The following is a 70,697-nucleotide window of genomic DNA, read 5'->3' on the forward strand; positions in this document are numbered from 1 at the left end:
CCGTCCCCCTGCAGCCTATTCACAGGTAAAACAGGATCTGGGACCCGGGCTTGCCCAGAGGAGGAACATCTCATGGCTCTCGTCCTCGGCAGAGTCTGATTCTGGAAAGGCACACGTCCGGCTCCTTGTCCCACACGGAAGGTGGCAGGCCGGAAAGCTGTTGCTGGTCTTCACCGTCCCCCTGCAGCCTATTCACAGGCACAACAGGATCTGGGACCCGGGCTTGCCCAGAGGAGGAACATCTCATGGCTCTCGTCCTCGGCAGAGCCTCTTTCCGAAAAGGCACACGTCCGGCTCCTTGTCCCACACGGAAGGTGGCAGCCCTGAAAGCTGTTGCTGGTCTTCACCGTCCCCCTGCAGCCTATTCACAGGCACAACAGGATCTGGGACCCGGGCTTGCCCAGAGGAGGAACATCTCATGGCTCTCGTCCTCGGCAGAGTCTGATTCTGGAAAGGCACACGTCCGGCTCCTTGTCCCACACGGAAGGTGGCAGGCCGGAAAGCTGTTGCTGGTCTTCACCGTCCCCCTGCAGCCTATTCACAGGCACAACAGGATCTGGGACCCGGGCTTGCCCAGAGGAGGAACATCTCATGGCTCTCGTCCTCGGCAGAGCCCGATTCCGAAAAGGCACACGTCCGGCTCCTTGTCCCACACGGAAGGTGGCAGGCCGGAAAGCTGTTGCTGGTCTTCACCGTCCCCCTGCAGCCTATTCACAGGCACAACAGGATCTGGGACCCGGGCTTGCCCAGAGGAGGAACATCTCATGGCTCTCGTCCTCGGCAGGGCCTATTTCTGAAAAGTCACACGTCCGGCTCCTTGTCCCACACGGAAGGTGGCAGGCCGGAAAGCTGTTGCTGGTCTTCACCGTCCCCCTGCAGCCTATTCAAAGGTAAAACAGGATCTGGGGCCCGGGCTTTCCCAGAGGAGGAACATATCATGGCTCTCGTCCTCGGCAGAGCCTCTTTCCGAAAAGGCACACGTCCGGCTCCTTGTCCCACATGGAAGGTGGCAGCCCTGAAAGATTTTGCTGGTCTTCACCGTCCCCCTGCAGCCTATTCACAGGCACAACAGGATCTGGGACCCGGGCTTGCCCAGAGGAGGAACATCTCATGGCTCTCGTCCTCGGTAGAGTCTCTTTCCGAAAAGGCACACGTCCGGCACCTTGTCCCACACGGAAGGTGGCAGGCCGGAAAGCTGTTGCTGGTCTTCACCGTCCCCCTGCAGCCTATTCACAGGTAAAACAGGATCTGGGGCCCGGGCTTTCCCAGAGGAGGAACATCTCATGGCTCTCGTCCTCGGCAGAGCCTGATTCTGGAAAGGCACACGTCCGGCTCCTTGTCCCACACGGAAGGTGGCAGGCCGGAAAGCTGTTGCTGGTCTTCACCGTCCCCCTGCAGCCTATTCACAGGCACAACAGGATCTGGGACCGGGGTTTGCCCAGAGGAGGAACATCTCATTGCTCTCGTCCTCGGCAGAACCTGATTCTGGAAAGGCACACGTCCGGCTCCTTGTCCCACACGGAAGGTGGCAGGCCGGAAAGCTGTTGCTGGTCTTCACCGTCCCCCTGCAGCCTATTCACAGGCACAACAGGATCTGGGACCCGGGCTTGCCCAGAGGAGGAACATCTCATGGCTCTCGTCCTCGGCAGAGCCCGATTCCGAAAAGGCACACGTCCGGCTCCTTGTCCCACACGGAAGGTGGCAGGCCGGAAAGCTGTTGCTGGTCTTCACCGTCCCCCTGCAGCCTATTCACAGGCACAACAGGATCTGGGACCCGGGCTTGCCCAGAGGAGGAACATCTCATGGCTCTCGTCCTCGGCAGAGCCTGATTCCGAAAAGGCACACGTCCGGCTCCTTGTCCCACACGGAAGGTGGCAGCCCTGAAAGCTGTTGCTGGTCTTCACCGTCCCCCTGCAGCCTATTCACAGGCACAACAGGATCTGGGACCCGGGCTTGCCCAGAGGAGGAACATCTCATGTCTCTCGTCCTCGGCAGAGCCTGATTCCGGAAAGGCACACGTCCTGCTCCTTGTCCCACACGGAAGGTGGCAGGCCGGAAAGCTCTTGGTGGTCTTCACCGTCCCCCTGCAGCCTATTCACAGACACAACAGGATCTGGGACCCGGGCTTGCCCAGAGGAGGAACATCTCATGGATCTCGTCCTCGGCAGAGCCCGATTCCGAAAAGGCACATGTCCGGCTCCTTGTCCCACACGGAAGGTGGCAGGCCGGAAAGCTGTTGCTGGTCTTCACCGTCCCCCTGCAGCCTATTCACAGGCACAACAGGATCTGGGACCCGGGCTTGCCCAGAGGAGGAACATCTCATGGCTCTCGTCCTCGGCAGAGCCCGATTCCGAAAAGGCACACGTCCGGCTCCTTGTCCCACACGGAAGGTGGCAGGCCGGAAAGCTGTTGCTGGTCTTCACCGTCCCCCTGCAGCCTATTCACAGGCACAACAGGATCTGGGACCCGGGCTTGCCCAGAGGAGGAACATCTCATGGCTCTCGTCCTCGGCAGAGCCTCTTTCCGAAAAGGCACACGTCCGGCTCCTTGTCCCACACGGAAGGTGGCAGCCCTGAAAGCTGTTGCTGGTCTTCACCGTCCCCCTGCAGCCTATTCACAGGCACAACAGGATCTGGGACCCGGGCTTGCCCAGAGGAGGAACATCTCATGGATCTCGTCCTCGGCAGAGCCCGATTCCGAAAAGGCACACGTCCGGCTCCTTGTCCCACACGGAAGGTGGCAGGCCGGAAAGCTGTTGCTGGTCTTCACCGTCCCCCTGCAGCCTATTCACAGGCACAACAGGATCTGGGACCCAGGCTTGCCCAGAGGAGGAACATCTCATGGCTCTCGTCCTCGGCAGAGCCTATTTCTGAAAAGGCACACGTCCGGCTCCTTGTCCCACACGGAAGGTGGCAGGCCGGAAAGCTGTTGCTGGTCTTCACCGTCCCCCTGCAGCCTATTCACAGGCACAACAGGATCTGGGGCCCGGGCTTGCCCAGAGGAGGAACATCTCATGGCTCTCGTCCTCGGCAGAGCCTCTTTCCGAAAAGGCACACGTCCGGCTCCTTGTCCCACATGGAAGGTGGCAGCCCTGAAAGATGTTGCTGGTCTTCACCGTCCCCCTGCAGCCTATTCACAGGCACAACAGGATCTGGGACCCGGGCTTGCCCAGAGGAGGAACATCTCATGGCTCTCGTCCTCGGCAGAGCCTCTTTCCGAAAAGGCACACGTCCGGCTCCTTGTCCCACACGGAAGGTGGCAGCCCTGAAAGATGTTGCTGGTCTTCACCGTCCCCCTACAGCCTATTCACAGGCACAACAGGATCTGGGTCCCGGGCTTGCCCAGAGGAGGAACATCTCATGGCTCTCGTCCTCGGCAGAGCCCGATTCCGAAAAGGCACACGTCCGGCTCCTTGTCCCAGAAGGAAGGTGGCAGCCCTGAAAGCTGTTCCTGGTCTTCACCGTCCCCCTGCAGCCTATTCACAGGCACAACAGGATCTGGGATACGGGCTTGCCCAGAGGAGGAACATCTCATGGATCTCGTCCTCGGCAGAGCCTATTACTGAAAAGTCACACGTCCGGCTCCTTGTCCCACACGGAAGGTGGCAGGCCGGAAAGCTGTTGCTGGTCTTCACCGTCCCCCTGCAGCCTATTCACAGGTAAAACAGGATCTGGGACTCGGGCTTGCCCAGAGGAGGAACATCTCATGGCTCTCGTCCTCGGCAGAGTCTGATTCTGGAAAGGCACACGTCCGGCTCCTTGTCCCACACGGAAGGTGGCAGGCCGGAAAGCTGTTGCTGGTCTTCACCGTCCCCCTGCAGCCTATTCACAGGCACAACAGGATCTGGGACCCGGGCTTGCCCAGAGGAGGAACATCTCATGGCTCTCGTCCTCGGCAGAGCCTCTTTCCGAAAAGGCACACGTCCGGCTCCTTGTCCCACACGGAAGGTGGCAGCCCTGAAAGCTGTTGCTGGTCTTCACCGTCCCCCTGCAGCCTATTCACAGGCACAACAGGATCTGGGACCCGGGCTTGCCCAGAGGAGGAACATCTCATGGCTCTCGTCCTCGGCAGAGTCTGATTCTGGAAAGGCACACGTCCGGCTCCTTGTCCCACACGGAAGGTGGCAGGCCGGAAAGCTGTTGCTGGTCTTCACCGTCCCCCTGCAGCCTATTCACAGGCACAACAGGATCTGGGACCCGGGCTTGCCCAGAGGAGGAACATCTCATGGCTCTCGTCCTCGGCAGAGCCCGATTCCGAAAAGGCACACGTCCGGCTCCTTGTCCCACACGGAAGGTGGCAGGCCGGAAAGCTGTTGCTGGTCTTCACCGTCCCCCTGCAGCCTATTCACAGGCACAACAGGATCTGGGACCCGGGCTTGCCCAGAGGAGGAACATCTCATGGCTCTCGTCCTCGGCAGAGCCTATTTCTGAAAAGGCACACGTCCGGCTCCTTTTCCCACACGGAAGGTGGCAGGCCGGAAAGCTGTTGCTGGTCTTCACCGTCCCCCTGCAGCCTATTCACAGGCACAACAGGATCTGGGGCCCGGGCTTGCCCAGAGGAGGAACATCTCATGGCTCTCGTCCTCGGCAGAGCCTCTTTCCGAAAAGGCACACGTCCGGCTCCTTGTCCCACATGGAAGGTGGCAGCCCTGAAAGATTTTGCTGGTCTTCACCGTCCCCCTGCAGCCTATTCACAGGCACAACAGGATCTGGGACCCGGGCTTGCCCAGAGGAGGAACATCTCATGGCTCTCGTCCTCGGCAGAGCCTCTTTCCGAAAAGGCACACGTCCGGCTCCTTGTCCCACACGGAAGGTGGCAGCCCTGAAAGATGTTGCTGGTCTTCACCGTCCCCCTACAGCCTATTCACAGGCACAACAGGATCTGGGTCCCGGGCTTGCCCAGAGGAGGAACATCTCATGGCTCTCGTCCTCGGCAGAGCCCGATTCCGAAAAGGCACACGTCCGGCTCCTTGTCCCAGAAGGAAGGTGGCAGCCCTGAAAGCTGTTCCTGGTCTTCACCGTCCCCCTGCAGCCTATTCACAGGCACAACAGGATCTGGGATACGGGCTTGCCCAGAGGAGGAACATCTCATGGATCTCGTCCTCGGCAGAGCCTATTACTGAAAAGTCACACGTCCGGCTCCTTGTCCCACACGGAAGGTGGCAGGCCGGAAAGCTGTTGCTGGTCTTCACCGTCCCCCTGCAGCCTATTCACAGGTAAAACAGGATCTGGGACCCGGGCTTGCCCAGAGGAGGAACATCTCATGGCTCTCGTCCTCGGCAGAGTCTGATTCTGGAAAGGCACACGTCCGGCTCCTTGTCCCAGAAGGAAGTTGGCAGCCCTGAAAGCTGTTCCTGGTCTTCACCGTCCCCCTGCAGCCTATTCACAGGCACAACAGGATCTGGGACCCGGGCTTGCCCAGAGGAGGAACATCTCATGGCTCTCGTCCTCGGCAGAGCCTCTTTCCGAAAAGGCACACGTCCGGCTCCTTGTCCCACACGGAAGGTGGCAGGCCGGAAAGCTGTTGCTGGTCTTCACCGTCCCCCTGCAGCCTATTCACAGGCACAACAGGATCTGGGACCCGGGCTTGCCCAGAGGAGGAACATCTCATGGCTCTCGTCCTCGGCAGAGTCTGATTCTGGAAAGGCACACGTCCGGCTCCTTGTCCCACACGGAAGGTGGCAGGCCGGAAAGCTGTTGCTGGTCTTCACCATCCCCCTGCAGCCTATTCACAGGCACAACAGGATGTGGGACCGGGGTTTGCCCAGAGAAGGAAAATCTCATGGCTCTCGTCCTCGGCAGAACCTGATTCTGGAAAGGCACACGTCCGGCTCCTTGTCCCACACGGAAGGTGGCAGGCCGGAAAGCTGTTGCTGGTCTTCACCGTCCCCCTGCAGCCTATTCACAGGCACAACAGGATCTGGGACCCGGGCTTGCCCAGAGGAGGAACATCTCATGGCTCTCGTCCTCGGCAGAGCCCGATTCCGAAAAGGCACACGTCCGGCTCCTTGTCCCACACGGAAGGTGGCAGCCCTGAAAGCTATTGCTGGTCTTCACCGTTCCCCTGCAGCCTATTCACAGGCACAACAGGATCTGGGACCTGGGCTTGCCCAGAGGAGGAACATCTCATGGCTCTCGTCCTCGGCAGGGCCTCTTTCCGAAAAGGAACACGTCTGGCTACTTGTCCCACACGGAAGGTGGCAGCCCTGAAAGCTCTTGCTGGTCTTCACCGTCCCCCTGCAGCGTATTCACAGGCACAACAGGATCCGGGACCCGGGCTTGCCCAGAGGAGGAACATCTCATGGCTCTCGTCCTCAGCAGAGCCTGATTCCGAAAAGGCACACGTCCGGCTCCTTGTCCCACACGGAAGGTGGCAGCCCTGAAAGCTGTTGCTGGTCTTCACCGTCCCCCTGCAGCCTATTCACAGGCACAACAGGATCTGGGACCCGGGCTTGCCCAGAGGAGGAACATCTCATGGCTCTCGTCCTCGGCAGAGCCTCTTTCCGAAAAGGCACACGTCCGGCTCCTTGTCCCACACGGAAGGTGGCAGCCCTGAAAGCTGTTGCTGGTCTTCACCGTCCCCCTGCAGCCTATTCACAGGCACAACAGGATCTGGGACCCGGGCTTGCCCAGAGGAGGAACATCTCATGGCTCTCGTCCTCGGCAGAGTCTGATTCTGGAAAGGCACACGTCCGGCTCCTTGTCCCACACGGAAGGAGGCAGGGCGGAAAGCTGTTGCTGGTCTTCACCGTCCCCATGCAGCCTATTCACAGGCACAACAGGATGTGGGACCGGGGTTTGCCCAGAGGAGGAACATCTCATGGCTCTCGTCCTCGGCAGAACCTGATTCTGGAAAGGCACACGTCCGGCTCCTTGTCCCACACAGAAGGTGGCAGCCCTGAAAGCTGTTGCTGGTCTTCACCGTCCCCCTGCAGCCTATTGACAGGCACAACAGGATCTGGGACCCGGGCTTGCCCAGAGGAGGAACATCTCATGGATCTCGTCCTCGGCAGAGCCCGATTCCGAAAAGGCACACGTCCGGCTCTTTGTCCCACACGGAAGGTGGCAGGCCGGAAAGCTGTTGCTGGTCTTCACCGTCCCCCTGCAGCCTATTCACAGGCACAACAGGATCTGGGACCCAGGCTTGCCCAGAGGAGGAACATCTCATGGCTCTCGTCCTCGGCAGAGCCTATTTCTGAAAAGGCACACGTCCGGCTCCTTGTCCCACACGGAAGGTGGCAGGCCGGAAAGCTGTTGCTGGTCTTCACCGTCCCCCTGCAGCCTATTCACAGGCAAAACAGGATCTGGGGCCCGGGCTTGCCCAGAGGAGGAACATCTCATGGCTCTCGTCCTCGGCAGAGCCTCTTTCCGAAAAGGCACACGTCCGGCTCCTTGTCCCACATGGAAGGTGGCAGCCCTGAAAGATGTTGCTGGTCTTCACCGTCCCCCTGCAGCCTATTCACAGGCACAACAGGATCTGGGACCCGGGCTTGCCCAGAGGAGCAACATCTCATGGCTCTCGTCCTCGGCAGAGCCTATTTCTGAAAAGTCACACGTCCGGCACCTTGTCCCACACGGAAGGTGGCAGCCCTGAAAGCTGTTGCTGGTCTTCACCGTCCCCCTGCAGCCTATTCACAGGCACAACAGGATCTGGGACCCGGGCTTGCCCAGAGGAGGAACATCTCATGGCTCTCGTCCTCGGCAGAGCCTGATTCCGGAAAGGCACATGTCCGGCTCCTTGTCCCACACGGAAGGTGGCAGGCCGGAAAGCTGTTGCTGGTCTTCACCGTCCCCCTGCAGCCTATTCACAGGCACAACAGGATCTGGGACCCGGGCTTGCCCAGAGGAGGAACATCTCATGGCTCTCGTCCTCGGCAGAGCCTCTTTCCGAAAAGGCACACGTCCGGCTCCTTGTCCCACACGGAAGGTGGCAGCCCTGAAAGATGTTGCTGGTCTTCACCGTCCCCCTGCAGCCTATTCACAGGCACAACAGGATCTGGGACCCGGGCTTGCCCAGAGGAGGAACATCTCATGTCTCTCGTCCTCGGCAGAGCCTGATTCCGGAAAGGCACATGTCCGGCTCCTTTTCCCACACGGAAGGTGGCAGGCCGGAAAGCTCTTGCTGGCCTTCACCGTCCCCCTGCAGCCTATTCACAGGCACAACAGGATCTGGGACCCGGGCTTGCCCAGAGGAGGAACATCTCATGGCTCTCGTCCTCGGCAGAGCCCGATTCCGAAAAGGCACACGTCCGGCTCCTTGTCCCACACGGAAGGTGGCAGGCCGGAAAGCTGTTGCTGGTCTTCACCGTCCCCCTGCAGCCTATTCACAGGCACAACAGGATCTGGGACCCGGGCTTGCCCAGAGGAGGAACATCTCATGGCTCTCGTCCTCGGCAGAGCCTATTTCTGAAAAGTCACACGTCCGGCTCTTGTCCCACACGGAAGGTGGCAGGCCGGAAAGCTGTTGCTGGTCTTCACCGTCCCCCTGCAGCCTATTCACAGGCACAACAGGATCTGGGACCCGGGCTTGCCCAGAGGAGGAACATCTCATGGCTCTCGTCCTCGGCAGAGTCTGATTCTGGAAAGGCACACGTCCGGCTCCTTGTCCCACACGGAAGGAGGCAGGCCGGAAAGCTGTTGCTGGTCTTCACCGTCCCCCTGCAGCCTATTCACAGGCACAACAGGATGTGGGACCGGGGTTTGCCCAGAGGAGGAACATCTCATGGCTCTCGTCCTCGGCAGAACCTGATTCTGGAAAGGCACACGTCCGGCTCCTTGTCCCACACGGAAGGTGGCAGCCCTGAAAGCTGTTGCTGGTCTTCACCGTCCCCCTGCAGCCTATTCACAGGCACAACAGGATCTGGGACCCGGGCTTGCCCAGAGGAGGAACATCTCATGGCTCTCGTCCTCGGCAGGGCCTCTTTCCGAAAAGGCACACGTCTGGCTACTTGTCCCACATGGAAGGTGGCAGGCCGGAAAGCTGTTGCTGGTCTTCACCGTCCCCCTGCAGCGTATTCACAGGCACAACAGGATCCGGTACCCGGGCTTGCCCAAAGGAGGAACATCTCATGGCTCTCGTCCTCGGCAGAGCCTCTTTCCGAAAAGGCACACGTCCGGCTCCTTGTCCCACACGGAAGGTGGCAGCCCTGAAAGCTGTTGCTGGTCTTCACCGTCCCCCTGCAGCCTATTCACAGGCACAACAGGATCTGGGACCCGGGCTTGCCCAGAGGAGGAACATCTCATGGCTCTCGTCCTCGGCAGAGCCTGATTCCGGAAAGGCACATGTCCGGCTCCTTGTCCCACATGGAAGGTGGCAGCCCTGAAAGCTGTTGCTGGTCTTCACCGTCCCCCTGCAGCCTATTCACAGGCACAACAGGATCTGCGACCCGGGCTTGCCCAGAGGAGGAACATCTCATGGATCTCATCCTCGGCAGAGCCCGATTCCGAAAAGGCACACGTCCGGCTCCTTGTCCCACACGGAAGGTGGCAGCCCTGAAAGCTGTTGCTGGTCTTCACCATCCCCCTGCAGCGTATTCACAGGCACAACAGGGTCTGGGACCCCGGCTTGCCCAGAGGAGCAACATCTCATGGCTCTCGTCCTCGGCAGAGCCTCTTTCCGAAAAGGCACACGTCCGGCTCCTTGTCCCACACGGAAGGTGGCAGCCCTGAAAGCTGTTGCTGGTCTTCACCGTCCCCCTGCAGCCTATTCACAGGCACAACAGGATCTGGGACCCGGGCTTGCCCAGAGGAGGAACATCTCATGGCTCTCGTCCTCGGCAGAGCCTCTTTCCGAAAAGGCACACGTCCGGCTCCTTGTCCCACACGGAAGGTGGCAGCCCTGAAAGATGTTGCTGGTCTTCACCGTCCCCCTGCAGCCTATTCACAGGCACAACAGGATCTGGGTCCCGGTCTTGCCCAGAGGAGGAACATCTCATGGCTCTCGTCCTCGGCAGAGTCTCTTTCCGAAAAGGCACACGTCCGGTTCCTTGTCCCACACGGAAGGTGGCAGCCCTGAAAGCTGTTGCTGGTCTTCACCGTCCCCCTGCAGCCTATTCACAGGCACAACAGGATCTGGGACCCGGGCTTGCCCAGAGGAGGAACATCTCATGGCTCTCGTCCTCGGCAGAGCCTGATTCCGGAAAGGCACAGGTCCGGCTCCTTGTCCCACACGGAAGGTGGCAGCCCTGAAAGCTCTTGCTGGTCTTCACCGTCCCCCTGCAGCCTATTCACAGGCACAACAGGATCTGGGACCCGGGCTTGCCCAGAGGAGGAACATCTCATGGCTCTCGTCCTCGGCAGAGCCCGATTCCGAAAAGGCACACGTCCGGCTCCTTGTCCCACACGGAAGGTGGCAGGCCGGAAAGCTGTTGCTGGTCTTCACCGTCCCCCTGCAGCCTATTCACAGGCACAACAGGATCTGGGACCCGGGCTTGCCCAGAGGAGGAACATCTCATGGCTCTCGTCCTCGGCAGAGCCTGATTCCGAAAAGGCACACGTCCGGCTCCTTGTCCCACACGGAAGGTGTCAGCCCTGAAAGCTGTTGCTGGTCTTCACCGTCCCCCTGCAGCCTATTCACAGGCACAACAGGATCTGGGACCCGGGCTTGCCCAGAGGAGGAACATCTCATGGCTCTCGTCCTCGGCAGAGCCCGATTACGAAAAGGCACACGTCCGGCTCCTTGTCCCAGAAGGAAGGTGGCAGCCCTGAAAGCTGTTCCTGGTCTTCACCGTCCCCCTGCAGCCTATTCACAGGCACAACAGGATCTGGGATACGGGCTTGCCCAGAGGAGGAACATCTCATGGCTCTCGTCCTCGGCAGAGCCTATTTCTGAAAAGTCACACGTCCGGCTCCTTGTCCCACACGGAAGGTGGCAGGCCGGAAAGCTGTTGCTGGTCTTCACCGTCCCCCTGCAGCCTATTCACAGGCACAACAGGATCTGGGACCCGGGCTTGCCCAGAGGAGGAACATCTCATGGCTCTCGTCCTCGGCAGAGTCTGATTCTGGAAAGGCACACGTCCGGCTCCTTGTCCCACACGGAAGGTGGCAGGCCGGAAAGCTGTTGCTGGTCTTCACCGTCCCCCTGCAGCCTATTCACAGGCACAACAGGATGTGGGACCGGGGTTTGCCCAGAGAAGGAACATCTCATGGCTCTCGTCCTCGGCAGAACCTGATTCTGGAAAGGCACACGTCCGGCTCCTTGTCCCACACGGAAGGTGGCAGGCCGGAAAGCTGTTGCTGGTCTTCACCGTCCCCCTGCAGCCTATTCACAGGCACAACAGGATCTGGGACCCGGGCTTGCCCAGAGGAGGAACATCTCATGGCTCTCGTCCTCGGCAGAGCCCGATTCCGAAAAGGCACACGTCCGGCTCCTTGTCCCACACGGAAGGTGGCAGCCCGGAAAGCTGTTGCTGGTCTTCACCGTTCCCCTGCAGCCTATTCACAGGCACAAAAGGATCTGGGACCTGGGCTTGCCCAGAGGAGGAACATCTCATGGCTCTCGTCCTCGGCAGGGCCTCTTTCCGAAAAGGCACACGTCTGGCTACTTGACCCACACGGAAGGTGGCAGGCCGGAAAGCTGTTGCTGGTCTTCACCGTCCCCCTGCAGCGTATTCACAGGCACAACAGGATCCGGGACCCGGGCTTGCCCAGAGGAGGAACATCTCATGGCTCTCGTCCTCAGCAGAGCCCGATTCCGAAAAGGCACACGTCCGGCTCCTTGTCCCACACGGAAGGTGGCAGCCCTGAAAGCTGTTGCTGGTCTTCACCGTCCCCCTGCAGCCTATTCACAGGCACAACAGGATCTGGGACCCGGGCTTGCCCAGAGGAGGAACATCTCATGGCTCTCGTCCTCGGCAGAGCCTATTTCTGAAAAGTCACACGTCCGGCTCCTTGTCCCACACGGAAGGTGGCAGGCCGGAAAGCTGTTGCTGGTCTTCACCGTCCCCCTGCAGCCTATTCACAGGCACAACAGGATCTGGGACCCGGGCTTGCCCAGAGGAGGAACATCTCATGGCTCTCGTCCTCGGCAGAGTCTGATTCTGGAAAGGCACACGTCCGGCTCCTTGTCCCACACGGAAGGTGGCAGGCCGGAAAGCTGTTGCTGGTCTTCACCGTCCCCCTGCAGCCTATTCACAGGCACAACAGGATGTGGGACCGGGGTTTGCCCAGAGGAGGAACATCTCATGGCTCTCGTCCTCGGCAGAGCCCGATTCCGAAAAGGCACACGTCCGGCTCCTTGTCCCACACGGAAGGTGGCAGGCCGGAAAGCTGTTGCTGGTCTTCACCGTCCCCCTGCAGCCTATTCACAGGCACAACAGGATCTGGGACCCGGGCTTGCCCAGAGGAGGAACATCTCATGGCTCTCGTCCTCGGCAGAACCTGATTCTGGAAAGGCACACGTCCGGCTCCTTGTCCCACACGGAAGGTGGCAGGCCGGAAAGCTGTTGCTGGTCTTCACCGTCCCCCTGCAGCCTATTCACAGGCACAACAGGATCCGGTACCCGGGCTTGCCCAAAGGAGGAACATCTCATGGCTCTCGTCCTCGGCAGAGCCTCTTTCCGAAAAGGCACACGTCCGGCTCCTTGTCCCACACGGAAGGTGGCAGCCCTGAAAGCTGTTGCTGGTCTTCACCGTCCCCCTGCAGCCTATTCACAGGCACAACAGGATCTGGGACCCGGGCTTGCCCAGAGGAGGAACATCTCATGGCTCTCGTCCTCGGCAGAGCCTGATTCCGGAAAGGCACATGTCCGGCTCCTTGTCCCACATGGAAGGTGGCAGCCCTGAAAGCTGTTGCTGGTCTTCACCGTCCCCCTGCAGCCTATTCACAGGCACAACAGGATCTGCGACCCGGGCTTGCCCAGAGGAGGAACATCTCATGGATCTCATCCTCGGCAGAGCCCGATTCCGAAAAGGCACACGTCCGGCTCCTTGTCCCACACGGAAGGTGGCAGCCCTGAAAGCTGTTGCTGGTCTTCACCATCCCCCTGCAGCGTATTCACAGGCACAACAGGGTCTGGGACCCCGGCTTGCCCAGAGGAGCAACATCTCATGGCTCTCGTCCTCGGCAGAGCCTCTTTCCGAAAAGGCACACGTCCGGCTCCTTGTCCCACACGGAAGGTGGCAGCCCTGAAAGCTGTTGCTGGTCTTCACCGTCCCCCTGCAGCCTATTCACAGGCACAACAGGATCTGGGACCCGGGCTTGCCCAGAGGAGGAACATCTCATGGCTCTCGTCCTCGGCAGAGCCTCTTTCCGAAAAGGCACACGTCCGGCTCCTTGTCCCACACGGAAGGTGGCAGCCCTGAAAGATGTTGCTGGTCTTCACCGTCCCCCTGCAGCCTATTCACAGGCACAACAGGATCTGGGTCCCGGGCTTGCCCAGAGGAGGAACATCTCATGGCTCTCGTCCTCGGCAGAGTCTCTTTCCGAAAAGGCACACGTCCGGTTCCTTGTCCCACACGGAAGGTGGCAGCCCTGAAAGCTGTTGCTGGTCTTCACCGTCCCCCTGCAGCCTATTCACAGGCACAACAGGATCTGGGACCCGGGCTTGCCCAGAGGAGGAACATCTCATGGCTCTCGTCCTCGGCAGAGCCTGATTCCGGAAAGGCACACGTCCGGCTCCTTGTCCCACACGGAAGGTGTCAGCCCTGAAAGCTGTTGCTGGTCTTCACCGTCCCCCTGCAGCCTATTCACAGGCACAACAGGATCTGGGACCCGGGCTTGCCCAGAGGAGGAACATCTCATGGCTCTCGTCCTCGGCAGAGCCCGATTACGAAAAGGCACACGTCCGGCTCCTTGTCCCAGAAGGAAGGTGGCAGCCCTGAAAGCTGTTCCTGGTCTTCACCGTCCCCCTGCAGCCTATTCACAGGCACAACAGGATCTGGGATACGGGCTTGCCCAGAGGAGGAACATCTCATGGCTCTCGTCCTCGGCAGAGCCTATTTCTGAAAAGTCACACGTCCGGCTCCTTGTCCCACACGGAAGGTGGCAGGCCGGAAAGCTGTTGCTGGTCTTCACCGTCCCCCTGCAGCCTATTCACAGGCACAACAGGATCTGGGACCCGGGCTTGCCCAGAGGAGGAACATCTCATGGCTCTCGTCCTCGGCAGAGTCTGATTCTGGAAAGGCACACGTCCGGCTCCTTGTCCCACACGGAAGGTGGCAGGCCGGAAAGCTGTTGCTGGTCTTCACCGTCCCCCTGCAGCCTATTCACAGGCACAACAGGATGTGGGACCGGGGTTTGCCCAGAGGAGGAACATCTCATGGCTCTCGTCCTCGGCAGAACCTGATTCTGGAAAGGCACACGTCCGGCTCCTTGTCCCACACGGAAGGTGGCAGGCCGGAAAGCTGTTGCTGGTCTTCACCGTCCCCCTGCAGCCTATTCACAGGCACAACAGGATCTGGGACCCGGGCTTGCCCAGAGGAGGAACATCTCATGGCTCTCGTCCTCGGCAGAGCCCGATTCCGAAAAGGCACACGTCCGGCTCCTTGTCCCACACGGAAGGTGGCAGCCCGGAAAGCTGTTGCTGGTCTTCACCGTTCCCCTGCAGCCTATTCACAGGCACAAAAGGATCTGGGACCTGGGCTTGCCCAGAGGAGGAACATCTCATGGCTCTCGTCCTCGGCAGGGCCTCTTTCCGAAAAGGCACACGTCTGGCTACTTGACCCACACGGAAGGTGGCAGGCCGGAAAGCTGTTGCTGGTCTTCACCGTCCCCCTGCAGCGTATTCACAGGCACAACAGGATCCGGGACCCGGGCTTGCCCAGAGGAGGAACATCTCATGGCTCTCGTCCTCAGCAGAGCCCGATTCCGAAAAGGCACACGTCCGGCTCCTTGTCCCACACGGAAGGTGGCAGCCCTGAAAGCTGTTGCTGGTCTTCACCGTCCCCCTGCAGCCTATTCACAGGCACAACAGGATCTGGGACCCGGGCTTGCCCAGAGGAGGAACATCTCATGGCTCTCGTCCTCGGCAGAGCCTATTTCTGAAAAGTCACACGTCCGGCTCCTTGTCCCACACGGAAGGTGGCAGGCCGGAAAGCTGTTGCTGGTCTTCACCGTCCCCCTGCAGCCTATTCACAGGCACAACAGGATCTGGGACCCGGGCTTGCCCAGAGGAGGAACATCTCATGGCTCTCGTCCTCGGCAGAGTCTGATTCTGGAAAGGCACACGTCCGGCTCCTTGTCCCACACGGAAGGTGGCAGGCCGGAAAGCTGTTGCTGGTCTTCACCGTCCCCCTGCAGCCTATTCACAGGCACAACAGGATGTGGGACCGGGGTTTGCCCAGAGGAGGAAAATCTCATGGCTCTCGTCCTCGGCAGAGCCCGATTCCGAAAAGGCACACGTCCGGCTCCTTGTCCCACACGGAAGGTGGCAGGCCGGAAAGCTGTTGCTGGTCTTCACCGTCCCCCTGCAGCCTATTCACAGGCACAACAGGATCTGGGACCCGGGCTTGCCCAGAGGAGGAACATCTCATGGCTCTCGTCCTCGGCAGAACCTGATTCTGGAAAGGCACACGTCCGGCTCCTTGTCCCACACGGAAGGTGGCAGGCCGGAAAGCTGTTGCTGGTCTTCACCGTCCCCCTGCAGCCTATTCACAGGCACAACAGGATCTGGGACCCGGGCTTGCCCAGAGGAGGAACATCTCATGGCTCTCGTCCTCGGCAGGGCCTCTTTCCGAAAAGGCACACGTCTGGCTACTTGTCCCACACGGAAGGTGGCAGGACGGAAAGCTGTTGCTGGTCTTCACCGTCCCCCTGCAGCGTATTCACAGGCAAAACAGGATCTGGGACCCGGGCTTGCCCAGAGGAGGAACATCTCATGGCTCTCGTCCTCGGCAGAGCCTCTTTCCGAAAAGGCACACGTCCGGCTCCTTGTCCCACACGGAAGGTGGCAGCCCTGAAAGCTGTTGCTGGTCTTCACCGTCCCCCTGCAGCGTATTCACAGGCACAACAGGATCTGGGACCCGGGCTTGCCCAGAGGAGGAACATCTCATGGCTCTCGTCCTCGGCAGAGCCTGATTCCGGAAAGGCACATGTCCGGCTCCTTGTCCCACATGGAAGGTGGCAGCCCTGAAAGCTGTTGCTGGTCTTCACCGTCCCCCTGCAGCCTATTCACAGGCACAACAGGATCTGCGACCCGGGCTTGCCCAGAGGAGGAACATCTCATGGATCTCATCCTCGGCAGAGCCCGATTCCGAAAAGGCACACGTCCGGCTCCTTGTCCCACACGGAATGTGGCAGCCCTGAAAGCTGTTGCTGGTCTTCACCATCCCCCTGCAGCGTATTCACAGGCACAACAGGGTCTGGGACCCCGGCTTGCCCAGAGGAGCAACATCTCATGGCTCTCGTCCTCGGCAGAGCCTCTTTCCGAAAAGGCACACGTCCGGCTCCTTGTCCCACACGGAAGGTGGCAGCCCTGAAAGCTGTTGCTGGTCTTCACCGTCCCCCTGCAGCCTATTCACAGGCACAACAGGATCTGGGACCCGGGCTTGCCCAGAGGAGGAACATCTCATGGCTCTCGTCCTCGGCAGAGCCTCTTTCCGAAAAGGCACACGTCCGGCTCCTTGTCCCACACGGAAGGTGGCAGCCCTGAAAGATGTTGCTGGTCTTCACCGTCCCCCTGCAGCCTATTCACAGGCACAACAGGATCTGGGACCCGGGCTTGCCCAGAGGAGGAACATCTCATGGCTCTCGTCCTCGGCAGAGCCCGATTCCGAAAAGGCACACGTCCGGCTCCTTGTCCCACACGGAAGGTGGCAGGCCGGAAAGCTGTTGCTGGTCTTCACCGTCCCCCTGCAGCCTATTCACAGGCACAACAGGATCTGGGACCCGGGCTTGCCCAGAGGAGGAACATCTCATGGCTCTCGTCCTCGGCAGAGCCTGATTCCGGAAAGGCACATGTCCGGCTCCTTGTCCCACACGGAAGGTGGCAGCCCTGAAAGCTCTTGCTGGTCTTCACCGTCCCCCTGCAGCCTATTCACAGGCACAACAGGATCTGGGACCCGGGCTTGCCCAGAGGAGGAACATCTCATGGCTCTCGTCCTCGGCAGAGCCCGATTCCGAAAAGGCACACGTCCGGCTCCTTGTCCCACACGGAAGGTGGCAGGCCGGAAAGCTGTTGCTGGTCTTCACCGTCCCCCTGCAGCCTATTCACAGGCACAACAGGATCTGGGACCCGGGCTTGCCCAGAGGAGGAACATCTCATGGCCCTCGTCCTCGGCAGAGCCTGATTCCGAAAAGGCACACGTCCGGCTCCTTGTCCCACACGGAAGGTGGCAGCCCTGAAAGCTGTTGCTGGTCTTCACCGTCCCCCTGCAGCCTATTCACAGGCACAACAGGATCTGGGACCCGGGCTTGCCCAGAGGAGGAACATCTCATGGCTCTCGTCCTCGGCAGAGCCCGATTACGAAAAGGCACACGTCCGGCTCCTTGTCCCAGAAGGAAGGTGGCAGCCCTGAAAGCTGTTCCTGGTCTTCACCGTCCCCCTGCAGCCTATTCACAGGCACAACAGGATCTGGGATACGGGCTTGCCCAGAGGAGGAACATCTCATGGCTCTCGTCCTCGGCAGAGCCTATTTCTGAAAAGTCACACGTCCGGCTCCTTGTCCCACACGGAAGGTGGCAGGCCGGAAAGCTGTTGCTGGTCTTCACCGTCCCCCTGCAGCCTATTCACAGGCACAACAGGATCTGGGACCCGGGCTTGCCCAGAGGAGGAACATCTCATGGCTCTCGTCCTCGGCAGAGTCTGATTCTGGAAAGGCACACGTCCGGCTCCTTGTCCCACACGGAAGGTGGCAGGCCGGAAAGCTGTTGCTGGTCTTCACCGTCCCCCTGCAGCCTATTCACAGGCACAACAGGATGTGGGACCGGGGTTTGCCCAGAGAAGGAAAATCTCATGGCTCTCGTCCTCGGCAGAACCTGATTCTGGAAAGGCACACGTCCGGCTCCTTGTCCCACACGGAAGGTGGCAGGCCGGAAAGCTGTTGCTGGTCTTCACCGTCCCCCTGCAGCCTATTCACAGGCACAACAGGATCTGGGACCCGGGCTTGCCCAGAGGAGGAACATCTCATGGCTCTCGTCCTCGGCAGGGCCTCTTTCCGAAAAGGCACACGTCTGGCTACTTGTCCCACACGGAAGGTGGCAGGACGGAAAGCTGTTGCTGGTCTTCACCGTCCCCCTGCAGCGTATTCACAGGCAAAACAGGATCTGGGACCCGGGCTTGCCCAGAGGAGGAACATCTCATGGCTCTCGTCCTCGGCAGAGCCTCTTTCCGAAAAGGCACACGTCCGGCTCCTTGTCCCACACGGAAGGTGGCAGCCCTGAAAGCTGTTGCTGGTCTTCACCGTCCCCCTGCAGCGTATTCACAGGCACAACAGGATCTGGGACCCGGGCTTGCCCAGAGGAGGAACATCTCATGGCTCTCGTCCTCGGCAGAGCCTGATTCCGGAAAGGCACATGTCCGGCTCCTTGTCCCACATGGAAGGTGGCAGCCCTGAAAGCTGTTGCTGGTCTTCACCGTCCCCCTGCAGCCTATTCACAGGCACAACAGGATCTGCGACCCGGGCTTGCCCAGAGGAGGAACATCTCATGGATCTCATCCTCGGCAGAGCCCGATTCCGAAAAGGCACACGTCCGGCTCCTTGTCCCACACGGAATGTGGCAGCCCTGAAAGCTGTTGCTGGTCTTCACCATCCCCCTGCAGCGTATTCACAGGCACAACAGGGTCTGGGACCCCGGCTTGCCCAGAGGAGCAACATCTCATGGCTCTCGTCCTCGGCAGAGCCTCTTTCCGAAAAGGCACACGTCCGGCTCCTTGTCCCACACGGAAGGTGGCAGCCCTGAAAGCTGTTGCTGGTCTTCACCGTCCCCCTGCAGCCTATTCACAGGCACAACAGGATCTGGGACCCGGGCTTGCCCAGAGGAGGAACATCTCATGGCTCTCGTCCTCGGCAGAGCCTCTTTCCGAAAAGGCACACGTCCGGCTCCTTGTCCCACACGGAAGGTGGCAGCCCTGAAAGATGTTGCTGGTCTTCACCGTCCCCCTGCAGCCTATTCACAGGCACAACAGGATCTGGGACCCGGGCTTGCCCAGAGGAGGAACATCTCATGGCTCTCGTCCTCGGCAGAGCCCGATTCCGAAAAGGCACACGTCCGGCTCCTTGTCCCACACGGAAGGTGGCAGGCCGGAAAGCTGTTGCTGGTCTTCACCGTCCCCCTGCAGCCTATTCACAGGCACAACAGGATCTGGGACCCGGGCTTGCCCAGAGGAGGAACATCTCATGGCTCTCGTCCTCGGCAGAGCCTGATTCCGGAAAGGCACATGTCCGGCTCCTTGTCCCACACGGAAGGTGGCAGCCCTGAAAGCTCTTGCTGGTCTTCACCGTCCCCCTGCAGCCTATTCACAGGCACAACAGGATCTGGGACCCGGGCTTGCCCAGAGGAGGAACATCTCATGGCTCTCGTCCTCGGCAGAGCCCGATTCCGAAAAGGCACACGTCCGGCTCCTTGTCCCACACGGAAGGTGGCAGGCCGGAAAGCTGTTGCTGGTCTTCACCGTCCCCCTGCAGCCTATTCACAGGCACAACAGGATCTGGGACCCGGGCTTGCCCAGAGGAGGAACATCTCATGGCCCTCGTCCTCGGCAGAGCCTGATTCCGAAAAGGCACACGTCCGGCTCCTTGTCCCACACGGAAGGTGGCAGCCCTGAAAGCTGTTGCTGGTCTTCACCGTCCCCCTGCAGCCTATTCACAGGCACAACAGGATCTGGGACCCGGGCTTGCCCAGAGGAGGAACATCTCATGGCTCTCGTCCTCGGCAGAGCCCGATTACGAAAAGGCACACGTCCGGCTCCTTGTCCCAGAAGGAAGGTGGCAGCCCTGAAAGCTGTTCCTGGTCTTCACCGTCCCCCTGCAGCCTATTCACAGGCACAACAGGATCTGGGATACGGGCTTGCCCAGAGGAGGAACATCTCATGGCTCTCGTCCTCGGCAGAGCCTATTTCTGAAAAGTCACACGTCCGGCTCCTTGTCCCACACGGAAGGTGGCAGGCCGGAAAGCTGTTGCTGGTCTTCACCGTCCCCCTGCAGCCTATTCACAGGCACAACAGGATCTGGGACCCGGGCTTGCCCAGAGGAGGAACATCTCATGGCTCTCGTCCTCGGCAGAGTCTGATTCTGGAAAGGCACACGTCCGGCTCCTTGTCCCACACGGAAGGTGGCAGGCCGGAAAGCTGTTGCTGGTCTTCACCGTCCCCCTGCAGCCTATTCACAGGCACAACAGGATGTGGGACCGGGGTTTGCCCAGAGAAGGAAAATCTCATGGCTCTCGTCCTCGGCAGAACCTGATTCTGGAAAGGCACACGTCCGGCTCCTTGTCCCACACGGAAGGTGGCAGGCCGGAAAGCTGTTGCTGGTCTTCACCGTCCCCCTGCAGCCTATTCACAGGCACAACAGGATCTGGGACCCGGGCTTGCCCAGAGGAGGAACATCTCATGGCTCTCGTCCTCGGCAGAGCCCGATTCCGAAAAGGCACACGTCCGGCTCCTTGTCCCACACGGAAGGTGGCAGCCCTGAAAGCTGTTGCTGGTCTTCACCGTTCCCCTGCAGCCTATTCACAGGCACAAAAGGATCTGGGACCTGGGCTTGCCCAGAGGAGGAACATCTCATGGCTCTCGTCCTCGGCAGGGCCTCTTTCCGAAAAGGCACACGTCTGGCTACTTGTCCCACACGGAAGGTGGCAGGCCGGAAAGCTGTTGCTGGTCTTCACCGTCCCCCTGCAGCGTATTCACAGGCACAACAGGATCCGGGACCCGGGCTTGCCCAGAGGAGGAACATCTCATGGCTCTCGTCCTCGGCAGAGCCCGATTCCGAAAAGGCACACGTCCGGCTCCTTGTCCCACACGGAAGGTGGCAGCCCTGAAAGCTGTTGCTGGTCTTCACCGTCCCCCTGCAGCCTATTCACAGGCACAACAGGATCTGGGACCCGGGCTTGCCCAGAGGAGGAACATCTCATGGCTCTCGTCCTCGGCAGAGCCTCTTTCCGAAAAGGCACACGTCCGGCTCCTTGTCCCACATGGAAGGTGGCAGCCCTGAAAGATTTTGCTGGTCTTCACCGTCCCCCTGCAGCCTATTCACAGGCACAACAGGATCTGGGACCCGGGCTTGCCCAGAGGAGGAACATCTCATGGCTCTCGTCCTCGGCAGAGTCTCTTTCCGAAAAGGCACACGTCCGGCACCTTGTCCCACACGGAAGGTGGCAGGCCGGAAAGCTGTTGCTGGTCTTCACCGTCCCCCTGCAGCCTATTCACAGGTAAAACAGGATCTGGGGCCCGGGCTTTTCCAGAGGAGGAACATCTCATGGCTCTCGTCCTCGGCAGAGCCTGATTCTGGAAAGGCACACGTCCGGCTCCTTGTCCCACACGGAAGGTGGCAGCCCTGAAAGATGTTGCTGGTCTTCACCGTCCCCCTGCAGCCTATTCACAGGCACAACAGGATCTGGGACCGGGATTTGCCCAGAGGAGGAACATCTCATTGCTCTCGTCCTCGGCAGAACCTGATTCTGGAAAGGCACACGTCCGGCTCCTTGTCCCACACGGAAGGTGGCAGGCCGGAAAGCTGTTGCTGGTCTTCACCGTCCCCCTGCAGCCTATTCACAGGCACAACAGGATCTGGGACCCGGGCTTGCCCAGAGGAGGAACATCTCATGGCTCTCTTCCTCGGCAGAGCCCGATTCCGAAAAGGCACACGTCCGGCTCCTTGTCCCACACGGAAGGTGGCAGGCCGGAAAGCTGTTGCTGGTCTTCACCGTCCCCCTGCAGCCTATTCACAGGCACAACAGGATCTGGGACCCGGGCTTGCCCAGAGGAGGAACATCTCATGGCTCTCGTCCTCGGCAGAGTCTGATTCTGGAAAGGCACACGTCCGGCTCCTTGTCCCACACGGAAGGTGGCAGGCCGGAAAGCTGTTGCTGGTCTTCACCGTCCCCCTGCAGCCTATTCACAGGCACAACAGGATGTGGGACCGGGGTTTGCCCAGAGGAGGAACATCTCATGGCTCTCGTCCTCGGCAGAACCTGATTCTGGAAAGGCACACGTCCGGCTCCTTGTCCCACACGGAAGGTGGCAGCCCTGAAAGCTGTTGCTGGTCTTCACCGTCCCCCTGCAGCCTATTCACAGGCACAACAGGATCCGGTACCCGGGCTTGCCCAGAGGAGGAACATCTCATGGCTCTCGTCCTCGGCAGAGCCTCTTTCCGAAAAGGCACACGTCCGGCTCCTTGTCCCACACGGAAGGTGGCAGCCCTGAAAGCTGTTGCTGGTCTTCACCGTCCCCCTGCAGCCTATTCACAGGCACAACAGGATCTGGGACCCGGGCTTGCCCAGAGGAGGAACATCTCATGGCTCTCGTCCTCGGCAGAGCCTGTTTCTGGAAAGGCACATGTCCGGCTCCTTGTCCCACATGGAAGGTGGCAGGCCGGAAAGCTGTTGCTGGTCTTCACCGTCCCCCTGCAGCCTATTCACAGGCACAACAGGATCTGGGACCCGGGCTTGCCCAGAGGAGGAACATCTCATGGATCTCATCCTCGGCAGAGCCCGATTCCGAAAAGGCACACGTCCGGCTCCTTGTCCCACACGGAAGGTGGCAGCCCTGAAAGCTGTTGCTGGTCTTCACCGTCCCCCTGCAGCGTATTCACAGGCACAACAGGGTCTGGGACCCCGGCTTGCCCAGAGGAGGAACATCTCATGGCTCTCGTCCTCGGCAGAGCCTCTTTCCGAAAAGGCACACGTCCGGCTCCTTGTCCCACACGGAAGGTGGCAGCCCTGAAAGCTGTTGCTGGTCTTCACCGTCCCCCTGCAGCCTATTCACAGGCACAACAGGATCTGGGACCCGGGCTTGCCCAGAGGAGGAACATCTCATGGCTCTCGTCCTCGGCAGAGTCTGATTCTGGAAAGGCACACGTCCGGCTCCTTGTCCCACACGGAAGGTGGCAGGCCGGAAAGCTGTTGCTGGTCTTCACCGTCCCCCGGCAGCCTATTCACAGGCACAACAGGATCTGGGACCCGGGCTTGCCCAGAGGAGGAACATCTCATGGCTCTCGTCCTCGGCAGAGCCCGATTCCGAAAAGGCACACGTCCGGCTCCTTGTCCCACACGGAAGGTGGCAGGCCGGAAAGCTGTTGCTGGTCTTCACCGTCCCCCTGCAGCCTATTCACAGGCACAACAGGATCTGGGACCCGGGCTTGCCCAGAGGAGGAACATCTCATGGCTCTCGTCCTCGGCAGAGTCTGATTCTGGAAAGGCACACGTCCGGCTCCTTGTCCCACACGGAAGGTGGCAGGCCGGAAAGCTGTTGCTGGTCTTCACCGTCCCCCTGCAGCCTATTCACAGGCACAACAGGATGTGGGACCGGGGTTTGCCCAGAGAAGGAACATCTCATGGCTCTCGTCCTCGGCAGAACCTGATTCTGGAAAGGCACACGTCCGGCTCCTTGTCCCACACGGAAGGTGGCAGCCCTGAAAGCTGTTGCTGGTCTTCACCGTTCCCCTGCAGCCTATTCACAGGCACAAAAGGATCTGGGACCTGGGCTTGCCCAGAGGAGGAACATCTCATGGCTCTCGTCCTCGGCAGGGCCTCTTTCCGAAAAGGCACACGTCTGGCTACTTGTCCCACACGGAAGGTGGCAGGCCGGAAAGCTGTTGCTGGTCTTCACCGTCCCCCTGCAGCGTATTCACAGGCACAACAGGATCCGGTACCCGGGCTTGCCCAGAGGAGGAACATCTCATGGCTCTCGTCCTCGGCAGAGCCTCTTTCCGAAAAGGCACACGTCCGGCTCCTTGTCCCACACGGAAGGTGGCAGCCCTGAAAGCTGTTGCTGGTCTTCACCGTCCCCCTGCAGCCTATTCACAGGCACAACAGGATCTGGGACCCGGGCTTGCCCAGAGGAGGAACATCTCATGGCTCTTGTCCTCGGCAGAGCCTGATTCCGGAAAGGCACATGTCCGGCTCCTTGTCTCACACGGAAGGTGGCAGGCCGGAAAGCTGTTGCTGGTCTTCACCGTCCCCCTGCAGCCTATTCACAGGCACAACAGGATCCGGGACCCGGGGTGCCCAGAGGAGGAACATCTCATGGCTCTCGTCCTCGGCAGAGCCTGATTCCGGAAAGGCACACGTCCGGCTCCTTGTCCCACACGGAAGGTGGCAGCCCTGAAAGCTGTTGCTGGTCTTCACCGTCCCCCTGCAGCCTATTCACAGGCACAACAGGATCTGGGACCCGGGCTTGCCCAGAGGAGGAACATCTCATGGCTCTCGTCCTCGGCAGGGCCTCTTTCCGAAAAGGCACACGTCTGGCTACTTGTCCCACACGGAAGGTGGCAGGCCGGAAAGCTGTTGCTGGTCTTCACCGTCCCCCTGCAGCGTATTCACAGGCACAACAGGATCCGGTACCCGGGCTTGCCCAGAGGAGGAACATCTCATGGCTCTCGTCCTCGGCAGAGCCTCTTTCCGAAAAGGCACACGTCCGGCTCCTTGTCCCACACGGAAGGTGGCAGCCCTGAAAGCTGTTGCTGGTCTTCACCGTCCCCCTGCAGCCTATTCACAGGCACAACAGGATCTGGGACCCGGGCTTGCCCAGAGGAGGAACATCTCATGGCTCTCGTCCTCGGCAGAGCCTGATTCCGGAAAGGCACACGTCCGGCTCCTTGTCCCACACGGAAGGTGGCAGCCCTGAAAGCTGTTGCTGGTCTTCACCGTCCCCCTGCAGCCTATTCACAGGCACAACAGGATCTGCGACCCGGGCTTGCCCAGAGGAGGAACATCTCATGGCTCTTGTCCTCGGCAGAGCCTGATTCCGGAAAGGCACATGTCCGGCTCCTTGTCTCACACGGAAGGTGGCAGGCCGGAAAGCTGTTGCTGGTCTTCACCGTCCCCCTGCAGCCTATTCACAGGCACAACAGGATCCGGGACCCGGGCTTGCCCAGAGGAGGAACATCTCATGGCTCTCGTCCTCGGCAGAGCCCGATTCCGAAAAGGCACACGTCCGGCTCCTTGTCCCACACGGAAGGTGGCAGCCCTGAAAGATTTTGCTGGTCTTCACCGTCCCCCTGCAGCCTATTCACAGGCACAACAGGATCTGGGACCCGGGCTTGCCCAGAGGAGGAACATCTCATGGCTCTCGTCCTCGGCAGAGTCTCTTTCCGAAAAGGCACACGTCCGGCACCTTGTCCCACACGGAAGGTGGCAGGCCGGAAAGCTGTTGCTGGTCTTCACCGTCCCCCTGCAGCCTATTCACAGGTAAAACAGGATCTGGGGCCCGGGCTTTTCCAGAGGAGGAACATCTCATGGCTCTCGTCCTCGGCAGAGCCTGATTCTGGAAAGGCACACGTCCGGCTCCTTGTCCCACACGGAAGGTGGCAGCCCTGAAAGATGTTGCTGGTCTTCACCGTCCCCCTGCAGCCTATTCACAGGCACAACAGGATCTGGGACCGGGATTTGCCCAGAGGAGGAACATCTCATTGCTCTCGTCCTCGGCAGAACCTGATTCTGGAAAGGCACACGTCCGGCTCCTTGTCCCACACGGAAGGTGGCAGGCCGGAAAGCTGTTGCTGGTCTTCACCGTCCCCCTGCAGCCTATTCACAGGCACAACAGGATCTGGGACCCGGGCTTGCCCAGAGGAGGAACATCTCATGGCTCTCTTCCTCGGCAGAGCCCGATTCCGAAAAGGCACACGTCCGGCTCCTTGTCCCACACGGAAGGTGGCAGGCCGGAAAGCTGTTGCTGGTCTTCACCGTCCCCCTGCAGCCTATTCACAGGCACAACAGGATCTGGGACCCGGGCTTGCCCAGAGGAGGAACATCTCATGGCTCTCGTCCTCGGCAGAGTCTGATTCTGGAAAGGCACACGTCCGGCTCCTTGTCCCACACGGAAGGTGGCAGGCCGGAAAGCTGTTGCTGGTCTTCACCGTCCCCCTGCAGCCTATTCACAGGCACAACAGGATCTGCGACCCGGGCTTGCCCAGAGGAGGAACATCTCATGGCTCTTGTCCTCGGCAGAGCCTGATTCCGGAAAGGCACATGTCCGGCTCCTTGTCTCACACGGAAGGTGGCAGGCCGGAAAGCTGTTGCTGGTCTTCACCGTCCCCCTGCAGCCTATTCACAGGCACAACAGGATCCGGGACCCGGGCTTGCCCAGAGGAGGAACATCTCATGGCTCTCGTCCTCGGCAGAGCCCGATTCCGAAAAGGCACACGTCCGGCTCCTTGTCCCACACGGAAGGTGGCAGCCCTGAAAGCTGTTGCTGGTCTTCACCGTTCCCCTGCAGCCTATTCACAGGCACAAAAGGATCTGGGACCTGGGCTTGCCCAGAGGAGGAACATCTCATGGCTCTCGTCCTCGGCAGGGCCTCTTTCCGAAAAGGCACACGTCTGGCTACTTGTCCCACACGGAAGGTGGCAGGCCGGAAAGCTGTTGCTGGTCTTCACCGTCCCCCTGCAGCCTATTCACAGGCACAACAGGATCCGGGACCCGGGCTTTCCCAGAGGAGGAACATATCATGGCTCTCGTCCTCGGCAGAGCCTCTTTCCGAAAAGGCACACGTCCGGCTCCTTGTCCCACATGGAAGGTGGCAGCCCTGAAAGATTTTGCTGGTCTTCACCGTCCCCCTGCAGCCTATTCACAGGCACAACAGGATCTGGGACCCGGGCTTGCCCAGAGGAGGAACATCTCATGGCTCTCGTCCTCGGCAGAGTCTCTTTCCGAAAAGGCACACGTCCGGCACCTTGTCCCACACGGAAGGTGGCAGGCCGGAAAGCTGTTGCTGGTCTTCACCGTCCCCCTGCAGCCTATTCACAGGTAAAACAGGATCTGGGGCCCGGGCTTTTCCAGAGGAGGAACATCTCATGGCTCTCGTCCTCGGCAGAGCCTGATTCTGGAAAGGCACACGTCCGGCTCCTTGTCCCACACGGAAGGTGGCAGCCCTGAAAGATGTTGCTGGTCTTCACCGTCCCCCTGCAGCCTATTCACAGGCACAACAGGATCTGGGACCGGGATTTGCCCAGAGGAGGAACATCTCATTGCTCTCGTCCTCGGCAGAACCTGATTCTGGAAAGGCACACGTCCGGCTCCTTGTCCCACACGGAAGGTGGCAGGCCGGAAAGCTGTTGCTGGTCTTCACCGTCCCCCTGCAGCCTATTCACAGGCACAACAGGATCTGGGACCCGGGCTTGCCCAGAGGAGGAACATCTCATGGCTCTCTTCCTCGGCAGAGCCCGATTCCGAAAAGGCACACGTCCGGCTCCTTGTCCCACACGGAAGGTGGCAGGCCGGAAAGCTGTTGCTGGTCTTCACCGTCCCCCTGCAGCCTATTCACAGGCACAACAGGATCTGGGACCCGGGCTTGCCCAGAGGAGGAACATCTCATGGCTCTCGTCCTCGGCAGAGTCTGATTCTGGAAAGGCACACGTCCGGCTCCTTGTCCCACACGGAAGGTGGCAGGCCGGAAAGCTGTTGCTGGTCTTCACCGTCCCCCTGCAGCCTATTCACAGGCACAACAGGATGTGGGACCGGGGTTTGCCCAGAGGAGGAACATCTCATGGCTCTCGTCCTCGGCAGAACCTGATTCTGGAAAGGCACACGTCCGGCTCCTTGTCCCACACGGAAGGTGGCAGCCCTGAAAGCTGTTGCTGGTCTTCACCGTCCCCCTGCAGCCTATTCACAGGCACAACAGGATCTGGGACCCGGGCTTGCCCAGAGGAGGAACATCTCATGGCTCTCGTCCTCGGCAGGGCCTCTTTCCGAAAAGGCACACGTCTGGCTACTTGTCCCACACGGAAGGTGGCAGGCCGGAAAGCTGTTGCTGGTCTTCACCGTCCCCCTGCAGCGTATTCACAGGCACAACAGGATCCGGTACCCGGGCTTGCCCAGAGGAGGAACATCTCATGGCTCTCGTCCTCGGCAGAGCCTCTTTCCGAAAAGGCACACGTCCGGCTCCTTGTCCCACACGGAAGGTGGCAGCCCTGAAAGCTGTTGCTGGTCTTCACCGTCCCCCTGCAGCCTATTCACAGGCACAACAGGATCTGGGACCCGGGCTTGCCCAGAGGAGGAACATCTCATGGCTCTCGTCCTCGGCAGAGCCTGTTTCTGGAAAGGCACATGTCCGGCTCCTTGTCCCACATGGAAGGTGGCAGGCCGGAAAGCTGTTGCTGGTCTTCACCGTCCCCCTGCAGCCTATTCACAGGCACAACAGGATCTGGGACCCGGGCTTGCCCAGAGGAGGAACATCTCATGGATCTCATCCTCGGCAGAGCCCGATTCCGAAAAGGCACACGTCCGGCTCCTTGTCCCACACGGAAGGTGGCAGCCCTGAAAGCTGTTGCTGGTCTTCACCGTCCCCCTGCAGCGTATTCACAGGCACAACAGGGTCTGGGACCCCGGCTTGCCCAGAGGAGGAACATCTCATGGCTCTCGTCCTCGGCAGAGCCTCTTTCCGAAAAGGCACACGTCCGGCTCCTTGTCCCACACGGAAGGTGGCAGCCCTGAAAGCTGTTGCTGGTCTTCACCGTCCCCCTGCAGCCTATTCACAGGCACAACAGGATCTGGGACCCGGGCTTGCCCAGAGGAGGAACATCTCATGGCTCTCGTCCTCGGCAGAGTCTGATTCTGGAAAGGCACACGTCCGGCTCCTTGTCCCACACGGAAGGTGGCAGGCCGGAAAGCTGTTGCTGGTCTTCACCGTCCCCCGGCAGCCTATTCACAGGCACAACAGGATCTGGGACCCGGGCTTGCCCAGAGGAGGAACATCTCATGGCTCTCGTCCTCGGCAGAGCCCGATTCCGAAAAGGCACACGTCCGGCTCCTTGTCCCACACGGAAGGTGGCAGGCCGGAAAGCTGTTGCTGGTCTTCACCGTCCCCCTGCAGCCTATTCACAGGCACAACAGGATCTGGGACCCGGGCTTGCCCAGAGGAGGAACATCTCATGGCTCTCGTCCTCGGCAGAGTCTGATTCTGGAAAGGCACACGTCCGGCTCCTTGTCCCACACGGAAGGTGGCAGGCCGGAAAGCTGTTGCTGGTCTTCACCGTCCCCCTGCAGCCTATTCACAGGCACAACAGGATGTGGGACCGGGGTTTGCCCAGAGAAGGAACATCTCATGGCTCTCGTCCTCGGCAGAACCTGATTCTGGAAAGGCACACGTCCGGCTCCTTGTCCCACACGGAAGGTGGCAGCCCTGAAAGCTGTTGCTGGTCTTCACCGTTCCCCTGCAGCCTATTCACAGGCACAACAGGATCCGGGACCCGGGCTTTCCCAGAGGAGGAACATATCATGGCTCTCGTCCTCGGCAGAGCCTCTTTCAGAAAAGGCACACGTCCGGCTCCTTGTCCCACATGGAAGGTGGCAGCCCTGAAAGATTTTGCTGGTCTTCACCGTCCCCCTGCAGCCTATTCACAGGCACAACAGGATCTGGGACCCGGGCTTGCCCAGAGGAGGAACATCTCATGGCTCTCGTCCTCGGCAGAGTCTCTTTCCGAAAAGGCACACGTCCGGCACCTTGTCCCACACGGAAGGTGGCAGGCCGGAAAGCTGTTGCTGGTCTTCACCGTCCCCCTGCAGCCTATTCACAGGTAAAACAGGATCTGGGGCCCGGGCTTTTCCAGAGGAGGAACATCTCATGGCTCTCGTCCTCGGCAGAGCCTGATTCTGGAAAGGCACACGTCCGGCTCCTTGTCCCACACGGAAGGTGGCAGCCCTGAAAGATGTTGCTGGTCTTCACCGTCCCCCTGCAGCCTATTCACAGGCACAACAGGATCTGGGACCGGGATTTGCCCAGAGGAGGAACATCTCATTGCTCTCGTCCTCGGCAGAACCTGATTCTGGAAAGGCACACGTCCGGCTCCTTGTCCCACACGGAAGGTGGCAGGCCGGAAAGCTGTTGCTGGTCTTCACCGTCCCCCTGCAGCCTATTCACAGGCACAACAGGATCTGGGACCCGGGCTTGCCCAGAGGAGGAACATCTCATGGCTCTCTTCCTCGGCAGAGCCCGATTCCGAAAAGGCACACGTCCGGCTCCTTGTCCCACACGGAAGGTGGCAGGCCGGAAAGCTGTTGCTGGTCTTCACCGTCCCCCTGCAGCCTATTCACAGGCACAACAGGATCTGGGACCCGGGCTTGCCCAGAGGAGGAACATCTCATGGCTCTCGTCCTCGGCAGAGTCTGATTCTGGAAAGGCACACGTCCGGCTCCTTGTCCCACACGGAAGGTGGCAGGCCGGAAAGCTGTTGCTGGTCTTCACCGTCCCCCTGCAGCCTATTCACAGGCACAACAGGATGTGGGACCGGGGTTTGCCCAGAGGAGGAACATCTCATGGCTCTCGTCCTCGGCAGAACCTGATTCTGGAAAGGCACACGTCCGGCTCCTTGTCCCACACGGAAGGTGGCAGCCCTGAAAGCTGTTGCTGGTCTTCACCGTCCCCCTGCAGCCTATTCACAGGCACAACAGGATCTGGGACCCGGGCTTGCCCAGAGGAGGAACATCTCATGGCTCTCGTCCTCGGCAGGGCCTCTTTCCGAAAAGGCACACGTCTGGCTACTTGTCCCACACGGAAGGTGGCAGGCCGGAAAGCTGTTGCTGGTCTTCACCGTCCCCCTGCAGCGTATTCACAGGCACAACAGGATCCGGTACCCGGGCTTGCCCAGAGGAGGAACATCTCATGGCTCTCGTCCTCGGCAGAGCCTCTTTCCGAAAAGGCACACGTCCGGCTCCTTGTCCCACACGGAAGGTGGCAGCCCTGAAAGCTGTTGCTGGTCTTCACCGTCCCCCTGCAGCCTATTCACAGGCACAACAGGATCTGGGACCCGGGCTTGCCCAGAGGAGGAACATCTCATGGCTCTCGTCCTCGGCAGAGCCTGTTTCTGGAAAGGCACATGTCCGGCTCCTTGTCCCACATGGAAGGTGGCAGGCCGGAAAGCTGTTGCTGGTCTTCACCGTCCCCCTGCAGCCTATTCACAGGCACAACAGGATCTGGGACCCGGGCTTGCCCAGAGGAGGAACATCTCATGGATCTCATCCTCGGCAGAGCCCGATTCCGAAAAGGCACACGTCCGGCTCCTTGTCCCACACGGAAGGTGGCAGCCCTGAAAGCTGTTGCTGGTCTTCACCGTCCCCCTGCAGCGTATTCACAGGCACAACAGGGTCTGGGACCCCGGCTTGCCCAGAGGAGGAACATCTCATGGCTCTCGTCCTCGGCAGAGCCTCTTTCCGAAAAGGCACACGTCCGGCTCCTTGTCCCACACGGAAGGTGGCAGCCCTGAAAGCTGTTGCTGGTCTTCACCGTCCCCCTGCAGCCTATTCACAGGCACAACAGGATCTGGGACCCGGGCTTGCCCAGAGGAGGAACATCTCATGGCTCTCGTCCTCGGCAGAGTCTGATTCTGGAAAGGCACACGTCCGGCTCCTTGTCCCACACGGAAGGTGGCAGGCCGGAAAGCTGTTGCTGGTCTTCACCGTCCCCCGGCAGCCTATTCACAGGCACAACAGGATCTGGGACCCGGGCTTGCCCAGAGGAGGAACATCTCATGGCTCTCGTCCTCGGCAGAGCCCGATTCCGAAAAGGCACACGTCCGGCTCCTTGTCCCACACGGAAGGTGGCAGGCCGGAAAGCTGTTGCTGGTCTTCACCGTCCCCCTGCAGCCTATTCACAGGCACAACAGGATCTGGGACCCGGGCTTGCCCAGAGGAGGAACATCTCATGGCTCTCGTCCTCGGCAGAGTCTGATTCTGGAAAGGCACACGTCCGGCTCCTTGTCCCACACGGAAGGTGGCAGGCCGGAAAGCTGTTGCTGGTCTTCACCGTCCCCCTGCAGCCTATTCACAGGCACAACAGGATGTGGGACCGGGGTTTGCCCAGAGAAGGAACATCTCATGGCTCTCGTCCTCGGCAGAACCTGATTCTGGAAAGGCACACGTCCGGCTCCTTGTCCCACACGGAAGGTGGCAGCCCTGAAAGCTGTTGCTGGTCTTCACCGTTCCCCTGCAGCCTATTCACAGGCACAAAAGGATCTGGGACCTGGGCTTGCCCAGAGGAGGAACATCTCATGGCTCTCGTCCTCGGCAGGGCCTCTTTCCGAAAAGGCACACGTCTGGCTACTTGTCCCACACGGAAGGTGGCAGGCCGGAAAGCTGTTGCTGGTCTTCACCGTCCCCCTGCAGCGTATTCACAGGCACAACAGGATCCGGTACCCGGGCTTGCCCAGAGGAGGAACATCTCATGGCTCTCGTCCTCGGCAGAGCCTCTTTCCGAAAAGGCACACGTCCGGCTCCTTGTCCCACACGGAAGGTGGCAGCCCTGAAAGCTGTTGCTGGTCTTCACCGTCCCCCTGCAGCCTATTCACAGGCACAACAGGATCTGGGACCCGGGCTTGCCCAGAGGAGGAACATCTCATGGCTCTTGTCCTCGGCAGAGCCTGATTCCGGAAAGGCACATGTCCGGCTCCTTGTCTCACACGGAAGGTGGCAGGCCGGAAAGCTGTTGCTGGTCTTCACCGTCCCCCTGCAGCCTATTCACAGGCACAACAGGATCCGGGACCCGGGCTTGCCCAGAGGAGGAACATCTCATGGATCTCGTCCTCGGCAGAGCCCGATTCCGAAAAGGCACACGTCCGGCTCCTTGTCCCACACGGAAGGTGGCAGCCCTGAAAGCTGTTGCTGGTCTTCACCGTTCCCCTGCAGCCTATTCACAGGCACAAAAGGATCTGGGACCTGGGCTTGCCCAGAGGAGGAACATCTCATGGCTCTCGTCCTCGGCAGGGCCTCTTTCCGAAAAGGCACACGTCTGGCTACTTGTCCCACACGGAAGGTGGCAGGCCGGAAAGCTGTTGCTGGTCTTCACCGTCCCCCTGCAGCGTATTCACAGGCACAACAGGATCCGGTACCCGGGCTTGCCCAGAGGAGGAACATCTCATGGCTCTCGTCCTCGGCAGAGCCTCTTTCCGAAAAGGCACACGTCCGGCTCCTTGTCCCACACGGAAGGTGGCAGCCCTGAAAGCTGTTGCTGGTCTTCACCGTCCCCCTGCAGCCTATTCACAGGCACAACAGGATCTGGGGCCCGGGCTTTCCCAGAGGAGGAACATATCATGGCTCTCGTCCTCGGCAGAGCCTCTTTCCGAAAAGGCACACGTCCGGCTCCTTGTCCCACATGGAAGGTGGCAGCCCTGAAAGATTTTGCTGGTCTTCACCGTCCCCCTGCAGCCTATTCACAGGCACAACAGGATCTGGGACCCGGGCTTGCCCAGAGGAGGAACATCTCATGGCTCTCGTCCTCGGCAGAGTCTCTTTCCGAAAAGGCACACGTCCGGCACCTTGTCCCACACGGAAGGTGGCAGGCCGGAAAGCTGTTGCTGGTCTTCACCGTCCCCCTGCAGCCTATTCACAGGCACAACAGGATCTGGGACCCGGGCTTGCCCAGAGGAGGAACATCTCATGTCTCTCGTCCTCGGCAGAGCCTGATTCCGGAAAGGCACACGTCCGGCTCCTTGTCCCACACGGAAGGTGGCAGCCCTGAAAGCTGTTGCTGGTCTTCACCGTCCCCCTGCAGCCTATTCACAGGCACAACAGGATCTGGGACCCGGGCTTGCCCAGAGGAGGAACATCTCATGGATCTCGTCCTCGGCAGAGCCCGATTCCGAAAAGGCACACGTCCGGCTCCTTGTCCCACACGGAAGGTGGCAGGCCGGAAAGCTGTTGCTGGTCTTCACCGTCCCCCTGCAGCCTATTCACAGGCACAACAGGATCTGGGACCCGGGCTTGCCCAGAGGAGGAACATCTCATGGCTCTCGTCCTCGGCAGAGCCCGATTCCGAAAAAGCACACGTCCGGCTCCTTGTCCCACACGGAAGGTGGCAGGCCGGAAAGCTGTTGCTGGTCTTCACCGTCCCCCTGCAGCCTATTCACAGGCACAACAGGATCTGGGACCCGGGCTTGCCCAGAGGAGGAACATCTCATGGCTCTCGTCCTCGGCAGAGCCTCTTTCCGAAAAGGCACACGTCCGGCTCCTTGTCCCACACTGAAGGTGGCAGCCCTGAAAGCTGTTGCTGGTCTTCACCGTCCCCCTGCAGCCTATTCACAGGCACAACAGGATCTGGGACCCGGGCTTGCCCAGAGGAGGAACATCTCATGGCTCTCGTCCTCGGCAGAGTCTGATTCTGGAAAGGCACACGTCCGGCTCCTTGTCCCACACGGAAGGTGGCAGGCCGGAAAGCTGTTGCTGGTCTTCACCGTCCCCCGGCAGCCTATTCACAGGCACAACAGGATCTGGGACCCGGGCTTGCCCAGAGGAGGAACATCTCATGGCTCTCGTCCTCGGCAGAGCCCGATTCCGAAAAGGCACACGTCCGGCTCCTTGTCCCACACGGAAGGTGGCAGGCCGGAAAGCTGTTGCTGGTCTTCACCGTCCCCCTGCAGCCTATTCACAGGCACAACAGGATCTGGGACCCGGGCTTGCCCAGAGGAGGAACATCTCATGGCTCTCGTCCTCGGCAGAGTCTGATTCTGGAAAGGCACACGTCCGGCTCCTTGTCCCACACGGAAGGTGGCAGGCCGGAAAGCTGTTGCTGGTCTTCACCGTCCCCCTGCAGCCTATTCACAGGCACAACAGGATGTGGGACCGGGGTTTGCCCAGAGAAGGAACATCTCATGGCTCTCGTCCTCGGCAGAACCTGATTCTGGAAAGGCACACGTCCGGCTCCTTGTCCCACACGGAAGGTGGCAGCCCTGAAAGCTGTTGCTGGTCTTCACCGTTCCCCTGCAGCCTATTCACAGGCACAAAAGGATCTGGGACCTGGGCTTGCCCAGAGGAGGAACATCTCATGGCTCTCGTCCTCGGCAGGGCCTCTTTCCGAAAAGGCACACGTCTGGCTACTTGTCCCACACGGAAGGTGGCAGGCCGGAAAGCTGTTGCTGGTCTTCACCGTCCCCCTGCAGCGTATTCACAGGCACAACAGGATCCGGTACCCGGGCTTGCCCAGAGGAGGAACATCTCATGGCTCTCGTCCTCGGCAGAGCCTCTTTCCGAAAAGGCACACGTCCGGCTCCTTGTCCCACACGGAAGGTGGCAGCCCTGAAAGCTGTTGCTGGTCTTCACCGTCCCCCTGCAGCCTATTCACAGGCACAACAGGATCTGGGACCCGGGCTTGCCCAGAGGAGGAACATCTCATGGCTCTCGTCCTCGGCAGAGCCTGATTCCGGAAAGGCACATGTCCGGCTCCTTGTCTCACACGGAAGGTGGCAGGCCGGAAAGCTGTTGCTGGTCTTCACCGTCCCCCTGCAGCCTATTCACAGGCACAACAGGATCCGGGACCCGGGCTTGCCCAGAGGAGGAACATCTCATGGCTCTCGTCCTCGGCAGAGCCCGATTCCGAAAAGGCACACGTCCGGCTCCTTGTCCCACACGGAAGGTGGCAGCCCTGAAAGCTGTTGCTGGTCTTCACCGTTCCCCTGCAGCCTATTCACAGGCACAAAAGGATCTGGGACCTGGGCTTGCCCAGAGGAGGAACATCTCATGGCTCTCGTCCTCGGCAGGGCCTCTTTCCGAAAAGGCACACGTCTGGCTACTTGTCCCACACGGAAGGTGGCAGGCCGGAAAGCTGTTGCTGGTCTTCACCGTCCCCCTGCAGCGTATTCACAGGCACAACAGGATCCGGTACCCGGGCTTGCCCAGAGGAGGAACATCTCATGGCTCTCGTCCTCGGCAGAGCCTCTTTCCGAAAAGGCACACGTCCGGCTCCTTGTCCCACACGGAAGGTGGCAGCCCTGAAAGCTGTTGCTGGTCTTCACCGTCCCCCTGCAGCCTATTCACAGGCACAACAGGATCTGGGGCCCGGGCTTTCCCAGAGGAGGAACATATCATGGCTCTCGTCCTCGGCAGAGCCTCTTTCCGAAAAGGCACACGTCCGGCTCCTTGTCCCACATGGAAGGTGGCAGCCCTGAAAGATTTTGCTGGTCTTCACCGTCCCCCTGCAGCCTATTCACAGGCACAACAGGATCTGGGACCCGGGCTTGCCCAGAGGAGGAACATCTCATGGCTCTCGTCCTCGGCAGAGTCTCTTTCCGAAAAGGCACACGTCCGGCACCTTGTCCCACACGGAAGGTGGCAGGCCGGAAAGCTGTTGCTGGTCTTCACCGTCCCCCTGCAGCCTATTCACAGGCACAACAGGATCTGGGACCCGGGCTTGCCCAGAGGAGGAACATCTCATGTCTCTCGTCCTCGGCAGAGCCTGATTCCGGAAAGGCACACGTCCTGCTCCTTGTCCCACACGGAAGGTGGCAGGCCGGAAAGCTCTTGGTGGTCTTCACCGTCCCCCTGCAGCCTATTCACAGACACAACAGGATCTGGGACCCGGGCTTGCCCAGAGGAGGAACATCTCATGGATCTCGTCCTCGGCAGAGCCCGATTCCGAAAAGGCACACGTCCGGCTCCTTGTCCCACACGGAAGGTGGCAGCCCTGAAAGCTGTTGCTGGTCTTCACCGTCCCCCTGCAGCCTATTCACAGGCACAACAGGATCTGGGACCCGGGCTTGCCCAGAGGAGGAACATCTCATGGCTCTCGTCCTCGGCAGAGCCCGATTCCGAAAAGGCACACGTCCGGCTCCTTGTCCCACACGGAAGGTGGCAGGCCGGAAAGCTGTTGCTGGTCTTCACCGTCCCCCTGCAGCCTATTCACAGGCACAACAGGATCTGGGACCCGGGCTTGCCCAGAGGAGGAACATCTCATGGCTCTCGTCCTCGGCAGAGCCTCTTTCCGAAAAGGCACACGTCCGGCTCCTTGTCCCACACAGAAGGTGGCAGCCCTGAAAGCTGTTGCTGGTCTTCACCGTCCCCCTGCAGCCTATTCACAGGCACAACAGGATCTGGGACCCGGGCTTGCCCAGAGGAGGAACATCTCATGGCTCTCGTCCTCGGCAGAGTCTGATTCTGGAAAGGCACACGTCCGGCTCCTTGTCCCACACGGAAGGTGGCAGGCCGGAAAGCTGTTGCTGGTCTTCACCGTCCCCCGGCAGCCTATTCACAGGCACAACAGGATCTGGGACCCGGGCTTGCCCAGAGGAGGAACATCTCATGGCTCTCGTCCTCGGCAGAGCCCGATTCCGAAAAGGCACACGTCCGGCTCCTTGTCCCACACGGAAGGTGGTAGGCCGGAAAGCTGTTGCTGGTCTTCACCGTCCCCCTGCAGCCTATTCACAGGCACAACAGGATCTGGGACCCGGGCTTGCCCAGAGGAGGAACATCTCATGGCTCTCGTCCTCGGCAGAGTCTGATTCTGGAAAGGCACACGTCCGGCTCCTTGTCCCACACGGAAGGTGGCAGGCCGGAAAGCTGTTGCTGGTCTTCACCGTCCCCCTGCAGCCTATTCACAGGCACAACAGGATGTGGGACCGGGGTTTGCCCAGAGAAGGAACATCTCATGGCTCTCGTCCTCGGCAGAACCTGATTCTGGAAAGGCACACGTCCGGCTCCTTGTCCCACACGGAAGGTGGCAGCCCTGAAAGCTGTTGCTGGTCTTCACCGTTCCCCTGCAGCCTATTCACAGGCACAAAAGGATCTGGGACCTGGGCTTGCCCAGAGGAGGAACATCTCATGGCTCTCGTCCTCGGCAGGGCCTCTTTCCGAAAAGGCACACGTCTGGCTACTTGTCCCACACGGAAGGTGGCAGGCCGGAAAGCTGTTGCTGGTCTTCACCGTCCCCCTGCAGCGTATTCACAGGCACAACAGGATCCGGTACCCGGGCTTTCCCAGAGGAGGAACATCTCATGGCTCTCGTCCTCGGCAGAGCCTCTTTCCGAAAAGGCACACGTCCGGCTCCTTGTCCCACACGGAAGGTGGCAGCCCTGAAAGCTGTTGCTGGTCTTCACCGTCCCCCTGCAGCCTATTCACAGGCACAACAGGATCTGGGACCCGGGCTTGCCCAGAGGAGGAACATCTCATGGCTCTCGTCCTCGGCAGAGCCTGATTCCGGAAAGGCACATGTCCGGCTCCTTGTCTCACACGGAAGGTGGCAGGCCGGAAAGCTGTTGCTGGTCTTCACCGTCCCCCTGCAGCCTATTCACAGGCACAACAGGATCCGGGACCCGGGCTTGCCCAGAGGAGGAACATCTCATGGCTCTCGTCCTCGGCAGAGCCCGATTCCGAAAAGGCACACGTCCGGCTCCTTGTCCCACACGGAAGGTGGCAGCCCTGAAAGCTGTTGCTGGTCTTCACCGTTCCCCTGCAGCCTATTCACAGGCACAAAAGGATCTGGGACCTGGGCTTGCCCAGAGGAGGAACATCTCATGGCTCTCGTCCTCGGCAGGGCCTCTTTCCGAAAAGGCACACGTCTGGCTACTTGTCCCACACGGAAGGTGGCAGGCCGGAAAGCTGTTGCTGGTCTTCACCGTCCCCCTGCAGCGTATTCACAGGCACAACAGGATCCGGTACCCGGGCTTGCCCAGAGGAGGAACATCTCATGGCTCTCGTCCTCGGCAGAGCCTCTTTCCGAAAAGGCACACGTCCGGCTCCTTGTCCCACACGGAAGGTGGCAGCCCTGAAAGCTGTTGCTGGTCTTCACCGTCCCCCTGCAGCCTATTCACAGGCACAACAGGATCTGGGGCCCGGGCTTTCCCAGAGGAGGAACATATCATGGCTCTCGTCCTCGGCAGAGCCTCTTTCCGAAAAGGCACACGTCCGGCTCCTTGTCCCACATGGAAGGTGGCAGCCCTGAAAGATTTTGCTGGTCTTCACCGTCCCCCTGCAGCCTATTCACAGGCACAACAGGATCTGGGACCCGGGCTTGCCCAGAGGAGGAACATCTCATGGCTCTCGTCCTCGGCAGAGTCTCTTTCCGAAAAGGCACACGTCCGGCACCTTGTCCCACACGGAAGGTGGCAGGCCGGAAAGCTGTTGCTGGTCTTCACCGTCCCCCTGCAGCCTATTCACAGGCACAACAGGATCTGGGACCCGGGCTTGCCCAGAGGAGGAACATCTCATGTCTCTCGTCCTCGGCAGAGCCTGATTCCGGAAAGGCACACGTCCTGCTCCTTGTCCCACACGGAAGGTGGCAGGCCGGAAAGCTCTTGGTGGTCTTCACCGTCCCCCTGCAGCCTATTCACAGACACAACAGGATCTGGGACCCGGGCTTGCCCAGAGGAGGAACATCTCATGGATCTCGTCCTCGGCAGAGCCCGATTCCGAAAAGGCACACGTCCGGCTCCTTGTCCCACACGGAAGGTGGCAGGCCGGAAAGCTGTTGCTGGTCTTCACCGTCCCCCTGCAGCCTATTCACAGGCACAACAGGATCTGGGACCCGGGCTTGCCCAGAGGAGGAACATCTCATGGCTCTCGTCCTCGGCAGAGCCCGATTCCGAAAAGGCACACGTCCGGCTCCTTGTCCCACACGGAAGGTGGCAGGCCGGAAAGCTGTTGCTGGTCTTCACCGTCCCCCTGCAGCCTATTCACAGGCACAACAGGATCTGGGACCCGGGCTTGCCCAGAGGAGGAACATCTCATGGCTCTCGTCCTCGGCAGAGCCTCTTTCCGAAAAGGCACACGTCCGGCTCCTTGTCCCACACAGAAGGTGGCAGCCCTGAAAGCTGTTGCTGGTCTTCACCGTCCCCCTGCAGCCTATTCACAGGCACAACAGGATCTGGGACCCGGGCTTGCCCAGAGGAGGAACATCTCATGGATCTCGTCCTCGGCAGAGCCCGATTCCGAAAAGGCACACGTCCGGCTCCTTGTCCCACACGGAAGGTGGCAGGCCGGAAAGCTGTTGCTGGTCTTCACCGTCCCCCTGCAGCCTATTCACAGGCACAACAGGATCTGGGGCCCGGGCTTTCCCAGAGGAGGAACATATCATGGCTCTCGTCCTCGGCAGAGCCTCTTTCCGAAAAGGCACACGTCCGGCTCCTTGTCCCACAAGGAAGGTGGCAGCCCTGAAAGATTTTGCTGGTCTTCACCGTCCCCCTGCAGCCTATTCACAGGCACAACAGGATCTGGGACCCGGGCTTGCCCAGAGGAGGAACATCTCATGGCTCTCGTCCTCGGCAGAGTCTCTTTCCGAAAAGGCACACGTCCGGCACCTTGTCCCACACGGAAGGTGGCAGGCCGGAAAGCTGTTGCTGGTCTTCACCGTCCCCCTGCAGCCTATCCACAGGCACAACAGGATCTGGGACCGGGGTTTGCCCAGAGGAGGAACATCTCATGGCTCTCGTCCTCGGCAGAGCCCGATTCCGAAAAGGCACACGTCCGGCTCCTTGTCCCACACGGAAGGTGGCAGCCCTGAAAGCTGTTGCTGGTCTTCACCGTTCCCCTGCAGCCTATTCACAGGCACAAAAGGATCTGGGACCTGGGCTTGCCCAGAGGAGGAACATCTCATGGCTCTCGTCCTCGGCAGGGCCTCTTTCCGAAAAGGCACACGTCCGGCTCCTTGTCCCACACGGAAGGTGGCAGGCCGGAAAGCTGTTGCTGGCCTTCACCGTCCCCCTGCAGCGTATTCACAGGCACAACAGGATCCGGTACCCGGGCTTGCCCAGAGGAGGAACATCTCATGGCTCTCGTCCTCGGCAGAGCCTCTTTCCGAAAAGGCACACGTCCGGCTCCTTGTCCCACACGGAAGGTGGCAGCCCTGAAAGCTGTTGCTGGTCTTCACCGTCCCCCTGCAGCCTATTCACAGGCACAACAGGATCTGGGACCCGGGCTTGCCCAGAGGAGGAACATCTCATGGCTCTCGTCCTCGGCAGAGCCTATTTCCGAAAAGGCACACGTCCGGCTCCTTGTCCCACACGGAAGGTGGCAGGCCGGAAAGCTGTTGCTGGTCTTCACCGTCCCCCTGCAGCCTATTCACAGGCACAACAGGATGTGGGACCGGGGTTTGCCCAGAGAAGGAACATCTCATGGCTCTCGTCCTCGGCAGAACCTGATTCTGGAAAGGCACACGTCCGGCTCCTTGTCCCACACGGAAGGTGGCAGCCCTGAAAGCTGTTGCTGGTCTTCACCGTTCCCCTGCAGCCTATTCACAGGCACAAAAGGATCTGGGACCTGGGCTTGCCCAGAGGAGGAACATCTCATGGCTCTCGTCCTCGGCAGGGCCTCTTTCCGAAAAGGCACACGTCTGGCTACTTGTCCCACACGGAAGGTGGCAGGCCGGAAAGCTGTTGCTGGTCTTCACCGTCCCCCTGCAGCGTATTCACAGGCACAACAGGATCCGGTACCCGGGCTTTCCCAGAGGAGGAACATCTCATGGCTCTCGTCCTCGGCAGAGCCTCTTTCCGAAAAGGCACACGTCCGGCTCCTTGTCCCACACGGAAGGTGGCAGCCCTGAAAGCTGTTGCTGGTCTTCACCGTCCCCCTGCAGCCTATTCACAGGCACAACAGGATCTGGGACCCGGGCTTGCCCAGAGGAGGAACATCTCATGGCTCTCGTCCTCGGCAGAGCCTGATTCCGGAAAGGCACATGTCCGGCTCCTTGTCTCACACGGAAGGTGGCAGGCCGGAAAGCTGTTGCTGGTCTTCACCGTCCCCCTGCAGCCTATTCACAGGCACAACAGGATTCTGGACCCGGGCTTGCCCAGAGGAGGAACATCTCATGGCTCTCGTCCTCGGCAGAGCCCGATTCCGAAAAGGCACACGTCCGGCTCCTTGTCCCACACGGAAGGTGGCAGCCCTGAAAGCTGTTGCTGGTCTTCACCGTTCCCCTGCAGCCTATTCACAGGCACAAAAGGATCTGGGACCTGGGCTTGCCCAGAGGAGGAACATCTCATGGCTCTCGTCCTCGGCAGGGCCTCTTTCCGAAAAGGCACACGTCTGGCTACTTGTCCCACACGGAAGGTGGCAGGCCTGAAAGCTGTTGCTGGTCTTCACCGTCCCCCTGCAGCGTATTCACAGGCACAACAGGATCCGGTACCCGGGCTTGCCCAGAGGAGGAACATCTCATGGCTCTCGTCCTCGGCAGAGCCTCTTTCCGAAAAGGCACACGTCCGGCTCCTTGTCCCACACGGAAGGTGGCAGCCCTGAAAGCTGTTGCTGGTCTTCACCGTCCCCCTGCAGCCTATTCACAGGCACAACAGGATCTGGGGCCCGGGCTTTCCCAGAGGAGGAACATATCATGGCTCTCGTCCTCGGCAGAGCCTCTTTCCGAAAAGGCACACGTCCGGCTCCTTGTCCCACATGGAAGGTGGCAGCCCTGAAAGATTTTGCTGGTCTTCACCGTCCCCCTGCAGCCTATTCACAGGCACAACAGGATCTGGGACCCGGGCTTGCCCAGAGGAGGAACATCTCATGGCTCTCGTCCTCGGCAGAGTCTCTTTCCGAAAAGGCACACGTCCGGCACCTTGTCCCACACGGAAGGTGGCAGGCCGGAAAGCTGTTGCTGGTCTTCACCGTCCCCCTGCAGCCTATTCACAGGCACAACAGGATCTGGGACCCGGGCTTGCCCAGAGGAGGAACATCTCATGTCTCTCGTCCTCGGCAGAGCCTGATTCCGGAAAGGCACACGTCCTGCTCCTTGTCCCACACGGAAGGTGGCAGGCCGGAAAGCTCTTGGTGGTCTTCACCGTCCCCCTGCAGCCTATTCACAGACACAACAGGATCTGGGACCCGGGCTTGCCCAGAGGAGGAACATCTCATGGATCTCGTCCTCGGCAGAGCCCGATTCCGAAAAGGCACACGTCCGGCTCCTTGTCCCACACGGAAGGTGGCAGGCCGGAAAGCTGTTGCTGGTCTTCACCGTCCCCCTGCAGCCTATTCACAGGCACAACAGGATCTGGGACCCGGGCTTGCCCAGAGGAGGAACATCTCATGGCTCTCGTCCTCGGCAGAGCCCGATTCCGAAAAGGCACACGTCCGGCTCCTTGTCCCACACGGAAGGTGGCAGGCCGGAAAGCTGTTGCTGGTCTTCACCGTCCCCCTGCAGCCTATTCACAGGCACAACAGGATCTGGGACCCGGGCTTGCCCAGAGGAGGAACATCTCATGGCTCTCGTCCTCGGCAGAGCCTCTTTCCGAAAAGGCACACGTCCGGCTCCTTGTCCCACACAGAAGGTGGCAGCCCTGAAAGCTGTTGCTGGTCTTCACCGTCCCCCTGCAGCCTATTCACAGGCACAACAGGATCTGGGACCCGGGCTTGCCCAGAGGAGGAACATCTCATGGATCTCGTCCTCGGCAGAGCCCGATTCCGAAAAGGCACACGTCCGGCTCCTTGTCCCACACGGAAGGTGGCAGGCCGGAAAGCTGTTGCTGGTCTTCACCGTCCCCCTGCAGCCTATTCACAGGCACAACAGGATCTGGGGCCCGGGCTTTCCCAGAGGAGGAACATATCATGGCTCTCGTCCTCGGCAGAGCCTCTTTCCGAAAAGGCACACGTCCGGCTCCTTGTCCCACAAGGAAGGTGGCAGCCCTGAAAGATTTTGCTGGTCTTCACCGTCCCCCTGCAGCCTATTCACAGGCACAACAGGATCTGGGACCCGGGCTTGCCCAGAGGAGGAACATCTCATGGCTCTCGTCCTCGGCAGAGTCTCTTTCCGAAAAGGCACACGTCCGGCACCTTGTCCCACACGGAAGGTGGCAGGCCGGAAAGCTGTTGCTGGTCTTCACCGTCCCCCTGCAGCCTATCCACAGGCACAACAGGATCTGGGACCGGGGTTTGCCCAGAGGAGGAACATCTCATGGCTCTCGTCCTCGGCAGAGCCCGATTCCGAAAAGGCACACGTCCGGCTCCTTGTCCCACACGGAAGGTGGCAGCCCTGAAAGCTGTTGCTGGTCTTCACCGTTCCCCTGCAGCCTATTCACAGGCACAAAAGGATCTGGGACCTGGGCTTGCCCAGAGGAGGAACATCTCATGGCTCTCGTCCTCGGCAGGGCCTCTTTCCGAAAAGGCACACGTCCGGCTCCTTGTCCCACACGGAAGGTGGCAGGCCGGAAAGCTGTTGCTGGTCTTCACCGTCCCCCTGCAGCGTATTCACAGGCACAACAGGATCCGGTACCCGGGCTTGCCCAGAGGAGGAACATCTCATGGCTCTCGTCCTCGGCAGAGCCTCTTTCCGAAAAGGCACACGTCCGGCTCCTTGTCCCACACGGAAGGTGGCAGCCCTGAAAGCTGTTGCTGGTCTTCACCGTCCCCCTGCAGCCTATTCACAGGCACAACAGGATCTGGGACCCGGGCTTGCCCAGAGGAGGAACATCTCATGGCTCTCGTCCTCGGCAGAGCCTATTTCCGAAAAGGCACACGTCCTGCTCCTTGTCCCACACGGAAGGTGGCAGGCCGGAAAGCTCTTGGTGGTCTTCACCGTCCCCCTGCAGCCTATTCACAGACACAACAGGATCTGGGACCCGGGCTTGCCCAGAGGAGGAACATCTCATGGATCTCGTCCTCGGCAGAGCCCGATTCCGAAAAGGCACACGTCCGGCTCCTTGTCCCACACGGAAGGTGGCAGGCCGGAAAGCTGTTGCTGGTCTTCACCGTCCCCCTGCAGCCTATTCACAGGCACAACAGGATCTGGGACCCGGGCTTGCCCAGAGGAGGAACATCTCATGGCTCTCGTCCTCGGCAGAGCCCGATTCCGAAAAGGCACACGTCCGGCTCCTTGTCCCACACGGAAGGTGGCAGGCCGGAAAGCTGTTGCTGGTCTTCACCGTCCCCCTGCAGCCTATTCACAGGCACAACAGGATCTGGGACCCGGGCTTGCCCAGAGGAGGAACATCTCATGGCTCTCGTCCTCGGCAGAGCCTCTTTCCGAAAAGGCACACGTCCGGCTCCTTGTCCCACACAGAAGGTGGCAGCCCTGAAAGCTGTTGCTGGTCTTCACCGTCCCCCTGCAGCCTATTCACAGGCACAACAGGATCTGGGACCCGGGCTTGCCCAGAGGAGGAACATCTCATGGATCTCGTCCTCGGCAGAGCCCGATTCCGAAAAGGCACACGTCCGGCTCCTTGTCCCACACGGAAGGTGGCAGGCCGGAAAGCTGTTGCTGGTCTTCACCGTCCCCCTGCAGCCTATTCACAGGCACAACAGGATCTGGGGCCCGGGCTTTCCCAGAGGAGGAACATATCATGGCTCTCGTCCTCGGCAGAGCCTCTTTCCGAAAAGGCACACGTCCGGCTCCTTGTCCCACAAGGAAGGTGGCAGCCCTGAAAGATTTTGCTGGTCTTCACCGTCCCCCTGCAGCCTATTCACAGGCACAACAGGATCTGGGACCCGGGCTTGCCCAGAGGAGGAACATCTCATGGCTCTCGTCCTCGGCAGAGTCTCTTTCCGAAAAGGCACACGTCCGGCACCTTGTCCCACACGGAAGGTGGCAGGCCGGAAAGCTGTTGCTGGTCTTCACCGTCCCCCTGCAGCCTATCCACAGGCACAACAGGATCTGGGACCGGGGTTTGCCCAGAGGAGGAACATCTCATGGCTCTCGTCCTCGGCAGAGCCCGATTCCGAAAAGGCACACGTCCGGCTCCTTGTCCCACACGGAAGGTGGCAGCCCTGAAAGCTGTTGCTGGTCTTCACCGTTCCCCTGCAGCCTATTCACAGGCACAAAAGGATCTGGGACCTGGGCTTGCCCAGAGGAGGAACATCTCATGGCTCTCGTCCTCGGCAGGGCCTCTTTCCGAAAAGGCACACGTCCGGCTCCTTGTCCCACACGGAAGGTGGCAGGCCGGAAAGCTGTTGCTGGTCTTCACCGTCCCCCTGCAGCGTATTCACAGGCACAACAGGATCCGGTACCCGGGCTTGCCCAGAGGAGGAACATCTCATGGCTCTCGTCCTCGGCAGAGCCTCTTTCCGAAAAGGCACACGTCCGGCTCCTTGTCCCACACGGAAGGTGGCAGCCCTGAAAGCTGTTGCTGGTCTTCACCGTCCCCCTGCAGCCTATTCACAGGCACAACAGGATCTGGGACCCGGGCTTGCCCAGAGGAGGAACATCTCATGGCTCTCGTCCTCGGCAGAGCCTATTTCCGAAAAGGCACACGTCCGGCACCTTGTCCCACACGGAAGGTGGCAGGCCGGAAAGCTGTTGCTGGTCTTCACCGTCCCCCTGCAGCCTATTCACAGGTAAAACAGGATCTGGGGCCCGGGCTTTCCCAGAGGAGGAACATCTCATGGCTCTCGTCCTCGGCAGAGCCTGATTCTGGAAAGGCACACGTCCGGCTCCTTGTCCCACACGGAAGGTGGCAGCCCTGAAAGATGTTGCTGGTCTTCACCGTCCCCCTGCAGCCTATTCACAGGCACAACAGGATCTGGGACCGGGGTTTGCCCAGAGGAGGAACATCTCATTGCTCTCGTCCTCGGCAGAACCTGATTCTGGAAAGGCACACGTCCGGCTCCTTGTCCCACACGGAAGGTGGCAGGCCGGAAAGCTGTTGCTGGTCTTCACCGTCCCCCTGCAGCCTATTCACAGGCACAACAGGATCTGGGACCCGGGCTTGCCCAGAGGAGGAACATCTCATGGCTCTCTTCCTCGGCAGAGCCCGATTCCGAAAAGGCACACGTCCGGCTCCTTGTCCCACACGGAAGGTGGCAGGCCGGAAAGCTGTTGCTGGTCTTCACCGTCCCCCTGCAGCCTATTCACAGGCACAACAGGATCTGGGACCCGGGCTTGCCCAGAGGAGGAACATCTCATGGCTCTCGTCCTCGGCAGAGCCTGATTCCGAAAAGGCACACGTCCGGCTCCTTGTCCCACACGGAAGGTGGCAGCCCTGAAAGCTGTTGCTGGTCTTCACCGTCCCCCTGCAGCCTATTCACAGGCACAACAGGATCTGGGACCCGGGCTTGCCCAGAGGAGGAACATCTCATGTCTCTCGTCCTCGGCAGAGCCTGATTCCGGAAAGGCACACGTCCTGCTCCTTGTCTCACACGGAAGGTGGCAGGCCGGAAAGCTCTTGGTGGTCTTCACCGTCCCCCTGCAGCCTATTCACAGACACAACAGGATCTGGGACCCGGGCTTGCCCAGAGGAGGAACATCTCATGGCTCTCGTCCTCGGCAGAGCCCGATTCCGAAAAGGCACACGTCCGGCTCCTTGTCCCACACGGAAGGTGGCAGGCCGGAAAGCTGTTGCTGGTCTTCACCGTCCCCCTGCAGCCTATTCACAGGCACAACAGGATCTGGGACCCGGGCTTGCCCAGAGGAGGAACATCTCATGGCTCTCGTCCTCGGCAGAGCCCGATTCCGAAAAGGCACACGTCCGGCTCCTGGTCCCACACGGAAGGTGGCAGCCCTGAAAGCTGTTGCTGGTCTTCACCGTCCCCATGCAGCCTATTCAAAGGTAAAACAGGATCTGGGGCCCGGGCTTTCCCAGAGGAGGAACATATCATGGCTCTCGTCCTCGGCAGAGCCTCTTTCCGAAAAGGCACACGTCCGGCTCCTTGTCCCACATGGAAGGTGGCAGCCCTGAAAGATTTTGCTGGTCTTCACCGTCCCCCTGCAGCCTATTCACAGGCACAACAGGATCTGGGACCCGGGCTTGCCCAGAGGAGGAACATCTCATGGCTCTCGTACTCGGCAGAGCCTCTTTTCGAAAAGGCACACTTCCGGCACCTTGTCCCACACGGAAGGTGGCAGGCCGGAAATCTGTTGCTGGTCTTCACCGTCCCCCTGCAGCCTATTCACAGGTAAAACAGGATCTGGGGCCCGGGCTTTCCCAGAGGAGGAACATCTCATGGCTCTCGTCCTCGGCAGAGCCTGATTCTGGAAAGGCACACGTCCGGCTCCTTGTCCCACACGGAAGGTGGCAGCCCTGAAAGATGTTGCTGGTCTTCACCGTCCCCCTGCAGCCTATTCACAGGCACAACAGGATCTGGGACCGGGGTTTGCCCAGAGGAGGAACATCTCATTGCTCTCGTCCTCGGCAGAACCTGATTCTGGAAAGGCACACGTCCGGCTCCTTGTCCCACACGAAAGGTGGCAGGCCGGAAAGCTGTTGCTGGTCTTCACCGTCCCCCTGCAGCCTATTCACAGGCACAACAGGATCTGGGACCCGGGCTTGCCCAGAGGAGGAACATCTCATGGCTCTCGTCCTCGGCAGAGCCCGATTCCGAAAAGGCACACGTCCGGCTCCTTGTCCCACACGGAAGGTGGCAGGCCGGAAAGATGTTGCTGGTCTTCACCGTCCCCCTGCAGCCTATTCACAGGCACAACAGGATCTGGGACCCGGGCTTGCCTAGAGGAGCAACATCTCATGGCTCTCGTCCTCGGCAGAGCCTCTTTCCGAAAAGGCACACGTCCGGCTCCTTGTCCCACACGGAAGGTGGCAGCCCTGAAAGCTGTTGCTGGTCTTCACCGTCCCCCTGCAGCCTATTCACAGGCACAACAGGATCTGGGACCCGGGCTTGCCCAGAGGAGGAACATCTCATGGCTCTCGTCCCCGGCAGAGCCTGATTCCGGAAAGGCACATGTCCTGCTCCTTGTCCCACACGGAAGGTGGCAGGCCGGAAAGCTCTTGGTGGTCTTCACCGTCCCCCTGCAGCCTATTCACAGGCACAACAGGATCTGGGACCCGGGCTTGCCCAGAGGAGGAACATCTCATGGATCTCGTCCTCGGCAGAGCCCGATTCCGGAAAGGCACATGTCCGGCTCCTTGTCCCACACGGAAGGTGGCAGGCCGGAAAGCTGTTGCTGGTCTTCACCGTCCCCCTGCAGCCTATTCACAGGCACAACAGGATCTGGGACCCGGGCTTGCCCAGAGGAGGAACATCTCATGGCTCTCGTCCTCGGCAGAGCCCGATTCCGAAAAGGCACACGTCCGGCTCCTTGTCCCACACGGAAGGTGGCAGCCCTGAAAGCTGTTGCTGGTCTTCACCGTCCCCCTGCAGCCTATTCACAGGCACAACAGGATCTGGGACCCGGGCTTGCCCAGAGGAGGAACATCTCATGGATCTCGTCCTCGGCAGAGTCTAATTCTGGAAAGGCACACGTCTGGCTCCTTGTCCCACACGGAAGGTGGTAGGCCGGAAAGCTCTTGCTGGTCTTCACCGTCCCCCTGCAGCCTATTCACAGGCACAACAGGATCTGGGACCCGGGTTTGCCCAGAGGAGGAACATCTCATGGCTCTCGTCCTCGGCAGAGCCTGATTCTGGAAAGGCACACGTCCGGCTCCTTGTCCCACACGGATGGTGGCAGGCCGGAAAGCTGTTGCTGGTCTTCACCGTCCCCCTGCAGCGTATTCACAGGCACAACAGGATCTGGGACCCGGGCTTGCCCAGAGGAGGAACATCTCATGGCTCTCGTCCTCGGCAGAGCCTGTTTCCGAAAAGGCACACGTCCGGCTCCTTGTCCCACACGGAAGGTGGCAGCCCTGAAAGCTGTTGCTGTTCTTCACCGTCCCCCTGCAGCCTATTCACAGGCACAACAGGATCTGGGACCCGGGCTTGCCCAGAGGAGCAACATCTCATGGATCTCGTCCTCGGCAGAGCCTCTTTCCGAAAAGGCACACGTCCGGCTCCTTGTCCCACACGGAAGGTGGCAGCCCTGAAAGCTGTTGCTGGTCTTCACCGTCCCCATGCAGCCTATTCACAGGCACAACAGGATCTGGGACCCGGGCTTGCCCAGAGGAGGAACATCTCATGGCTCTCGTCCTCGGCAGAGCCCGATTCTGGAAAGGCACACGTCCGGCTCCTTGTCCCACACGGAAGGTGGCAGGCCGGAAAGCTGTTGCTGGTCTTCACCGTCCCCCTGCAGCCTATTCACAGGCACAACAGGATCTGGGACCCGGGCTTGCCCAGAGCAGGAACATCTCATGGCTCTCGTCCTCGGCAGAGCCCGATTCCGAAAAGGCACATGTCCGGCTCCTTGTCCCACACGGAAGGTGGCAGCCCTGAAAGCTGTTGCTGGTCTTCACCGTCCCCCTGCAGCCTATTCACAGGCACAACAGGATCTGGGACCCGGGCTTGCCCAGAGGAGGAACATCTCATGGATCTCGTCCTCGGCAGAGTCTAATTCTGGAAAGGCACACGTCCGGCTCCTTGTCCCACACGGAAGGTGGTAGGCCGGAAAGCTGTTGCTGGTCTTCACCGTCCCCCTGCAGCCTATTCACAGGCACAACAGGATCTGGGACCCGGGCTTGCCCAGAGGAGGAACATCTCATGGCTCTCGTCCTCGGCAGAGCCCGATTCCGAAAAGGCACATGTCCGGCTCCTTGTCCCACACGGAAGGTGGCAGCCCTGAAAGCTGTTGCTGGTCTTCACCGTCCCCCTGCAGCCTATTCACAGGCACAACAGGATCTGGGACCCGGGCTTGCCCAGAGGAGGAACATCTCATGGATCTCGTCCTCGGCAGAGCCCGATTCCGAAAAGGCACACGTCCGGCTCCTTGTCCCACACGGAAGGTGGCAGGCCGGAAAGCTGTTGCTGGTCTTCACCGTCCCCCTGCAGCCTATTCACAGGCACAACAGGATCTGGGACCCGGGCTTGCCCAGAGGAGGAACATCTCATGGATCTCGTCCTCGGCAGAGTCTAATTCTGGAAAGGCACACGTCCGGCTCCTTGTCCCACACGGAAGGTGGTAGGCCGGAAAGCTGTTGCTGGTCTTCACCGTCCCCCTGCAGCCTATTCACAGGCACAACAGGATCTGGGACCCGGGTTTGCCCAGAGGAGGAACATCTCATGGCTCTCGTCCTCGGCAGAGCCTGATTCTGGAAAGGCACACGTCCGGCTCCTTGTCCCACACGGAAGGTGGTAGGCCGGAAAGCTGTTGCTGGTCTTCACCGTCCCCCTGCAGCCTATTCACAGGCACAACAGGATCTGGGACCCGGGCTTGCCCAGAGGAGGAACATCTCATGGCTCTCGTCCTCGGCAGAGTCTCTTTCCGAAAAGGCACACGTCCGGCTCCTTGTCCCACACGGAAGGTGGCAGCCCTGAAAGCTGTTGCTGGTCTTCACCGTCCCCCTGCAGCCTATTCACAGGCACAACAGGATCTGGGACCCGGGCTTGCCCAGAGGAGGAACATCTCATGGATCTCGTCTTCGGCAGAGTCTAATTCTGGAAAGGCACACGTCCGGCTCCTTGTCCCACACGGAAGGTGGCAGCCCTGAAAGCTGTTGCTGGTCTTCACCGTCCCCCTGCAGCCTATTCACAGGCACAACAGGATCTGGGACCCGGGCTTGCCCAGAGGAGGAACATCTCATGGATCTCGTCCTCGGCAGAACCTGATTCTGGAAAGGCACACGTCTGGCTCCTTGTCCCACACGGAAGGTGGTAGGCCGGAAAGCTCTTGCTGGTCTTCACCGTCCCCCTGCAGCCTATTCACAGGCACAACAGGATCTGGGACCCGGGCTTGCCCAGAGGAGGAACATCTCATGGCTCTCGTCCTCGGCAGAGTCTAATTCTGGAAAGGCACACGTCTGGCTCCTTGTCCCACACGGAAGGTGGCAGCCCTGAAAGATGTTGCTGGTCTTCACCGTCCCCCTGCAGCCTATTCACAGGCACAACAGGATCTGGGACCCGGGCTTGCCCAGAGGAGGAACATCTCATGGCTCTCGTCCTCGGCAGAGCCTATTTCCGAAAAGGCACACGTCCGGCACCTTGTCCCACACGGAAGGTGGCAGGCCGGAAAGCTGTTGCTGGTCTTCACCGTCCCCCTGCAGCCTATTCACAGGTAAAACAGGATCTGGGGCCCGGGCTTTCCCAGAGGAGGAACATCTCATGGCTCTCGTCCTCGGCAGAGCCTGATTCTGGAAAGGCACACGTCCGGCTCCTTGTCCCACACGGAAGGTGGCAGCCCTGAAAGATGTTGCTGGTCTTCACCGTCCCCCTGCAGCCTATTCACAGGCACAACAGGATCTGGGACCGGGGTTTGCCCAGAGGAGGAACATCTCATTGCTCTCGTCCTCGGCAGAACCTGATTCTGGAAAGGCACACGTCCGGCTCCTTGTCCCACACGGAAGGTGGCAGGCCGGAAAGCTGTTGCTGGTCTTCACCGTCCCCCTGCAGCCTATTCACAGGCACAACAGGATCTGGGACCCGGGCTTGCCCAGAGGAGGAACATCTCATGGCTCTCTTCCTCGGCAGAGCCCGATTCCGAAAAGGCACACGTCCGGCTCCTTGTCCCACACGGAAGGTGGCAGGCCGGAAAGCTGTTGCTGGTCTTCACCGTCCCCCTGCAGCCTATTCACAGGCACAACAGGATCTGGGACCCGGGCTTGCCCAGAGGAGGAACATCTCATGGCTCTCGTCCTCGGCAGAGCCTGATTCCGAAAAGGCACACGTCCGGCTCCTTGTCCCACACGGAAGGTGGCAGCCCTGAAAGCTGTTGCTGGTCTTCACCGTCCCCCTGCAGCCTATTCACAGGCACAACAGGATCTGGGACCCGGGCTTGCCCAGAGGAGGAACATCTCATGTCTCTCGTCCTCGGCAGAGCCTGATTCCGGAAAGGCACACGTCCTGCTCCTTGTCTCACACGGAAGGTGGCAGGCCGGAAAGCTCTTGGTGGTCTTCACCGTCCCCCTGCAGCCTATTCACAGACACAACAGGATCTGGGACCCGGGCTTGCCCAGAGGAGGAACATCTCATGGCTCTCGTCCTCGGCAGAGCCCGATTCCGAAAAGGCACACGTCCGGCTCCTTGTCCCACACGGAAGGTGGCAGGCCGGAAAGCTGTTGCTGGTCTTCACCGTCCCCCTGCAGCCTATTCACAGGCACAACAGGATCTGGGACCCGGGCTTGCCCAGAGGAGGAACATCTCATGGCTCTCGTCCTCGGCAGAGCCCGATTCCGAAAAGGCACACGTCCGGCTCCTTGTCCCACACGGAAGGTGGCAGCCCTGAAAGCTGTTGCTGGTCTTCACCGTCCCCATGCAGCCTATTCAAAGGTAAAACAGGATCTGGGGCCCGGGCTTTCCCAGAGGAGGAACATATCATGGCTCTCGTCCTCGGCAGAGCCTCTTTCCGAAAAGGCACACGTCCGGCTCCTTGTCCCACATGGAAGGTGGCAGCCCTGAAAGATTTTGCTGGTCTTCACCGTCCCCCTGCAGCCTATTCACAGGCACAACAGGATCTGGGACCCGGGCTTGCCCAGAGGAGGAACATCTCATGGCTCTCGTCCTCGGCAGAGCCTCTTTTCGAAAAGGCACACTTCCGGCACCTTGTCCCACACGGAAGGTGGCAGGCCGGAAATCTGTTGCTGGTCTTCACCGTCCCCCTGCAGCCTATTCACAGGTAAAACAGGATCTGGGGCCCGGGCTTTCCCAGAGGAGGAACATCTCATGGCTCTCGTCCTCGGCAGAGCCTGATTCTGGAAAGGCACACGTCCGGCTCCTTGTCCCACACGGAAGGTGGCAGCCCTGAAAGATGTTGCTGGTCTTCACCGTCCCCCTGCAGCCTATTCACAGGCACAACAGGATCTGGGACCGGGGTTTGCCCAGAGGAGGAACATCTCATTGCTCTCGTCCTCGGCAGAACCTGATTCTGGAAAGGCACACGTCCGGCTCCTTGTCCCACACGAAAGGTGGCAGGCCGGAAAGCTGTTGCTGGTCTTCACCGTCCCCCTGCAGCCTATTCACAGGCACAACAGGATCTGGGACCCGGGCTTGCCCAGAGGAGGAACATCTCATGGCTCTCGTCCTCGGCAGAGCCCGATTCCGAAAAGGCACACGTCCGGCTCCTTGTCCCACACGGAAGGTGGCAGGCCGGAAAGATGTTGCTGGTCTTCACCGTCCCCCTGCAGCCTATTCACAGGCACAACAGGATCTGGGACCCGGGCTTGCCTAGAGGAGCAACATCTCATGGCTCTCGTCCTCGGCAGAGCCTCTTTCCGAAAAGGCACACGTCCGGCTCCTTGTCCCACACGGAAGGTGGCAGCCCTGAAAGCTGTTGCTGGTCTTCACCGTCCCCCTGCAGCCTATTCACAGGCACAACAGGATCTGGGACCCGGGCTTGCCCAGAGGAGGAACATCTCATGGCTCTCGTCCCCGGCAGAGCCTGATTCCGGAAAGGCACATGTCCTGCTCCTTGTCCCACACGGAAGGTGGCAGGCCGGAAAGCTCTTGGTGGTCTTCACCGTCCCCCTGCAGCCTATTCACAGGCACAACAGGATCTGGGACCCGGGCTTGCCCAGAGGAGGAACATCTCATGGATCTCGTCCTCGGCAGAGCCCGATTCCGGAAAGGCACATGTCCGGCTCCTTGTCCCACACGGAAGGTGGCAGGCCGGAAAGCTGTTGCTGGTCTTCACCGTCCCCCTGCAGCCTATTCACAGGCACAACAGGATCTGGGACCCGGGCTTGCCCAGAGGAGGAACATCTCATGGCTCTCGTCCTCGGCAGAGCCCGATTCCGAAAAGGCACACGTCCGGCTCCTTGTCCCACACGGAAGGTGGCAGCCCTGAAAGCTGTTGCTGGTCTTCACCGTCCCCCTGCAGCCTATTCACAGGCACAACAGGATCTGGGACCCGGGCTTGCCCAGAGGAGGAACATCTCATGGATCTCGTCCTCGGCAGAGTCTAATTCTGGAAAGGCACACGTCTGGCTCCTTGTCCCACACGGAAGGTGGTAGGCCGGAAAGCTCTTGCTGGTCTTCACCGTCCCCCTGCAGCCTATTCACAGGCACAACAGGATCTGGGACCCGGGTTTGCCCAGAGGAGGAACATCTCATGGCTCTCGTCCTCGGCAGAGCCTGATTCTGGAAAGGCACACGTCCGGCTCCTTGTCCCACACGGATGGTGGCAGGCCGGAAAGCTGTTGCTGGTCTTCACCGTCCCCCTGCAGCGTATTCACAGGCACAACAGGATCTGGGACCCGGGCTTGCCCAGAGGAGGAACATCTCATGGCTCTCGTCCTCGGCAGAGCCTGTTTCCGAAAAGGCACACGTCCGGCTCCTTGTCCCACACGGAAGGTGGCAGCCCTGAAAGCTGTTGCTGGTCTTCACCGTCCCCCTGCAGCCTATTCACAGGCACAACAGGATCTGGGACCCGGGCTTGCCCAGAGGAGCAACATCTCATGGATCTCGTCCTCGGCAGAGCCTCTTTCCGAAAAGGCACACGTCCGGCTCCTTGTCCCACACGGAAGGTGGCAGCCCTGAAAGCTGTTGCTGGTCTTCACCGTCCCCATGCAGCCTATTCACAGGCACAACAGGATCTGGGACCCGGGCTTGCCCAGAGGAGGAACATCTCATGGCTCTCGTCCTCGGCAGAGCCCGATTCTGGAAAGGCACACGTCCGGCTCCTTGTCCCACACGGAAGGTGGCAGGCCGGAAAGCTGTTGCTGGTCTTCACCGTCCCCCTGCAGCCTATTCACAGGCACAACAGGATCTGGGACCCGGGCTTGCCCAGAGCAGGAACATCTCATGGCTCTCGTCCTCGGCAGAGCCCGATTCCGAAAAGGCACATGTCCGGCTCCTTGTCCCACACGGAAGGTGGCAGCCCTGAAAGCTGTTGCTGGTCTTCACCGTCCCCCTGCAGCCTATTCACAGGCACAACAGGATCTGGGACCCGGGCTTGCCCAGAGGAGGAACATCTCATGGATCTCGTCCTCGGCAGAGTCTAATTCTGGAAAGGCACACGTCCGGCTCCTTGTCCCACACGGAAGGTGGTAGGCCGGAAAGCTGTTGCTGGTCTTCACCGTCCCCCTGCAGCCTATTCACAGGCACAACAGGATCTGGGACCCGGGCTTGCCCAGAGGAGGAACATCTCATGGCTCTCGTCCTCGGCAGAGCCCGATTCCGAAAAGGCACATGTCCGGCTCCTTGTCCCACACGGAAGGTGGCAGCCCTGAAAGCTGTTGCTGGTCTTCACCGTCCCCCTGCAGCCTATTCACAGGCACAACAGGATCTGGGACCCGGGCTTGCCCAGAGGAGGAACATCTCATGGATCTCGTCCTCGGCAGAGCCCGATTCCGAAAAGGCACACGTCCGGCTCCTTGTCCCACACGGAAGGTGGCAGGCCGGAAAGCTGTTGCTGGTCTTCACCGTCCCCCTGCAGCCTATTCACAGGCACAACAGGATCTGGGACCCGGGCTTGCCCAGAGGAGGAACATCTCATGGATCTCGTCCTCGGCAGAGTCTAATTCTGGAAAGGCACACGTCCGGCTCCTTGTCCCACACGGAAGGTGGTAGGCCGGAAAGCTGTTGCTGGTCTTCACCGTCCCCCTGCAGCCTATTCACAGGCACAACAGGATCTGGGACCCGGGTTTGCCCAGAGGAGGAACATCTCATGGCTCTCGTCCTCGGCAGAGCCTGATTCTGGAAAGGCACACGTCCGGCTCCTTGTCCCACACGGAAGGTGGTAGGCCGGAAAGCTGTTGCTGGTCTTCACCGTCCCCCTGCAGCCTATTCACAGGCACAACAGGATCTGGGACCCGGGCTTGCCCAGAGGAGGAACATCTCATGGCTCTCGTCCTCGGCAGAGTCTCTTTCCGAAAAGGCACACGTCCGGCTCCTTGTCCCACACGGAAGGTGGCAGCCCTGAAAGCTGTTGCTGGTCTTCACCGTCCCCCTGCAGCCTATTCACAGGCACAACAGGATCTGGGACCCGGGCTTGCCCAGAGGAGGAACATCTCATGGATCTCGTCTTCGGCAGAGTCTAATTCTGGAAAGGCACACGTCCGGCTCCTTGTCCCACACGGAAGGTGGCAGCCCTGAAAGCTGTTGCTGGTCTTCACCGTCCCCCTGCATCCTATTCACAGGCACAACAGGATCTGGGACCCGGGCTTGCCCAGAGGAGGAACATCTCATGGATCTCGTCCTCGGCAGAGTCTAATTCTGGAAAGGCACACGTCTGGCTCCTTGTCCCACACGGAAGGTGGTAGGCCGGAAAGCTCTTGCTGGTCTTCACCGTCCCCCTGCAGCCTATTCACAGGCACAACAGGATCTGGGACCCGGGTTTGCCCAGAGGAGGAACATCTCATGGCTCTCGTCCTCGGCAGAGCCTGATTGTGGAAAGGCACACGTCCGGCTCCTTGTCCCACACGGATGGTGGCAGGCCGGAAAGCTGTTGCTGGTCTTCTCCGTCCCCCTGCAGCGTATTCACAGGCACAACAGGATCTGGGACCCGGGCTTGCCCAGAGGAGGAACATCTCATGGCTCTCGTCCTCGGCAGAGCCTGTTTCCGAAAAGGCACACGTCCGGCTCCTTGTCCCACACGGAAGGTGGCAGCCCTGAAAGCTGTTGCTGTTCTTCACCGTCCCCCTGCAGCCTATTCACAGGCACAACAGGATCTGGGACCCGGGCTTGCCCAGAGGAGCAACATCTCATGGATCTCGTCCTCGGCAGAGTCTAATTCTGGAAAGGCACACGTCCGGCTCCTTGTCCCACACGGAAGGTGGTAGGCCGGAAAGCTGTTGCTGGTCTTCACCGTCCCCCTGCAGCCTATTCACAGGCACAACAGGATCTGGGACCCGGGTTTGCCCAGAGGAGGAACATCTCATGGCTCTCGTCCTCGGCAGAGCCTGATTCTGGAAAGGCACACGTCCGGCTCCTTGTCCCACACGGAAGGTGGTAGGCCGGAAAGCTGTTGCTGGTCTTCACCGTCCCCCTGCAGCCTATTCACAGGCACAACAGGATCTGGGACCCGGGCTTGCCCAGAGGAGGAACATCTCATGGCTCTCGTCCTCGGCAGAGTCTCTTTCCGAAAAGGCACACGTCCGGCTCCTTGTCCCACACGGAAGGTGGCAGCCCTGAAAGCTGTTGCTGGTCTTCACCGTCCCCCTGCAGCCTATTCACAGGCACAACAGGATCTGGGACCCGGGCTTGCCCAGAGGAGGAACATCTCATGGATCTCGTCTTCGGCAGAGTCTAATTCTGGAAAGGCACACGTCCGGCTCCTTGTCCCACACGGAAGGTGGCAGCCCTGAAAGCTGTTGCTGGTCTTCACCGTCCCCCTGCAGCCTATTCACAGGCACAACAGGATCTGGGACCCGGGCTTGCCCAGAGGAGGAACATCTCATGGATCTCGTCCTCGGCAGAGTCTAATTCTGGAAAGGCACACGTCTGGCTCCTTGTCCCACACGGAAGGTGGTAGGCCGGAAAGCTCTTGCTGGTCTTCACCGTCCCCCTGCAGCCTATTCACAGGCACAACAGGATCTGGGACCCGGGTTTGCCCAGAGGAGGAACATCTCATGGCTCTCGTCCTCGGCAGAGCCTGATTGTGGAAAGGCACACGTCCGGCTCCTTGTCCCACACGGATGGTGGCAGGCCGGAAAGCTGTTGCTGGTCTTCACCGTCCCCCTGCAGCGTATTCACAGGCACAACAGGATCTGGGACCCGGGCTTGCCCAGAGGAGGAACATCTCATGGCTCTCGTCCTCGGCAGAGCCTGTTTCCGAAAAGGCACACGTCCGGCTCCTTGTCCCACACGGAAGGTGGCAGCCCTGAAAGCTGTTGCTGTTCTTCACCGTCCCCCTGCAGCCTATTCACAGGCACAACAGGATCTGGGACCCGGGCTTGCCCAGAGGAGCAACATCTCATGGATCTCGTCCTCGGCAGAGCCTCTTTCCGAAAAGGCACACGTCCGGCTCCTTGTCCCACACGGAAGGTGGCAGCCCTGAAAGCTGTTGCTGGTCTTCACCGTCCCCATGCAGCCTATTCACAGGCACAACAGGATCTGGGACCCGGGCTTGCCCAGAGGAGGAACATCTCATGGCTCTCGTCCTCGGCAGAGCCCGATTCTGGAAAGGCACACGTCCGGCTCCTTGTCCCACACGGAAGGTGGCAGGCCGGAAAGCTGTTGCTGGTCTTCACCGTCCCCCTGCAGCCTATTCACAGGCACAACAGGATCTGGGACCCGGGCTTGCCCAGAGGAGGAACATCTCATGGCTCTCGTCCTCGGCAGAGCCCGATTCCGAAAAGGCACATGTCCGGCTCCTTGTCCCACACGGAAGGTGGCAGCCCTGAAAGCTGTTGCTGGTCTTCACCGTCCCCCTGCAGCCTATTCACAGGCACAACAGGATCTGGGACCCGGGCTTGCCCAGAGGAGGAACATCTCATGGATCTCGTCCTCGGCAGAGTCTAATTCTGGAAAGGCACACGTCCGGCTCCTTGTCCCACACGGAAGGTGGTAGGCCGGAAAGCTGTTGCTGGTCTTCACCGTCCCCCTGCAGCCTATTCACAGGCACAACAGGATCTGGGACCCGGGCTTGCCCAGAGGAGGAACATCTCATGGCTCTCGTCCTCGGCAGAGCCTCTTTCCGAAAAGGCACACGTCCGGCTCCTTGTCCCACACGGAAGGTGGCAGCCCTGAAAGCTGTTGCTGGTCTTCACCGTCCCCCTGCAGCCTATTCACAGGCACAACAGGATCTGGGGCCCGGGCTTTCCCAGAGGAGGAACATATCATGGCTCTCGTCCTCGGCAGAGCCTCTTTCCGAAAAGGCACACGTCCGGCTCCTTGTCCCACATGGAAGGTGGCAGCCCTGAAAGATTTTGCTGGTCTTCACCGTCCCCCTGCAGCCTATTCACAGGCACAACAGGATCTGGGACCCGGGCTTGCCCAGAGGAGGAACATCTCATGGCTCTCGTCCTCGGCAGAGTCTCTTTCCGAAAAGGCACACGTCCGGCACCTTGTCCCACACGGAAGGTGGCAGGCCGGAAAGCTGTTGCTGGTCTTCACCGTCCCCCTGCAGCCTATTCACAGGCACAACAGGATCTGGGACCCGGGCTTGCCCAGAGGAGGAACATCTCATGTCTCTCGTCCTCGGCAGAGCCTGATTCCGGAAAGGCACACGTCCTGCTCCTTGTCCCACACGGAAGGTGGCAGGCCGGAAAGCTCTTGGTGGTCTTCACCGTCCCCCTGCAGCCTATTCACAGGCACAACAGGATCTGGGACCCGGGCTTGCCCAGAGGAGGAACATCTCATGGATCTCGTCCTCGGCAGAGCCCGATTCCGAAAAGGCACACGTCCGGCTCCTTGTCCCACACGGAAGGTGGCAGGCCGGAAAGCTGTTGCTGGTCTTCACCGTCCCCCTGCAGCCTATTCACAGGCACAACAGGATCTGGGACCCGGGCTTGCCCAGAGGAGGAACATCTCATGGCTCTCGTCCTCGGCAGAGCCCGATTCCGAAAAGGCACACGTCCGGCTCCTTGTCCCACACGGAAGGTGGCAGGCCGGAAAGCTGTTGCTGGTCTTCACCGTCCCCCTGCAGCCTATTCACAGGCACAACAGGATCTGGGACCCGGGCTTGCCCAGAGGAGGAACATCTCATGGCTCTCGTCCTCGGCAGAGCCTCTTTCCGAAAAGGCACACGTCCGGCTCCTTGTCCCACACGGAAGGTGGCAGCCCTGAAAGCTGTTGCTGGTCTTCACCGTCCCCCTGCAGCCTATTCACAGGCACAACAGGATCTGGGACCCGGGCTTGCCCAGAGGAGGAACATCTCATGGATCTCGTCCTCGGCAGAGCCCGATTCCGAAAAGGCACACGTCCGGCTCCTTGTCCCACACGGAAGGTGGCAGGCCGGAAAGCTGTTGCTGGTCTTCACCGTCCCCCTGCAGCCTATTCACAGGCACAACAGGATCTGGGGCCCGGGCTTTCCCAGAGGAGGAACATATCATGGCTCTCGTCCTCGGCAGAGCCTCTTTCCGAAAAGGCACACGTCCGGCTCCTTGTCCCACATGGAAGGTGGCAGCCCTGAAAGATTTTGCTGGTCTTCACCGTCCCCCTGCAGCCTATTCACAGGCACAACAGGATCTGGGACCCGGGCTTGCCCAGAGGAGGAACATCTCATGGCTCTCGTCCTCGGCAGAGTCTCTTTCCGAAAAGGCACACGTCCGGCACCTTGTCCCACACGGAAGGTGGCAGGCCGGAAAGCTGTTGCTGGTCTTCACCGTCCCCCTGCAGCCTATTCACAGGCACAACAGGATCTGGGACCGGGGTTTGCCCAGAGGAGGAACATCTCATGGCTCTCGTCCTCGGCAGAGCCCGATTCCGAAAAGGCACACGTCCGGCTCCTTGTCCCACACGGAAGGTGGCAGCCCTGAAAGCTGTTGCTGGTCTTCACCGTTCCCCTGCAGCCTATTCACAGGCACAAAAGGATCTGGGACCTGGGCTTGCCCAGAGGAGGAACATCTCATGGCTCTCGTCCTCGGCAGGGCCTCTTTCCGAAAAGGCACACATCCGGCTCCTTGTCCCACACGGAAGGTGGCAGGCCGGAAAGCTGTTGCTGGTCTTCACCGTCCCCCTGCAGCGTATTCACAGGCACAACAGGATCCGGTACCCGGGCTTGCCCAGAGGAGGAACATCTCATGGCTCTCGTCCTCGGCAGAGCCCGATTCCGAAAAGGCACACGTCCGGCTCCTTGTCCCACACGGAAGGTGGCAGCCCTGAAAGCTGTTGCTGGTCTTCACCGTCCCCCTGCAGCCTATTCACAGGCACAACAGGATCTGGGACCCGGGCTTGCCCAGAGGAGGAACATCTCATGGCTCTCGTCCTCGGCAGAGCCTATTTCCGAAAAGGCACACGTCCGGCACCTTGTCCCACACGGAAGGTGGCAGGCCGGAAAGCTGTTGCTGGTCTTCACCGTCCCCCTGCAGCCTATTCACAGGTAAAACAGGATCTGGGGCCCGGGCTTTCCCAGAGGAGGAACATCTCATGGCTCTCGTCCTCGGCAGAGCCTGATTCTGGAAAGGCACACGTCCGGCTCCTTGTCCCACACGGAAGGTGGCAGCCCTGAAAGATGTTGCTGGTCTTCACCGTCCCCCTGCAGCCTATTCACAGGCACAACAGGATCTGGGACCGGGGTTTGCCCAGAGGAGGAACATCTCATTGCTCTCGTCCTCGGCAGAACCTGATTCTGGAAAGGCACACGTCCGGCTCCTTGTCCCACACGGAAGGTGGCAGGCCGGAAAGCTGTTGCTGGTCTTCACCGTCCCCCTGCAGCCTATTCACAGGCACAACAGGATCTGGGACCCGGGCTTGCCCAGAGGAGGAACATCTCATGGCTCTCTTCCTCGGCAGAGCCCGATTCCGAAAAGGCACACGTCCGGCTCCTTGTCCCACACGGAAGGTGGCAGGCCGGAAAGCTGTTGCTGGTCTTCACCGTCCCCCTGCAGCCTATTCACAGGCACAACAGGATCTGGGACCCGGGCTTGCCCAGAGGAGGAACATCTCATGGCTCTCGTCCTCGGCAGAGCCTGATTCCGAAAAGGCACACGTCCGGCTCCTTGTCCCACACGGAAGGTGGCAGCCCTGAAAGCTGTTGCTGGTCTTCACCGTCCCCCTGCAGCCTATTCACAGGCACAACAGGATCTGGGACCCGGGCTTGCCCAGAGGAGGAACATCTCATGTCTCTCGTCCTCGGCAGAGCCTGATTCCGGAAAGGCACACGTCCTGCTCCTTGTCTCACACGGAAGGTGGCAGGCCGGAAAGCTCTTGGTGGTCTTCACCGTCCCCCTGCAGCCTATTCACAGACACAACAGGATCTGGGACCCGGGCTTGCCCAGAGGAGGAACATCTCATGGCTCTCGTCCTCGGCAGAGCCCGATTCCGAAAAGGCACACGTCCGGCTCCTTGTCCCACACGGAAGGTGGCAGGCCGGAAAGCTGTTGCTGGTCTTCACCGTCCCCCTGCAGCCTATTCACAGGCACAACAGGATCTGGGACCCGGGCTTGCCCAGAGGAGGAACATCTCATGGCTCTCGTCCTCGGCAGAGCCCGATTCCGAAAAGGCACACGTCCGGCTCCTTGTCCCACACGGAAGGTGGCAGCCCTGAAAGCTGTTGCTGGTCTTCACCGTCCCCATGCAGCCTATTCAAAGGTAAAACAGGATCTGGGGCCCGGGCTTTCCCAGAGGAGGAACATATCATGGCTCTCGTCCTCGGCAGAGCCTCTTTCCGAAAAGGCACACGTCCGGCTCCTTGTCCCACATGGAAGGTGGCAGCCCTGAAAGATTTTGCTGGTCTTCACCGTCCCCCTGCAGCCTATTCACAGGCACAACAGGATCTGGGACCCGGGCTTGCCCAGAGGAGGAACATCTCATGGCTCTCGTCCTCGGCAGAGCCTCTTTTCGAAAAGGCACACTTCCGGCACCTTGTCCCACACGGAAGGTGGCAGGCCGGAAATCTGTTGCTGGTCTTCACCGTCCCCCTGCAGCCTATTCACAGGTAAAACAGGATCTGGGGCCCGGGCTTTCCCAGAGGAGGAACATCTCATGGCTCTCGTCCTCGGCAGAGCCTGATTCTGGAAAGGCACACGTCCGGCTCCTTGTCCCACACGGAAGGTGGCAGCCCTGAAAGATGTTGCTGGTCTTCACCGTCCCCCTGCAGCCTATTCACAGGCACAACACGATCTGGGACCGGGGTTTGCCCAGAGGAGGAACATCTCATTGCTCTCGTCCTCGGCAGAACCTGATTCTGGAAAGGCACACGTCCGGCTCCTTGTCCCACACGAAAGGTGGCAGGCCGGAAAGCTGTTGCTGGTCTTCACCGTCCCCCTGCAGCCTATTCACAGGCACAACAGGATCTGGGACCCGGGCTTGCCCAGAGGAGGAACATCTCATGGCTCTCGTCCTCGGCAGAGCCCGATTCCGAAAAGGCACACGTCCGGCTCCTTGTCCCACACGGAAGGTGGCAGGCCGGAAAGATGTTGCTGGTCTTCACCGTCCCCCTGCAGCCTATTCACAGGCACAACAGGATCTGGGACCCGGGCTTGCCTAGAGGAGCAACATCTCATGGCTCTCGTCCTCGGCAGAGCCTCTTTCCGAAAAGGCACACGTCCGGCTCCTTGTCCCACACGGAAGGTGGCAGCCCTGAAAGCTGTTGCTGGTCTTCACCGTCCCCCTGCAGCCTATTCACAGGCACAACAGGATCTGGGACCCGGGCTTGCCCAGAGGAGGAACATCTCATGGCTCTCGTCCCCGGCAGAGCCTGATTCCGGAAAGGCACATGTCCTGCTCCTTGTCCCACACGGAAGGTGGCAGGCCGGAAAGCTGTTGCTGGTCTTCACCGTCCCCCTGCAGCCTATTCACAGGCACAACAGGATCTGGGACCCGGGCTTGCCCAGAGGAGGAACATCTCATGGATCTCGTCCTCGGCAGAGTCTAATTCTGGAAAGGCACACGTCTGGCTCCTTGTCCCACACGGAAGGTGGTAGGCCGGAAAGCTCTTGCTGGTCTTCACCGTCCCCCTGCAGCCTATTCACAGGCACAACAGGATCTGGGACCCGGGTTTGCCCAGAGGAGGAACATCTCATGGCTCTCGTCCTCGGCAGAGCCTGATTCTGGAAAGGCACACGTCCGGCTCCTTGTCCCACACGGATGGTGGCAGGCCGGAAAGCTGTTGCTGGTCTTCACCGTCCCCCTGCAGCGTATTCACAGGCACAACAGGATCTGGGACCCGGGCTTGCCCAGAGGAGGAACATCTCATGGCTCTCGTCCTCGGCAGAGCCTGTTTCCGAAAAGGCACACGTCCGGCTCCTTGTCCCACACGGAAGGTGGCAGCCCTGAAAGCTGTTGCTGTTCTTCACCGTCCCCCTGCAGCCTATTCACAGGCACAACAGGATCTGGGACCCGGGCTTGCCCAGAGGAGCAACATCTCATGGATCTCGTCCTAGGTAGGGCCTCTTTCCGAAAAGGCACACGTCCGGCTCCTTGTCCCACACGGAAGGTGGCAGCCCTGAAAGCTGTTGCTGGTCTTCACCGTCCCCATGCAGCCTATTCACAGGCACAACAGGATCTGGGACCCGGGCTTGCCCAGAGGAGGAACATCTCATGGCTCTCGTCCTCGGCAGAGCCCGATTCTGGAAAGGCACACGTCCGGCTCCTTGTCCCACACGGAAGGTGGCAGGCCGGAAAGCTGTTGCTGGTCTTCACCGTCCCCCTGCAGCCTATTCACAGGCACAACAGGATCTGGGACCCGGGCTTGCCCAGAGGAGGAACATCTCATGGCTCTCGTCCTCGGCAGAGCCCGATTCCGAAAAGGCACATGTCCGGCTCCTTGTCCCACACGGAAGGTGGCAGCCCTGAAAGCTGTTGCTGGTCTTCACCGTCCCCCTGCAGCCTATTCACAGGCACAACAGGATCTGGGACCCGGGCTTGCCCAGAGGAGGAACATCTCATGGATCTTGTCCTCGGCAGAGTCTAATTCTGGAAAGGCACACGTCCGGCTCCTTGTCCCACACGGAAGGTGGTAGGCCGGAAAGCTGTTGCTGGTCTTCACCGTCCCCCTGCAGCCTATTCACAGGCACAACAGGATCTGGGACCCGGGCTTGCCCAGAGGAGGAACATCTCATGGCTCTCGTCCTCGGCAGAGCCCGATTCCGAAAAGGCACATGTCCGGCTCCTTGTCCCACACGGAAGGTGGCAGCCCTGAAAGCTGTTGCTGGTCTTCACCGTCCCCCTGCAGCCTATTCACAGGCACAACAGGATCTGGGACCCGGGCTTGCCCAGAGGAGGAACATCTCATGGATCTCGTCCTCGGCAGAGCCCGATTCCGAAAAGGCACACGTCCGGCTCCTTGTCCCACACGGAAGGTGGCAGGCCGGAAAGCTGTTGCTGGTCTTCACCGTCCCCCTGCAGCCTATTCACAGGCACAACAGGATCTGGGACCCGGGCTTGCCCAGAGGAGGAACATCTCATGGCTCTCGTCCTCGGCAGAGCCCGATTCCGAAAAGGCACATGTCCGGCTCCTTGTCCCACACGGAAGGTGGCAGCCCTGAAAGCTGTTGCTGGTCTTCACCGTCCCCCTGCAGCCTATTCACAGGCACAACAGGATCTGGGACCCGGGCTTGCCCAGAGGAGGAACATCTCATGGATCTCGTCCTCGGCAGAGTCTAATTCTGGAAAGGCACACGTCCGGCTCCTTGTCCCACACGGAAGGTGGTAGGCCGGAAAGCTGTTGCTGGTCTTCACCGTCCCCCTGCAGCCTATTCACAGGCACAACAGGATCTGGGACCCGGGTTTGCCCAGAGGAGGAACATCTCATGGCTCTCGTCCTCGGCAGAGCCTGATTCTGGAAAGGCACACGTCCGGCTCCTTGTCCCACACGGATGGTGGCAGGCCGGAAAGCTGTTGCTGGTCTTCACCGTCCCCCTGCAGCCTATTCACAGGCACAACAGGATCTGGGACCCGGGCTTGCCCAGAGGAGGAACATCTCATGGCTCTCGTCCTCGGCAGAGTCTCTTTCCGAAAAGGCACACGTCCGGCTCCTTGTCCCACACGGAAGGTGGCAGCCCTGAAAGCTGTTGCTGGTCTTCACCGTCCCCCTGCAGCCTATTCACAGGCACAACAGGATCTGGGACCCGGGCTTGCCCAGAGGAGGAACATCTCATGGATCTCGTCTTCGGCAGAGTCTAATTCTGGAAAGGCACACGTCCGGCTCCTTGTCCCACACGGAAGGTGGCAGCCCTGAAAGCTGTTGCTGGTCTTCACCGTCCCCCTGCAGCCTATTCACAGGCACAACAGGATCTGGGACCCGGGCTTGCCCAGAGGAGGAACATCTCATGGATCTCGTCCTCGGCAGAGTCTAATTCTGGAAAGGCACACGTCTGGCTCCTTGTCCCACACGGAGGTGGTAGGCCGGAAAGCTCTTGCTGGTCTTCACCGTCCCCCTGCAGCCTATTCACAGGCACAACAGGATCTGGGACCCGGGTTTGCCCAGAGGAGGAACATCTCATGGCTCTCGTCCTCGGCAGAGCCTGATTGTGGAAAGGCACACGTCCGGCTCCTTGTCCCACACGGATGGTGGCAGGCCGGAAAGCTGTTGCTGGTCTTCACCGTCCCCCTGCAGCTTATTCACAGGCACAACAGGATCTGGGACCCGGGCTTGCCCAGAGGAGGAACATCTCATGGCTCTCGTCCTCGGCAGAGCCTGTTTCCGAAAAGGCACACGTCCGGCTCCTTGTCCCACACGGAAGGTGGCAGCCCTGAAAGCTGTTGCTGTTCTTCACCGTCCCCCTGCAGCCTATTCACAGGCACAACAGGATCTGGGACCCGGGCTTGCCCAGAGGAGCAACATCTCATGGATCTCGTCCTCGGCAGAGCCTCTTTCCGAAAAGGCACACGTCCGGCTCCTTGTCCCACACGGAAGGTGGCAGGCCGGAAAGCTGTCGCTGGTCTTCACCGTCCCCCTGCAGCCTATTCACAGGCACAACAGGATGTGGGACCGGGGTTTGCCCAGAGAAGGAACATCTCATGGCTCTCGTCCTCGGCAGAACCTGATTCTGGAAAGGCACACGTCCGGCTCCTTGTCCCACACGGAAGGTGGCAGCCCTGAAAGATGTTGCTGGTCTTCACCGTCCCCCTGCAGCCTATTCACAGGCACAACAGGATCTGGGACCCGGGCTTGCCCAGAGGAGGAACATCTCATGGCTCTCGTCCTCGGCAGAGCCCGATTCCGAAAAGGCACATGTCCGGCTCCTTGTCCCACACGGAAGGTGGCAGCCCTGAAAGCTGTTGCTGGTCTTCACCGTCCCCCTGCAGCCTATTCACAGGCACAACAGGATCTGGGACCCGGGCTTGCCCAGAGGAGGAACATCTCATGGATCTCGTCCTCGGCAGAGTCTAATTCTGGAAAGGCACACGTCCGGCTCCTTGTCCCACACGGAAGGTGGTAGGCCGGAAAGCTGTTGCTGGTCTTCACCGTCCCCCTGCAGCCTATTCACAGGCACAACAGGATCTGGGACCCGGGCTTGCCCAGAGGAGGAACATCTCATGGCTCTCGTCCTCGGCAGAGCCCGATTCCGAAAAGGCACATGTCCGGCTCCTTGTCCCACACGGAAGGTGGCAGCCCTGAAAGCTGTTGCTGGTCTTCACCGTCCCCCTGCAGCCTATTCACAGGCACAACAGGATCTGGGACCCGGGCTTGCCCAGAGGAGGAACATCTCATGGATCTCGTCCTCGGCAGAGCCCGATTCCGAAAAGGCACACGTCCGGCTCCTTGTCCCACACGGAAGGTGGCAGGCCGGAAAGCTGTTGCTGGTCTTCACCGTCCCCCTGCAGCCTATTCACAGGCACAACAGGATCTGGGATCCGGGCTTGCCCAGAGGAGGAACATCTCATGGCTCTCGTCCTCGGCAGAGCCCGATTCCGAAAAGGCACATGTCCGGCTCCTTGTCCCACACGGAAGGTGGCAGCCCTGAAAGCTGTTGCTGGTCTTCACCGTCCCCCTGCAGCCTATTCACAGGCACAACAGGATCTGGGACCCGGGCTTGCCCAGAGGAGGAACATCTCATGGATCTCGTCCTCGGCAGAGTCTAATTCTGGAAAGGCACACGTCCGGCTCCTTGTCCCACACGGAAGGTGGTAGGCCGGAAAGCTGTTGCTGGTCTTCACCGTCCCCCTGCAGCCTATTCACAGGCACAACAGGATCTGGGACCCGGGCTTGCCCAGAGGAGGAACATCTCATGGCTCTCGTCCTCGGCAGAGCCAGATTCAGAAAAGGCACACGTCCGGCTCCTTGTCCCACACGGAAGGTGGCAGGCCGGAAAGCTGTTGCTGGTCTTCACCGTCCCCCTGCAGCCTATTCACAGGCACAACAGGATCTGGGACCCGGGCTTGCCCAGAGGAGGAACATCTCATGGCTCTCGTCCTCGGCAGAGCCCGATTCCGAAAAGGCACACGTCCGGCTCCTTGTCCCACACGGAAGGTGGCAGCCCTGAAAGCTGTTGCTGGTCTTCACCGTCCCCCTGCAGCCTATTCACAGGCACAACAGGATCTGGGACCCGGGCTTGCCCAGAGGAGGAACATCTCATGGATCTCGTCCTCGGCAGAGTCTAATTCTGGAAAGGCACACGTCCGGCTCCTTGTCCCACACGGAAGGTGGTAGGCCGGAAAGCTGTTGCTGGTCTTCACCGTCCCCCTGCAGCCTATTCACAGGCACAACAGGATCTGGGACCCGGGCTTGCCCAGAGGAGGAACATCTCATGGCTCTCGTCCTCGGCAGAGCCTGATTCCGGAAAGGCACATGTCCTGCTCCTTGTCCCACACGGAAGGTGGCAGGCCGGAAAGCTCTTGGTGGTCTTCACCGTCCCCCTGCAGCCTATTCACAGGCACAACAGGATCTGGGACCCGGGCTTGCCCAGAGGAGGAACATCTCATGGCTCTCGTCCTCGGCAGAGCCCGATTCCGAAAAGGCACACGTCCGGCTCCTTGTCCCACACGGAAGGTGGCAGGCCGGAAAGCTGTTGCTGTTCTTCACCGTCCCCCTGCAGCCTATTCACAGGCACAACAGGATCTGGGACCCGGGCTTGCCCAGAGGAGGAACATCTCATGGCTCTCGTCCTCGGCAGAGCCCGATTCCAAAAAGGCACATGTCCGGCTCCTTGTCCCACACGGAAGGTGGCAGCCCTGAAAGCTGTTGCTGGTCTTCACCGTCCCCCTGCAGCCTATTCACAGGCACAACAGGATCTGGGACCCGGGTTTGCCCAGAGGAGGAACATCTCATGGCTCTCGTCCTCGGCAGAGCCTGATTCTGGAAAGGCACACGTCCGGCTCCTTGTCCCACACGGATGGTGGCAGGCCGGAAAGCTGTTGCTGGTCTTCACCGTCCCCCTGCAGCCTATTCACAGGCACAACAGGATCTGGGACCCGGGCTTGCCCAGAGGAGGAACATCTCATGGCTCTCGTCCTCGGCAGAGCCTGTTTCCGAAAAGGCACACGTCCGGCTCCTTGTCCCACACGGAAGGTGGCAGCCCTGAAAGCTGTTGCTGTTCTTCACCGTCCCCCTGCAGCCTATTCACAGGCACAACAGGATCTGGGACCCGGGCTTGCCCAGAGGAGCAACATCTCATGGATCTCGTCCTCGGCAGAGCCTCTTTCCGAAAAGGCACACGTCCGGCTCCTTGTCCCACACGGAAGGTGGCAGCCCTGAAAGCTGTTGCTGGTCTTCACCGTCCCCATGCAGCCTATTCACAGGCACAACAGGATCTGGGACCCGGGCTTGCCCAGAGGAGGAACATCTCATGGCTCTCGTCCTCGGCAGAGCCCGATTCTGGAAAGGCACACGTCCGGCTCCTTGTCCCACACGGAAGGTGGCAGGCCGGAAAGCTGTTGCTGGTCTTCACCGTCCCCCTGCAGCCTATTCACAGGCACAACAGGATCTGGGACCCGGGCTTGCCCAGAGGAGGAACATCTCATGGCTCTCGTCCTCGGCAGAGCCCGATTCCGACAAGGCACATGTCCGGCTCCTTGTCCCACACGGAAGGTGGCAGCCCTGAAAGCTGTTGCTGGTCTTCACCGTCCCCCTGCAGCCTATTCACAGGCACAACAGGATCTGGGACCCGGGCTTGCCCAGAGGAGGAACATCTCATGGATCTCGTCCTCGGCAGAGTCTAATTCTGGAAAGGCACACGTCCGGCTCCTTGTCCCACACGGAAGGTGGTAGGCCGGAAAGCTGTTGCTGGTCTTCACCGTCCCCCTGCAGCCTATTCACAGGCACAACAGGATCTGGGACCCGGGCTTGCCCAGAGGAGGAACATCTCATGGCTCTCGTCCTCGGCAGAGCCCGATTCCGAAAAGGCACACGTCCGGCTCCTTGTCCCACACGGAAGGTGGCAGGCCGGAAAGCTGTTGCTGGTCTTCACCGTCCCCCTGCAGCCTATTCACAGGCACAACAGGATCTGGGACCCAGGCTTGCCCAGAGGAGGAACATCTCATGGCTCTCGTCCTCGGCAGAGCCCGATTCCGAAAAGGCACACGTCCGGCTCCTTGTCCCACACGGAAGGTGGCAGCCCTGAAAGCTGTTGCTGGTCTTCACCGTCCCCCTGCAGCCTATTCACAGGCACAACAGGATCTGGGACCCGGGCTTGCCCAGAGGAGGAACATCTCATGGCTCTCGTCCTCGGCAGAGCCTGATTCCGGAAAGGCACATG

The sequence above is a fragment of the Accipiter gentilis genome, unplaced genomic scaffold, assembly GCF_929443795.1.
Source record: "Accipiter gentilis unplaced genomic scaffold, bAccGen1.1, whole genome shotgun sequence".
Lineage (NCBI taxonomy): Eukaryota > Metazoa > Chordata > Aves > Accipitriformes > Accipitridae > Astur > Astur gentilis.